General features: G+C 36.9%; 2 protein-coding genes across 2 annotated transcripts; both read left to right on the top strand.

Annotated features, from left to right (window-relative positions):
- The first annotated feature begins 16,658 nt into the window (after window positions 1-16,658).
- Window positions 16,659-17,598, top strand: LOC114088188 (glycine cleavage system H protein, mitochondrial-like). The gene has a single exon (XM_027929771.2). It carries the CDS (start codon window positions 16,659-16,661, stop codon window positions 17,178-17,180), a length of 522 nt encoding a protein of 173 aa, XP_027785572.2. The 3' UTR covers window positions 17,181-17,598.
- A 26,725-nt stretch (window positions 17,599-44,323) lies between these two features.
- On the top strand, window positions 44,324-65,691 carry Naa30 (N-alpha-acetyltransferase 30, NatC catalytic subunit). Its single transcript, XM_027929732.2, has 5 exons — window positions 44,324-44,472; window positions 44,737-45,496; window positions 50,244-50,367; window positions 52,972-53,027; window positions 62,245-65,691. The coding sequence occupies exons 2-5, from the start codon at window positions 44,738-44,740 to the stop codon at window positions 62,380-62,382; spliced, it is 1,077 nt and encodes a 358-aa protein (XP_027785533.1). The 5' UTR covers window positions 44,324-44,472; window position 44,737; the 3' UTR covers window positions 62,383-65,691.
- Window positions 65,692-72,089: the final 6,398 nt, after the last annotated feature.

Here is a 72,089-nt window from a genome sequence, read left to right as displayed (position 1 = left end):
TTTATTCCCATCTGGGTAGCATGTGTATTCACATACAACGGTAGAGTAACACAGTACTTTATGAAATAAAATCCAGAACTGGCTTTTAAAAATAATCATGAGCACAAGAATAAAGCAGGCGAATGAGTTTAAATGCCTGAATCTTGAGAACACTTTTCATTCATTCCTCACAGCATCCAAAACATATCAATGTCATAGATGCTTTTGTTGATGTTAATTTTTTTTCCTGTGTGGAAAACATACTCAAGAAGCAAAATTCAATTTAGAACTGGCTTCAGAGACAGCCATGGACGTGATCCGTCATGTTAAAACTCCAGCCAGCTTCCACCTGCACGTTGAGGCCATCCGAACAGTTGTCCTGGGGACAGTGTTTCCATGGCTATCATCTGCCACTTCTCTGTTCTTGCAGCATGTTAGACAAAAACCCTCTGCTGGTTCTGACTAATAGAGTGCTTACAGAGTCACACAATTATCTTTTGTAGCTCCGATTTCCAAGGATTTGACCACTAACTAAAACAGCCATGTACCTAACCATTTTCAGATTTTCCATTTTATCATTTTTAATGGCTTTTCATATTATTACATCTGCCACCTCTTCCTCCACGATGCCTATGCTATTCCCATTAGTGTTTATCTTAAGTCTGCCTTAAATCTCAGCTAACAAGATCTCCAATATATAACTAGCCATTCCTTTTCTTCAAATTTTCTTTAAAACAGATGAATCCCTGCGAAGACACACAGCTGGCTAAAGTACACCATCATGTGATCTTACCACAGGCAGCAATTGCTGAGAAATACCAGAGGTTAAAGGGAAATTCTGCTTTTCAGAACCAATAAGTAGGAAGTATATTAAAACAGCATAGAATTAGCAGATGGTAAGTTTGTGGGTTATGCTGGAGGATGGATTCCTAATCAGTGACCTGGTGAGCTCATTAAGTTGGCTAGTATATCTTGGTCTTTCCATTCTGACTGGTGCATCCCCAGGAAAAGGGATTCATTTAAGTTACAGTTTGAAACTAAAAGAAGTTTGTTTATTCACAACACTTTTCCTGTGTCTAAGACAAATTTCTTTTAGTTCTAAACATTTTTATTCTGAATGTTCAGCAAGGTTAAATATGTCTTTTTGAAAAATCAGGTCTTCTTTTTAAAAGGGCAATAAGAAAATTGTTAATTATCAGTGTCCTTTTAAAATTAAAATAGTTCTTCTTTTTCTGTATTGTAAGTATAAAAAAAACTAAAGATTTTTAACATGTGCCTTTAGCTCTTCCTGTTGCACTAATTTAAACTGCATTAGTAAGTCATTTATATTTTCCAGGTATTATAAACTGTCATGCCCCTAACAGGCTATTTTTATGTCACAGAAAATGAAATTTCCAATTTGCCGTAAGTAGCTTCTTTTCTCAAGCCCAGAGTCAAATCCTGCTTATAAAGATGTGTAAGCAGGACTTTTTCAGTCATGTTGGATTATACATTGATATAAATAACATTAGAGAGTGAGCAATAACATTTCCTGATTTATGTAATAGTCTCTTAATATTTATGGAGAGTAAAACTAGTTTTGTGAGGAGGAGGAGTGAGACACAATTTACCTGGAAGCAAGTAACTCAATTAATAATATACCATAATCCAGATATCTCAGGAGTGTCTGCTAAGTATTGTTACTCTTCCTTCTTTTAAATTTCCTAATGAGGAGGGAAAGAAAACTCAAGACTTTTTGATGTGCTTGAGGGACATCACTGGGTACTTTATGAAGGCTATCAGTACATATGTTTTGAGTGCCTACTACATACCAGGCATTGTGTTAAGCTCTAGGAATAGAGCGGTGAACTAAATATTCATTTAATTCTTATAACAATGCTATAATGTAGATATTATTAATTCACACATGACAAAGTGGTGCTATCCAAGTCTTTTAAAACTTGTATTAAAAACATTAAAAATTTAATGTTCTTACTGTATGTTTAGAAAACAGAAGTCTAGCAAGTATATCTTTTTTTTATGCTAGAAAAAATAAGATTTGGACTTTTTCCTTATTAAAAATCTGATAGTAATTATCTTTTATTTTTAAATATTGATAATCTATGGATCTGGATTTTGATAAACTTACACAAAGGAACCAATCAAAAGACAATACCATTAGTAAAAAATTGGCAAATAATTTGGATTGACATTTCTCCAAAGAGCATATGCAAATGACATGAAAAATCCTCAATATCACTCCCTAGTCATCAGGGAAATCCAAGTCAAAACCACAATGAGATATTTTTTTACATCCACCAGGATTTCTGTTATAAAAAAGGTAGATAATATTAAGTGTCTGTGAGGATGCAGAGAATGTGTAAACTTCATACACTGCTGGTGTGAATATAAGAGATGCAGCCCTTGTGGAAGGCAGTTTAGCAATTCCTCAAAAAGTTAAACATAGAATTGCCATATAATCCACCAATTTCACTTGTAGGTTTATACCCCACAGAACCGAAAACAGGTACTCAAATAAATACTTGCACAGGAATATTCATAGCAGTGCTTTCATAATAGTCAAGAGGTGAAAACATATCCATCAATGTATGAATGGATAAAAAAGATGTGATAGACCCATGCAATAAAGTATGATTTGGCTGTGGAAGAAAAAAAGTACTGATACCTGCCACAATATGGATAAGCCTTGAAAATATTTTTAGTAAAAGAAGCCAGTCATCAAAGGCCCATGTTGTATGATTCTACTTACATGAAATGTCCAGAACAGGCAATTCTATATATAGAGAGAGAAAGCAGATTGGTTGCTGCAAGGGGCAGGGGAGAGGGGGAAAGTGACTGCTAATGGATTTATCACCCATTTATTATTTGGGTGATAAAAATGTTTTAGAATTAGTGGTGATGGTAGCACAACACAATATTCTAAAATCCATTGAATTGTATACAGTAAAATCGTGAATCATGTGTGAATTACATGTCAATTTTTAAAGGAAAAAAATTCACGATTAGAATAGTTGTCTGAATAAAACCTTAAAGAGAGATAATATGGTTCCTGTTTCTCTTGATCCCAAACACACCATTGGCCTCAGAGGAATAAGGGAGGGTGACAGCCATGTGTAGTTTTGCAATGACTCAGCTTGTTTGAGAAACCATTTCAGGGTGAAGTTCTGAGTTTGGAATTTTGAACAAAGGCAGAGAAATGTAGGAATTGGATTGTGCAACCACCCTGTGGTTTGAACTTATGGATTCCTTGGAAACAACAGCTCGTATGACTTATGACAGTGATACTTTATATTTTGTATGCCAGTTCTTACAGCCACAAATTAAATTAGCTGTTTGAAAATGACTACCCTTTTGCAGATGAGTAAAAATATTGCTCAAGATAGTTTTACGCAAGTCAAATGAGAAATGTCTTGCAATTTCAGTTTTATTCAAAAACTGTGGATATGTGAGTGTACACACATGCATAATAGAGAGACTTAGAATTTCTTAAGGCTTCACTGGGCTTCCAGTGAATTTTAAGTAAAATTTTACGTGAATATCCCAAGCCAATCTCTAGTCTATTTGGCATTTTACAGAATCTAGTCCTGTGTGAAGTGAATTTCAAAGGGGATAATTTTTTTGACATTTCTTCATTAGAAGTTATCAAATAATCTTTGACTTATAAAAGGCTTGCAAGTCTCCAGGAGTAAAGAATTGGGTTAGGAATTAGTGTAGAGATCCAAGAGATGAACCAGTTCTTGAAACTTGCAGCACCTGTGTCATCCACGAACATCCCTGCTTCTGTGCCCTAGAATTCTTTATCATTCCCAGCTGTCTACTTATGTCTGACACCAATTCAAGTGAAAGTTCAGAAATCTTATGCGCAAGTCATGCCTTTTATTGATCCAGCTCAACTGAAAATAGTCCTTGGACTTGTATCCTATTAAGAAATTTGAAGCTGGAAGGGATGGCAGATGCCCATGTTTTCAGTTACTCAGGATGCTGAGGTGAGAGGATCACTTGAGCCCGGGAGTTCAAGACTAGCCTGGGTGGGCAACATAATGACATCCAGTCCCAAGAAAAATATACTAATACATAAAATGAAAAGAAAAATGAAGCCTAGTTCTCTCAGGAAATTCGTGTGGTTTGAAACAAACTGTTAAGATAATTCTTTGTAGTTCTGAACTCAAAGTGAGACGCTCCATCTGTCAGATCAGCCAAGCGAGGCTTTATTGAGATATCACTCCGGGGTGGAACTCCATCAGACCAACAGAGTGGATAGGAGAAGGGTCTGAGGAGAAACTGGGTGTAAGCTTGACGGGATTGGACTTTTATGGGGCTTACAGCAGGAAGGGAAGGACTTGGGACAGGAAAAGGTGTTTTTAGGGTCCCTTGTCCCGTTCGAGTTGGTCAGGGGAGTTGGCTGAACTCCAGGATTGGCCAGGGGGTCCTGCTGATTGACAGGCGTTCCCACCCCTCCCCCCACCCCTGCGCCTGATTCATGTTCCTTTCCCTCGCAGGCTGATTTGTCCTAAGTCGCCACCACCGACATAACACCATCCTTTCCTTCTCATATATTCAAAACAAAAAGAAAGGAAAGGAAGGCTTGAATTACTATTGAGTTCTACTCTCCTTTTTGTAAACCTGCTTCCTCTATGAAGCTCAATGGCTGTATACTAAGAGAAATCCTTAAGACAAGAAGAACTAAGTATGCATACAAGAAGAACCCAGACTCCTTGATCAGTGGTACAATCCCTGGTCCCTTCCTTCGCATCCTGTTCGAAGCCACTCAAAGACTAAACAGAATGGGGATGCAAATTGCTATTCCTAGAAGAGAGTGGCTTAGCATGTTGGGGTTTTGCTTTTTGTTTTGCCCAGTATCAAAAACTTCTTAAAGTTCTGAGACCTTCACTCAGGAGGAAAGCCAAGGAACTATTGGTACTTCTGGGATGTCAGTCATCATGATACTCATGGCCTAACTGATACTAACACTGTGTCCCAGATTTGTCTTCAGAATCCTTTCATCATAATATTTGGGCAGCCACTCATTTTCAGCTGGATTTGCCCCAAGAGACAAAGTCCATTGAATATGGTCTGTTCAAGGGAGAGAAAAGTGGGGGAGTAGGATAGAATGACTCTTTAAGAAGAGGGCTAAGGCTGAGGCAGGAGGAGTCCTACAGTGACAAAGGATGCTAAATATAAGAAGAACAAAGAGTTTATCAAATCCAGTGGCCTCCCTCCTTTCATAGATACACACCCAACACCATATATGGCTTGCTCAAGAATGCAAGTGTGGAGTTTGAGAGTGTAGCTCAGTTGTAGAGCCCAGTGGTAAGAGTGGGGGCTGGAAGGGCACAAGGCTCTGGGCTCAATCCCCAGCACGTGCGCGTGCACACACACACACACACACACACAAATGAATGTAAGTATTATTATGATTTAAAAATACAGTAAATACAGTAGAGTTTAACTCAGGAAACTGGATGCTATTTCTTCTTTACCTCAATCAACCACCTTTGGCACTTTGTTTTGCGTTTTCAAACATGTATTCATTATATATTTTAAAATATATGTCTGTGTACATGTTTATGTTTCTGACAAAAAAAGCAATTTGTTCTTATTTTGAAAGTCCTCCTATTAGTAAAATACACAATAGAGATAATAACTAATTACCTCCTATCATACCTCTGCTAGAGAAATGACTACTCAGTGGTCTGTGTCTCTTCCTTCATGTTTTTTTCATGCATACTTAGTTTAGTCTTTTAAACAATTGTATAATATTCTTTTAGCCAAATGCATCACATTTTATTTAATTTAACCAGTCTCTTACTGATGGAATTTTAAGTTGGGGACAGTACTATTCCATTATAAGCAGTGATGCAGTAACATCCTAACATATAGGTTTGTGACATCCTAAGAAGTGAAATGTTAAAATTAGAGGCATGCACATTTAAAATATTAATAAAAATTGAGGGCTGGAGGTGTAGCTTAGTGGTAGAGCACTTGCCTTGCATATGCAAGGCCTTTCCTGAACTTGATCCCCAGCTCTACAAAATAAAAAAAAAAATGTTTTAATAAAAATAAAATTGGCCTCCAAATATATCATCAATTTTTACTCTTGCCATTAATATATTAGACTTCATATTCCTGGTTTGTTTTTTTAAAGGAACACAAAACAATAAGAAATGTTTGAAGATTATGCTTATATAGTCTTAGACCCCAGTATATAATAGGCAGGAAAAAAATTATGTATCCAAGGGGAGTAAAATTACAGCTGCTGGTTGTTAGGACATCACAACTAGCAACAAATATCACATACATATCCTCTTGTATGTTTTATTTATTTCTAATATTCCTCAGTATTATTAGAATAGAAAACTAGAATACTCTATGGCTTCACATTAGAGGAGCCATAAAAGGACAGAGTTAAAATGTATTGTTAATCCTGTAATTATAACTTGCTTCATCTTCAGTTCCAACATTTTCCTCTCAAGATCAGGACAGCAAGAATAATGTAATATAGAAAATGATATTTTTACAAGTGACAGTCTATTTTTTCCATCAAATATTAGTGTCTGGGAAAACTGATTCAGTAACAAATTTGAATGGAAACTCATGTGCCTTTTAAAAGTACTCCTGGGTTGGGAACATAGGTCAGTCCTAAAGGACTTTCCTGGCATGTGTGAGGTCCTGGATTTAGTCCCTAACACTACAAAAAACAAAAAATAAAAATAACTTTAAAAAATAAAAATTGCTTCTTGTTTAAACACAACACAGTCTAGCTTTATGTAATTTTTGTACCAAACAGTTAGCCAGTGCATCTTAGTGGATAAGAGACGAATTAATAACTAGTACTAATAACTACTATCATTTGTAAATACTACACAGGCACTATTTTACATGCTTTATAAGCATTATCTCATGTGATCTTCATTATTTCTTGTGAGATCAGTACTATTATTATCTTCATTTCATCCAACATAGAGTTTTTTCCCCTGGTGAAACACTTTAGTTACCAATATAGATGCTTCAGACAAGTGATTGACGATGCTGAAAAGTGCCTTCAAGCTCATCTTCCTCTGACTCATTTCTCCCTGGGAAGGGGATATTGATTGATTATACCTTTACCCTTCCTGCCTTGGGTATTGTGAGGATTAAACATTCGCACACAAATAACGTGATCTATTATGAATTTACTTGAGAATAAAAAGGAGAATTCTAAACTTGGTGGTGGATCCATTCAGCTGGGTTGAGCAGGACTCTGACCCAACCTCAGAAGCTGGAATCCCACCCATAGCGTGGCCTTGCTTCACCTCCTAGCTAATACCTAGGTGGGCAGAATATGCTCTGCTCTTCAAAAGTTTTTTCAACACAGGAGAGGGTCTCATGCCAGCCCTAAATAAACAGTAGGAATAGCTCCTTGGTGCTCAAGGATAAACCATCACGAGGGCAATTTACCTTGCTGATGAACTACTGTTGAACGATTGATAAGTTGCATTGTAATGTGAGAGTGAGGGAGAAGAAAGCCCCAATGTACAGTAAAATCAAAATTACTTTTGGCAGGGAAGGGATCTATGTAGAAAAGGAAGCCTGCAAATCTTAGTAGGTACGTGCTGGGCACAGCATGGGCGATAACTTTTGAGGTTTGTAGAAGAAAAAATGGCATCACTGAGACAAAGGAAGAAAAGAGAGAAATTGATGTGAATGCACAAAGGGGGATTAGCTTCGTTCCACTTCAATACAAAAGTATATTGTGTTTGTATTGAAATATCAATTCCAAACAATACTTTCTCTGCATCCCTGTCTATTTGTAATAAAGATGTCCTCCTTGAAGCATATTTAAGAAATCTCAGAAAGTTAGCAATTAGAGGGAAGATGAGAATGAATCAGTCTTGATAAAACTTGATCAAAAGTAAGGAAACAGGGTTGTTCTTTGTGCATGAAAGCCTTCAGGACAGAGTAACAGTTATTACTGGTACCTTTGGTATTTAATGAATTCACAAATTATAATCCCATCTATGTCTGCCATTCTTCATCCACTTGAATATTTTTAGTTTATTAAAATCCATTCCTGAAAAAAAAATTTAAAGAGTGCTCAGTCATGCTTTATTCTGAGAAAAGATTCCCTGAGAAAGAAATACTTTGGAAATGAATCTCTGAGCTTTAAGTTTCAAACTATCATCCCTTTCAAGGCCGTTAATTGCTTTCTGTCAAACTGGGAAGTTAATCTGGAACATTTTCAGGATGCTCAAGTTCTTGCAAGCTTTATACCTAAAGCAGATTCACAGCTGTGCAGAGAACAACCTTTGAAGTTACCATGCTTTGCTAGTCTCTCAAATGTTTTGCTTTGATCTGCAGGTACCATTTTTTTTCTAGGAAATTTTCTTGTGCTTGTTGTATTTCCTGTCACTGACCATTTTTATTCTATAATGCCCACATTTCTTATGAACCAAGGTTGACGTATAAGGGCAAATACTTTGCCAGTTGTGTTGGCTTCGATGAAACAGAGGTAATAGAAACAATATCATGATTTCTTTTACATTCACATTATGATTTATTTTGATTAAGTAGTAACTTTATATTTTTCCTTTAATGTTAGCATGATGGTATTTGTCAAAAAAGGATGAAATCATTTGTCTGCAAAGTGAGAAAGAGACAGAAAAAAGAAAATTAATTCCTTGATGAGTTTTAATTTTTTAATTGTTACAGACAGGGGTTTTAAGAAGTTTTATATAAAATATCTAATAACAATATTAAATATATTTAACATATATATTTAATACTTAATGAAATATTTATGAATCATGTTGCATTTGAGGTTATAATTATAAAATATGATGGGAAGAGAGAAAAGAGATGAGGGGGAAAAGAAAAGAAGGAAGAAAAGGAAAAAAATTAACAGAAAATGGAAGCAAAAGGAAAATCAACTAGAATTTAAAATAGAACAGGAAAGGAAGTAGATCAAAGAAAAAAAGGGAGGCAAAAAGGAAAAAAAGAGGTCAAACATGAAGTGATTATTTTCTACAAATCCTACTACAGTTGTTGATCTCTATATATCTCCACTTCTTTAAATAAATGCCTTTATTCCCTGCGTACACATAATACAAAGAAAAGGTAGTCTCAAATGCCTTTCTTTCCTGTTACTCTATTTTAAGGAAAAGAGGCTTTTAAAAGTGATCTTCACTTCTCAATGTTCTTGTGTGCAAGAATAATACAGCATGGTTATTATTTATGGTTAGAAAAAGCATTACTTGTGTAGCTTTTCCACCCTGATGTTTGCTGCTACAGTGTTCATATGTTCATTTATTCCAAAAGATAATTCAATGCCTATGGGATACTTTAGCTTCTGCCAATGAAAGGTGCCGACAATGTGGAATAAATGAATTAACTGTAGAGTCATGTCTATAGCAACCATTTCGATCTTGGAGTCAAATCATTCTCTGAAAACTCTCTTCCAGAGAGTAAATGCTAGAATGTATAACATCACATTAAGAAAATGTAAGATCATTTGGAGTCTTTATCGTGATTTAAAACATTTTTAGTTTAGTTTTTACCTTTTGAACTCAATTATGCTTCCAGGACCACCTGGTAACTCTCAATGCTCTTTTATCAGTTAGCGCTCAGCCTGCTGCTTTCCCTTCAGCTCTTTGTGGTCTGCTGTATACCTTGAGCACAAACTTCTGCTATAATGTGTAACAAGTACCGTATTTGACACAGTACATGCAGTATTTTCAAAGCAACTATTAGCACTGGGATTTGGATTTGAACATTAGTTGCCTTCTCAAGGTTTTTTCTTTATAGGAAGGTGGTGTTTTGAGTATCAGCTAGCTACCTGCATAACTAGACATTCAAGCTAACCCACCCATTTACAATGCTTTGCTTCTTGTTTCCCATCAGTATCTTGGTACATTGTGTTATGTGCATGCAGCAGAAGTAGCTGGCTACACAGAATTGAAAGTCAAATGCAGTTTTAGTCAGCTTTTCTGTGAACAAAAGACCCAACAAGAACAACTTAAAGATGATTCCCGTGTACCCATGTTTATTTATCACAGCACAATTTGCAATAGCCAAACTATGAAACTAGCCTAGGTGTCCATCAATGAATGAATTGATAAAGAAATATATACACAATGGAGATTTATTCAGCCATAAAAATGAAATTATGTCATTGCAGGAAAATGGATGGAACTAGAGACCACTATGTTAAGTGAAATAAACCAAACTCATTGGGTCAAGGGTCTTATGTTTTCTCTCATATGTGGAAGCTAGAGAAGAAAAAGGAAAATAAAGTTGTATGTGGGTCAGGATCTCATGAAAATCAAAGGGAGATTAGTAGAGGAAAGACACCAGGGAATGGCAAGAGGAGGGATACTTTAGCTCCTGCCAATGAAAGGTGCAGACAACGTGGAATAAAGAGGGAAAGAGGGAAGTGCTAGAGAGTGATATTGGCCAAATTATATTGTTCTATTGTATGAATGTATGAATATGTAATAACAAATCCTGCCCTTATGTACAGCTGTAATGCACCAATAAAAAATGAAAACAGAAAAACTTAAAGGTGGAAAAGTTAATTTGGGGCTCAGTTTCAGAGGTTCAGTCTATGCTTGGCCAACTGCATAGCCTGGGCCCAAGATGATGCAGAACATTATGGCGGAAGAGTACACAGAGGAAAGTAGCTCAGGACATGTTAATCAGGAAGCAGACACTCTCCTCTCCAGAGACAAAATATATACTCCAAAGGTACACCCCCAGTGACTTACCTACTCCAGCCCACCCTACCTGCTTACAGTTCCCACCCTGTTAATCTCTATCAGTGGATTAATCCGATGATTAGGTTAAGGCTGTCATAATCTCATAATTTGACCTCTGAATATTCTTGCATTTTCTCATACATGAGCTTTTAGGAGACACCTTATATCCAAACCACAAATATTGCTGAGAAAGATGAAGCCAACTAGTTTTCTCTGTAAAGAAGAGCCAAGGAGATTCTGAGTTTATTCCAGGATCTCAAGAGAAATAATCCCAGAGAGGAACACTGCTCAGTCTTAAGAATATGGCTGATACAGAACATGTACCTAGCTCCTCTTCTCTACAGAGCAGAAATCAGGACATTTTGAAATGTGCACCACCCCTGATCCTAAATACAATGGTACCTTTCATCTATTTCTGGTGACTTTTATTTTCTTTTGTTGCTGGATCTCCTACATAATTGTAAGCACATCGCAGGCAAGCACAATGGTAAACTGCAGGTGGACGCTTCCTCCGCAGATGCAGACAATATCTGCCTGGCTGGCACTGCTTAATTCAGCCATTAACCCACTTTTATACGCTCTTTTAAGCAAAAGGTGCAGAAAAGCTCTTAAGAACTTAAAGGAGAAGATGTTTTTCAAATTTAATTTTCTAGTTCAAGATGTTTTGGCGAGTCAGTCTGAAAATACTAAGGAAAAAAAGCAGAAAGACTTTCCCAAGAGTGATAAACAACTCCCACGTCTTCTTTAGAGTGAGCAACACACATAACCTTTGGCAATATGCAACACTGAGACTCATAAAGCAACCCAATCAGATGGAGAAATATAAGGGTCTATTTCAAGCAATTTCTCTGATGGGGAGGAAAGATCCATCTGGAATGTGGAAATTTGGAAATCATAAGCAAGCAGCCTTTTCCTACACAGGTCGTAGGTGCCGCAGTCTGGCTGGGCACAAAATCACGAGCCACTCACAGCCTTGTAGATTCAAACAGCAGTTCTTTATTCCTGAACTCACACCAGCACTCTACACACGTTCTGGGGAAATCCACATTCTGGGCCAAATCCACGTTCTGGATCCCAAATACTCTCTGAATCCCGTGAGAACTCAACGGGAACTCAAGGAGCGGGCGAGCCTGAGGCAGCAGGATACACCCTATTCCCAGCAGGGTACACCTTAAACCTGGAACCGCCCTAAACCCAAGGAGAGCCCTAAACCCTGATCCGCCCTGGTCCTTGAGCAAGGTCACCTTACATGCAATGTCACTGCAAATGACCTGAGTCAATATGGAGAGTCCTTCCTCTAAGCAACATTGGGTAGGCTGACAAAGAAATTGCCATGTGTCATTCCTACTTGGCAATGGTTCTCAGCAGTAGAGGGTCTGAGGATGAATGCAGATGCCCTTAATCCATGGTATCTAGAAGTTCAAGGTTTGCTGCCTGACCTCTTTAGAACAGTTACAATAGTTCTCTCTGGTCTTTCTGCCTCCACTGGTTTCCCTATCTAGTCCATCCTCCAAATGGCTGCAGAGTAGTCTCCTTAAGACATCAATGATAGTACTGAGTCCTCTTTGACTGAATACTTCAGTGGCTGCTTATTCCTTGGAGAGCAGCACAACACTCCCATCACTTCTCATTTGCAACACACTCTTGCAGAATTGGACAAAGCGCTCGATGCTTTCTCAATATGCCATGTACATTCTACTGACAAGTCTTTTACTGTCTTCTTCTCTTTTATGATGCCTACTGATTCTCTTCTGAAATAATCTGCACCATTGTTATGGGTTGAATTGTATCCCTTCAAAAGATAATGTTCAAGTCTTAACCCACAACATGTATTTATTTGAAAATAGGGTCTTTGCAGATGATCAAGTTACGATAAGGTCATTAGAGTTGGTTCAAATCTAATATGACTGTATCCTTATACAAAGGGAGTCATTAGACACAGGCACTCTTATGGTTTGGGTGTTATTTGTATCTCCCAATGGTTCATGTGTTAGAGGTTTGTTCCTCAGAGTAGTGGTAGAAGGTGGTCAAACTTTAAGAGGTACAGCCTAGTGGGAGATATTTAGATAATTGGGGAAGTGTCCTGGGAAGGGACTATACAACCCCAGTCATTCTTGCTTGGAACCCTGTGACCTCTCCCTCCCACACACACACCTGCTGTTGTGACACAATTGCCCAGGAGGTTCTCACCAGAGCAGAGCCAGTACAAGCATCTTGCCCATGAATCCTCAAAACTAAGCTGTCCTAATGAACCTCTTACCCTTACAAATTAGCCTACCTCAAGTACATCATCATGTAACAAAACATGGATTTCACCTCTTCTAGGGTGAAGAATGTATAGCATAATTTACATTATACACATGCGTATATATCATATAATTGTTTGTAATTATATGTGAAAACCAATAATTGCATTTAACTTTTAGAGGAAGACTGACAATCTTAGATTAGAGAAAGATAACTTTTAATTATTTAATAATTTATGCTTTTGGAAGTTTTACCAGATATACATGCATAAATATTTTTTATTTTAAAATTTAATAAAATTTTTGGAAAAGAAGGTAATAAAATATTATTTGTGATATTAATTAGATTCATTCTGCTAATGACATTAAATGATCCATCTAACATGACTTAATTAACTTGAAGTTAATTTTTACAGTAGTCCCCCCTTATCTGCAGAGGGATACTGATTTTTCTAAGTATATATACCTAAGATAAAGTTTAATTTATAAATTAGCACAGTAAGAGATTAAGAGATTAATGACTCATTTTAAAATAGACCAATTGGAACACATTTCTGTTCATCTTCCCCCCAACAAATTTAATACTTTTTCCATCTTAACTAGATACTTATAACATACTGTGGCCATTTCTTTTGCAGTTTGAGGTATAACATGAAACTAGCATGAATTTCTTCTGTTTCTTTACAATTTCATGGATAGACAGTTCATTCTTGCAGCAGATTTTAGCAATCTCATCATACCTTTTTTTTTTTCCCTCATTAAGTCAAGAACTTTCACCTTTAACTTAAAGAAAGTATTTGTGTTTTCTCTTTGGCATATTGCTAGAATTATTGCTCTAGTGCTTCGGAGCTACTATTAAGTAAAATTAGGGTTATTTGAACACAAGCACTGTGATACAAGGACAGTCGTTCTGGTAACTGAGATGGCTACTAAATGATTAAGGAACAAGAAGCATATATAGTGTGGATACACTGGACACAGGAATGATCCAAGTCCTAGACCAGACAGAGAGGGAGTATGAGAGATTTTATCATGCTATTCAGCATGGTGAGTAGTTTAAAATTTGTAAGTTATTTCTGGGATTTTCTATTTAATATTTTCAGACTGTGCATTGACTTGGTAACTGAAACAGTGGAAAGAAAACTACAGATTAGAAGGGAACAATTCAAACCTGTTGAATTTTGTAATATGCAAGTGCATTTAAATACCTGTTTTAGGATTAGACATTCAAAAGAACTTTCACAATTTTATCACAAAAGCAATACATCACCACTGAAGAAAAATTAGAAAACAAAGACAAAAATAACAAGTTACCACTTTTCAACTACTAAATAAAAATCCAAGTTTGATCATATGTCACAAATTATCATGTAAAAATTCAATGAACATCTTTCTAAGACCTTTTCTATGTTAAAATATCTAAGTACTAAAACTTACATATAATTATAATTTTTAATTAATAATATATCACTGGGAGGGAAAGAGAGAGAGAAGGGAAATTGCATGGTAAAGGAAGGAGACCCTCGTTGTTATACAAAATCACATATAAGAGGAAGTGAGGGGAAAGGGGGAAAAAATGAGAGAAATGAATTACAGTAGATGGGGTAGAGAAAGAAGATGGGAGGAGAGGGGAGGGGAGGGGAGGGGGGATAGTAGAGGATAGGAAGGGCAGCAGAATACAACAGACACTAGCATGGCAGTATGTAAAAAAGTGGATGTGGAACCAATGTGAATCTGCAATATGTATACAGGGTAAAAATGGGAGTTCATAATCTGCTTGAATCAAATGTATGAAATATGATATGTCAAGAGCTTTGTAATGTTTTGAATAACTAATAATAAAAAAAGAATCAAAAAATAATAATAATATATCACTAACATATTGTTATGTTTATGTACAGAATTAGATTTTTAGAGCTAGAAGAAACTATAAAAATGCTTTAGGACAGGATAACCAAAATATGGCGCCCCTTCCTATACATGTCCTTGACAGATAGGGCTAAGCGACCTATTTATAGAGCTCACATGGAGCCTTGCAATTCTCCTCAACACAGAACTACACAACCCTTCAACCAAAAGAATAATGTCACGGAAGTTGGAACTGATTATTTTTGACTAATAGTGACCAATAATGTGGAGTCAAATATTTCTAGACTAAAATCACACAATTAGCAATGGAACCGAGGTAGAAACTTTCAGTCCACAATGTCCATCAGATGTCTTGGGAATTATCTCTGAACTCTGGAGTCAGGATGGCCAGTTAGGCAAATGGTGAATTTTAAGAGCCTCTTCCATATTAAGGACAATAAATATCATCTTGTAGGTATGACTTGAAATAGCTTTCTTTAAATTTTTTTTTATTCATTTTAGTTATATGTGACTGTAGACCGTATTTTGACATATCATACATGGGGTATAGCTTCCCTTTTTTGTGGTGGTACATGATGTGGAGTTACACTGGTCATGTATTCATATATGAACATAGGAATCTTATGTCTGATAATTCTACTGTCTTTCTCATTCTGATACCCACTCTTTTGCCTCCACTCCCCCCTGTTTAATCTGGTGAACTTCCATTGCTTCTTTCCCAGTGCTTATTGAGAGTCAGCATATACATATGAGAGAGAACATTCAGCCTTTGATTTTTTTGAGATTGGCTTATTTCATTTAGCATGATAGTCTCCAGTTCCATCCATTTACTAATAAATGCCATAATTTCATTCTTCTTTATGGGTGAATACTATTCCATTGTGTATATGTACCACAGTTTCTTTATTCATTCATCTGCTGAAGGGCACCTAGACTGGTTCCATAGCTTAGCTATTATATTAAATTCAGCTGCTATAAACATTGATGTGGCTGTATCACTGTAGAATAAAGATTTTAAGTCATTTGGGTATATACCAAAGTGTGGGATCAATGGATTAAATGGTGGTTCTATTTCAAGTTTTCTGAGGAATCTCTATACTGCTTTCCAGAGTGGCTACACCAATTTGCAGTCCCACCAGCAATGTATGAATGTGCCTGTTCCCTGCACATATTGTTATTTGTATTCTTGCCATTCTGACTGGATTGAGATAAAAATCTCAGTATAGTTTTAATTTGCATTTCTCTTAATTGCTAGTGATGTTGAACATTTTTTTCATGTTTGTTGATTGATTATATTTCTTCTTCTGTGAAGTGTCTGTTCAGTTCCATTGCCCATTTATTGATTCAGTTATTTGTAGGGTTTTGTTTTTGTTTGTTTGTTTTTGGTGTTAAGTACTTTTAGTTCTTTATATATCCTGGAGATTAATGCTGTACCTGAAGTGCAGGTGGCAAAGATTTTCTCCCATTCTGTAGGATCTTTCTTCACATTCTTGATTGTTTCCTTTGCTATGAAGAAGCTTTTTAGTTTGATACTATCCCATTTATTGATTCTTGATTTTGTTTCTTATGCTTTAGTACCTCATGTAAGTAAAATCATATGTTTGCCTTTTTGTCTCTGGCTTATTTTCACTTAACCTTTATCTTCAAGGTTCATTCATGTTGTAGCTTGTATCAGAACTTGAATAATATTCCATTGCATGTACATATCACATTTTGTTTATCCATTTATCTGTTTGTGGATATTTGGGGTGTTTCTACTTCTTGGCTATTATGAATAATGAATAATAATAAACTTGGAGAGGCGCCGCAGGCGACCCTCTGTACCCTTGCGAATATGGCTCTGCGAGCAGTCCGGAGCGCACTAGCTGCGGCCCGCAGCCTGCGAGCCGCCCCTGTGCCCGTTGTGCTCTGCCCACAGGGGCCCTGGCGGGTGAGGGCAGGCGCTGTTCGGGCGCTGCGCACCGGACCAACTCTGCTCTCCGTGTGTAAATTCACAGAGAAACATGAATGGATAACTACAGAAAATGGTATTGGAACAGTGGGAATCAGCAATTTTGCACAGGAAGCTCTGGGAGATGTTGTTTATTGTAATCTGCCTGAAGTTGGAACAAAATTGAAAAAACAAGATGAGTTTGGTGCTTTGGAAAGTGTGAAAGCTGCCAATGAACTCTATTCTCCTCTATCAGGAGAAGTAACTGAAATTAATGAGGCACTTGCAGAAAACCCAGGGCTTGTGAACAAATCTTGTTGCGAAGATGGTTGGCTGATAAAGATGACACTGAGTGACCCTTCAGAACTAGATGACCTAATGAGCGAAGAAGCATATGAGAAATATGTAAAATCTATTGAGGAGTGAAAATGGCACCCTAAATAATCTAGTGTGCAATAACTGCAAGCAGTTGTCTTATAGAAGACTTAAAAACTACTCTTAACAATGCTACTGGAAGAAGATACCCCTTAACTTCCCAATGACTGCCGATAAACACAATATGCATCTTTTTTACAATTCCTTATGATTTTTAGAGTAGGCACTAGGTTGATATCAGAATTCATGAAATTATCTGTGGTAAAAATACTTATAAAAAAGTATGTAATTCAAGGATAATCTTGTTATAAGCCTAATATAATACTGTAACGTGCTTACATCCATCCCTGGATCTGGGTCAATATACTTAATGATCTTCCATTTGAAAAAAACTGGACATAGAGGAAAGTGTGTGTTGTACAGTGTCAGAAGAACAATACTGTCTTAATTTTATAATGTACTGCATTCATTGGTGTTATTTTTATACACTGAAACAGCAGCTTGCAACAAAATAAGAAATAAAATATTCAACTTCATTAAAATAATAATAATAATAATAATAATAATAATAAACTTGTATACCACTGATGGGGAGCTATTTATTCTAAAGGCACAGACCTTTGAAGAGAGCATACATTAACTTCCTAATGGTCTATTTTGTTTTTGACATGAGTTTGTAGAGGGTACTAGGAACCCACAAATTCAAAAATGCTGCAGTCTGGCTGAGCACAAAATAACTGAGCCGCCATACAGACTTGTAAGTTCAAAACAGGAAGTCTTTTATTCTCCGCACTCTCATGAACGCCAGGTATGTGGCGTTCTCCTGGGACACACCACACACCAACTGGAAATACCTCCTCCGGAAATCCCTCCTCTGGCACTTCCCCAACCAATGGGAACTCTCTGGGAATCCCCGCTAGAACTCCAAAGTAGTGGGCACCCAAGGCAGCAAGAGCCGCACCATTGCCCTACAGTAAAGGTCAAATATACAATACAATCAATCCAGCATCACAGCAATTATATACAGCTTAACTCAAATCATCATCTCAATGGTTCGCTGGCATCACCTTTCAAACATTCCCTTTGGCAAATGCCAGGCGTCATTCTGACCAGCCGTGGCTCTCAACATAAAAACCTTGACTATGGGTATTAACACATAGTGAAAAGACAGAACTATTCTAGGCTGAAAGAGCTCCTTATATATACTGCGATATGTAGATTAGTTTATTTAAAAAAATATGTCAACAATTGGAAGTAGCTTGTATAAGTGTAGAAAAAAGTGAAAGTTAAAGATATAATTTGAAGTTAGAGAACCTGATAAGTAGATTATACCCAATGACTAAAAACCTGATAAGTGAATTATAAAAGATTATAGAATGTACAAATCCATTATAGAGATAGAAACAGAATTATTACAGTATGAAAACACATGTTTAACTAAACAAAAGGCCAAATTATAAACTTTTAAAAAATTATTTTTCATAATCTACAAATGGTCATGCCCAATCACTTGCTCTATACCTCCCAGAACTCTTTTTTTACTTGAGTTAGTAATAGTAGCACAAGTAATTGCTTCTATCCCTCAAGCTCAGTGAGAATAGGGATTGTTTGTCTTTTGAAGAGATCATGAGATAGATAGATAGATAGACAGACAGATATGAGTCTTTTGTAAATTTGGTTAGTGTGATCCACTTAGATCAGACCTGGAAATTAAATGCCAAAATGAGGAAAGCTGAAACTGTAGATTTTAGGTAATTCACCAAGTGTTATGGTTTAAACTTTTCTCCCAAAAGCTCATGTGTGAGACAATGCAAGAATATTCAGAAGTAAAATGATTAGATTATGAGAGCCCTAACAGTGAATTGATCCACTCAGGGGAATTAACTGAGTGGCAACTGAAGGCAAATGGGGTGTGGATGGAGGAGGTGGGCACTGGGGATATGCATTTGGGTACATATTTTGTGTCTGGTGAGTGAAGTCCTCTCTGCTTCCTGATGCGATGTCTTGAGCTGCTTTCCTCTACCACACTCTTCTTCCCTGATATTCAGCCTCGCCTCAGGCCCCAAGGAATGGAGTCCCGCCATCTATGGACTGAGACCTCTGAAACTGTGAGCCCCCAAATAAACTTTTCCTCCCCTGAAATTGTTCTTGTCAAGTCTTTTAATCACAGCAGTAAAACAACTGACACAAATATAAAATTACATTATAATAAAGTCAACCAGACAGACTGCCCTAGCAACAGTCTTCCAATACCTTGGGCTGTTCTCAGGCCCCCAACAGAACTTAGGATTGTTCAAGTGCCACAACAATAAGACATTTTTATTGATATTCTAAAATGATCTCAGTAGAAATGTTCACAAGCGCTTAACTTGCTATTATCATTTCTAAGTGGAAACTACAATATTCATGGACTAATGCAAGGAAAATGTACAATATAGTTAATAGTTTTTACCTTTCTATTCTTTTTTTCCAGTGCTGGAGATTAAACCTGGAACCTTGTACATACTCAGCAAGTATTCTACTACCAAGCTATACCCCCAGCCCACAATGTAGTTAATAGTTTCTTAATAACTCATTCATGTTTTCTCTCAGATTTTTTTAAGCAACTTAGAATCCATGATAATGGGAATGAGAAACTCATCCAAAGAACAAACAGAATGATGGAGAACAGAATAGACAGTGGTAGGAATAAAGCTTGTGTGTCCTGGGTTTCCAATATCAGGGATTTTCTTTCCCAAAAAGAGACTATTTTGTGACTATGAATGTGACATGAATGAACTATCCTCCCCTGCAAGTCATATTGCATATGTCAGATAAGTCTTGTTAAAGAAACTTCCTCTATCACTTGCCCTTTTGGAAAAGTCATATTCTAACTCCACTGTTCAAATAATACCCGCCAGTTTGCATCCTGTCAGTAATAGTACTGAACTTTGAGGACTCTTTTTCTTTTTTTTTTTTTCAGAGTAGAAATTAGAAGTTTATTAAAGGAGAGCAGAAAAGACTTCTCCCGAGGAAGAAGGGGACCCAAGAGGTGGAATCCGTGGAAGTGCGGTTGTTTCCCCTTTTTATAGTTTTGGTGATGGAATGTAGGTTGGAAGGCCCGAGGGGTGGGACACAGGTGGGCCAAAGACATAATCTGGTCAGGAAGGACTTCTGAGTCAGCACCTTTTTGCTGGGGGCTGTTCATTAACATTTCTTTGAGGTGGACTTTGGCCTAGGGCCTTTTCGGGACTTCATTAACATTCCATGAGTTGTCCTGTGTTTTCCCTGAGTCATTCTCCTCATGGTCTCCATTTTAGATTTCACTCGATATTAGACCCGATTTATCTAACTACACTGACTACCTAACTTTAAATCTGGCTTCATTCCCCCCTCTAAGTTGGGAACTCCTTACTGCTGTAAGGAAGGGGGGCGAAGAAGATCTTTCTGGCTTCTTCAGGCTGAAAAGGGACGATGTGGGGCAAGCAGTTTGGAGTCCCCCTTTAAAAATAGGGTCTATCGAGTGGTCCATGATAGAAGTCTGATTGAGAAGTAATAGGCTGGAGGGCCATTTGAGTGATGGATGGTCTATAAGAGAAACAAGAATTCATTAGTACTGGAACCATATTGATGCAGCAATAAATGCCATAGCACAGGAATATGCCAATGAGTATGATGGCAAAGACAAAGACTAACAATGTTTTCCACCAGGAAGTACCAAAAACCAGGACCTAAGATATTGTTTCCATGACAAAGTTGCTGAGGACATGGCTTCTATCTGAGCATGTAAATCTTTAAGGACATTTGTTGAGGACTCTTTAATAAAGAGTTTTTAGAGGATTAAACAAAAGTTCTTTGGAATTGAAAGGATAAAAGAAACTGAAGTTAAAGACCAGGCATTGTAAAGCTTCTAAGCTGCAAAGCCTGAGTTAAAATGTAAAAGACCAGGTATTGTTAAGTTCCTATGCTACACTCAAAACCTGAAATTCCTGTAGCTGTTAGGACAATTCACGGGACTGCCCAGTAGATATTCCCCCCGACATTTAGTTGTTAAATAACCTAGGACCCTGTGCAGCTTGGCACGTAGGCATCTCAGGGCCCAAGCCAATCAGTTTGAATGTACCCCCCCTTCTAGGACTAACCTATCACCCCCGCCCAACCTGTTCCCGCCAATGAATGTACTAATCATGTTTAAGAATTGTTGTTTGAGAGCTGCCAACCACACCGGCAAGGTAGGCGGGCCTGCGACCCACCAGCAGAACAGGTGCAGTGGCCTGCTGAGAGGCAGAGCCGCCCCCTCCCCCCGCGCTGGCAAGGTAGATGGAACTGTGACCACCCACAGAACAGGCCCAGCAGCCTACTGAGGAGCAGAGCCGCCCCCCACCCCCCGTGCCTGCCAGGTAGGCAGAACTGTGACCACCGACAGAAAAGGCCCAGTGGCCCGCGGAGGGGCAGAGCTGCCAACCACTCCTGCAAGGTAGGTGGGCCTGCGACCCACCAGCAGAACAGGAGCAGCGGCCTGCTGAGAGGCAGAGCCGCCCCCTCCCCCCGCGCCGGCAAGGTAGATGGAACTGTGACCACCCACAGAACAGGCCCAGCGGCCTGTTGAGGAGCAGAGCCACCCCCTACCCCACCCCACCCCCGCGCCTGCCAGGTAGGCAGAACTGTGACCACTGACAGAAAAGGCCCAGTGGCCCGCGGAGGGGCAGAGCTGCCAACCACTCCTGCAAGGTAGGCGGGCCTGCGACCCACCAGCAGAACAGGAGCAGCGGCCTGCTGAGAGGCAGAGCCCCCCCCCCCCGCGCCTGCAAGGTAGGCGGAACTGTGACCACCAACAGAACAGGCCAGACCTGCAACCGACAAACAGAACAGGCCCAGTGGCCTGCGGAAGGGTAGAGCCGCCCCCCCCCCGCGCCTGCAAGGTAGGCGGACCTGCGACCCACTGGCAGAAGAGCCACAGAGGCCTGCAGAGGGGCAGTGCCGCTGCCTGCGCCTGCAAAGTAGGCAGAACTGCGACCACCAACAAAACAAGCCTAGCGGCCCGCAGAGGGACAGAGCCGCCGCCCGCGCCTGCAAGGTAGGCGGACCTGCTACCGACCGGCAAAACAGGCCCAGCGGCCTGCCGGCATGGTAGGCACATTGCCCCAATTGGAGGAGGGGCAGAGCCGCCGCCCGCGCCTGCGAGGGAGACTTTGCAATTATACAAGACCAATATAAATATATAGGGGGAAAATTCAATAGCACAAAGTTTCACCAAGCAGAAAGAAACGCGAACAGTATGAAGAGACAAGGAAAGAAAGGACCACAAGCAATGCAGGTCAACTCAACGTTAGAAGAGGTAATAGCTACAGCAGATGGAATGTCAGATAAAGAATTCAGGATATACATGCTTCAGATGATCTGGAGTCTCAAGGAAGACATCAGACAGGAAAATCAGACAATGAAAGATCACTTCAACAATGAATTAAATAAACAAATTCAAGAAGCAAAAGATCAACTATACAGGGAGATAGAGGTTATAAAAAGCAAACAAACAGAAATCCTAGAAATGCAGGAAGCAATAAACCAACTTAAAAACTCAATGGAGAATACTACCAGCAGAGTAGAACACTTAGAAGATAGAACATCAGACAATGAAGACAAAGTATTTCAACTGGAAAAGAACATAGACAGCTCAGCAAGACTGTTAAGAAACCATGAGCAGAACATCCAAGAAATATGGGATAACATTAAGAGACCAAACTTAAGAGTCATTGGGATACAGGAAGGTACAGAGCTCCCAACCAAAGGAATGAGCAGTCTATTCAATGAAATAATACGAGAAAACTTCCCAGACTTGAAGAATGAGACAGAATCCCAAATCCTAGAAGCCTACAGGATGCCGAATGTGCAAAATAATAAGAGATCCACACCTAGACACATTATAATGAAGATGCCCAACATACAGAATAAGGAGAGAATTTTAAAAGCTACAAGAGAAAGGAAGCAGATTACATTTAGGGGTAAGCCAATCAGGATAACAGCTGATCTTTCAACACAGACTCTGAAAGCTAGAAGATCCTGGAATAACATATTTCAAACACTGAAAGAAAATGGGTTCCAACCAAGAATTGTGTATCCAGCGAAATTAAGGTTCAGGATGGAAGATGAAATTAAAACCTTCCACGATAAACAAAAGTTAAAAGAATTTGCAGCTAGAAAACGATCTCTTCAAAACATCTTCGGCAAAACATTACAGGAGGAGGAAATGGAAAATAACAATGAAAACCAACAGTGGGAGGTAGGACAGTAAAGGGGGGAAAATAATCAAAGAGGAAAACAAACCATGTTTAGTAACAGAAATAAACAAATATGGCTGGAAGAACAACCCATATCTCAATAATAACCCTAAATGTTAATGGCTTAAACTCACCAATTAAGAGACACAGGCTAGTAGAATGGATCACAAAACAAGACCCAACAATATGCTGCCTACAGGAGACGCATTTGATAGGAAAAGACATACATAGGCTGAAGGTGAAAGGTTGGGAAAAATCATATCACTCATATGGACTTCGGAAACAAGCAGGTGTGTCCATACTCATATCAAATAAAATAGATTTCAAGCCAAAGTTAATCAAAAGGGATAAAGAGGGACACTACATACTGCTCAAGGGAACCATACACCAACAAGACATAACAATCATAAATATATATGCCCCTAACAATGGTGCAGCTATGTTCATCAAACAAACTCTTCTCAAGTTCAAGAGTCTAATAGACCACCATACAATAATCATGGGAGACTTCAACACACCTCTCTCACCAAAGGACAGATCTTCCAAACAAAAGTTGAATAAGGAAACTATAGAACTCAATAACACAATTAATAACCTAGACTTAATTGACATATATAGAATATACTACCCAACATCAAGCAGTTACACTTTTTTTCTCAGCAGCACATGGATCCTTCTCAAAAATAGATCACATATTATGTCACAGGGCAACTCTTAGACAATATAAAGGAGTAGAGATAATACCATGCATCTTATCTGATCATAATGGAATGAAACTGAAAATCAATGATAAAAGAAGGAAGGAAAAAGCATACATCACTTGGAGAATGAACAATAGGTTACTGAATGATCAATGGGTTATAGAAGACATCAAGGAGGAAATTAAAAAATTCTTAGAGATAAATGAAAACACAGACACAACATATTGGAATCTATGGGACACATTGAAAGCAGTTCTAAGAGGAAAATTCATTGCTTGGAGTTCATTCCTTAAAAAAAGAAAAAACCAACAAATAAATGATCTCATACTTCATCTCAAAATCCTTGAAAAAGAAGAGCAAAACAACAGCAAAAGAAGTAGAAGGCAAGAAATAATGAAAATCAGAGCTGAAATTAATGAAATCGAAACAAAAGAAACAATTGAAAAAATTGACAAAACTAAAAGTTGGTTCTTTGAAAAAATAAACAAAATCGACAGACCTTTAGCCATGCTAGCAAAGAGAAGAAGAGAGAGAACTCAAATTACTAGCATACAGGATGAAAAAGGCAATATCACAACAGACACTTCAGAAATACAGAAGATAATCAAAAATTATTTTGAATCCTTATACTCCAATAAATTAGAAGATAGTGAAGGCATAGATAAATTTCTTAAGTCATATGATCTGCCCAGATTGAGTCAGGAAGATATAGACAACCTAAACAGACCAATATCAATTAAGGAAATAGAAGAAACCATCAAAAGACTACCAACTAAGAAAAGCCCAGGACCAGATGGGTATACAGCAGAGTTTTACAAAACCTTTAAAGAGGAACTAATACCAATACTTTTCAAGCTACTTCAGGAAATAGAAAAAGAGGGAGAACTCCCAAATTCATTCTACGAGGCCAACATCACCCTGATACCTAAACCAGACAACGACACTTCAAAGAAAGAAAACTACAGACCAATATCTCTAATGTACCTAGATGCAAAAATCCTCAATAAAATTCTGGCAAATCGGATACAAAAACATATCAAAAAAATTGTGCACCATGATCAAGTAGGATTCATCCCTGGGATGCAAGGCTGGTTCAATATACGGAAATCAATAAATGTTATTCACCACATCAATAGACTTAAAAATAAGAACCATATGATCATCTCAATAGATGCGGAAAAAGCATTCGACAAAGTACAGCATCCCTTTATGTTCAAAACTCTAGAAAAACTAGGGATAACAGGAACATACCTCAATATTGTAAAAGCAATCTATGCTAAGCCTCAGGCTAGCATCATTCTGAATGGAGAAAAATTGAAGGCATTCCCTCTAAAATCTGGAACAAGACAGGGATGCCCTCTCTCACCACTTCTGTTCAACATAGTTCTCGAAACACTGGCCAGAGCAATTAGACAGACAAAAGAAATTAAAGGCATAAAAATAGGAAAAGAAGAACTTAAATTATCACTATTTGCTGATGACATGATTCTATACCTAGCAGACCCAAAAGGGTCTACAAAGAAACTATTAGAGCTAATAAATGAATTCAGCAAAGTGGCAGGATATAAAATCAACACGCATAAATCAAAGGCATTCCTGTATATCAGCGACAAATCCTCTGAAATGGAAATGAGGACAACCACACCATTCACAATATCTTCAAAAAAAATACTTGGGAATCAACCTAACAAAAGAGGTGAAAGACTTATACAATGAAAACTACAGAACCCTAAAGAGAGAAATAGAAGAAGATCTTAGAAGATGGAAAAATATACCCTGTTCATGGATAGGCAGAACTAACATCATCAAAATGGCGATATTACCAAAAGTTCTCTATAGGTTTAATGCAATGCCAATTAAAATCCCAACGGCATTTCTTGTAGAAATAGAGAAAGCAATCATGAAATTCATATGGAAAAATAAAAGACCCAGAATAGCAAAAACAATGCTAAGCAGGAAGTGTGAATCAGGCGGTATAGCGATACCAGACTTCACACTATACTACAGAGCAATAGTAACAAAAACAGCATGGTACTGGTACCAAAACAGGCGGGTGGACCAATGGTACAGAATAGAGGACACAGAAACCAATCCACAAAACTACAACTATCTTATATTTGATAAAGGGGCTAAAAGCATGCAATGGAGGAAGGATAGCATCTTCAACAAATGGTGCTGGGAAAACTGGAAATCCATATGCAACAAAATGAAACTGAATCCCTTTCTCTCACCATGCACAAAAGTTAATTCAAAATGGATCAAGGAGCTTGATATCAAATCAGAGACACGCCGTCTGATAGAAGAAAAAGTTGGCTACGATCTACATACTGTGGGGTCGGGCTCCAAATTCATCAATAGGACGCCCATAGCACAAAAGTTAATAACTAGAATCAACAAATGGGACTTACTCAAACTAAAAAGTTTTTTCTCAGCAAAAGAAACAATAAGAGAGGTAAATAGGGAGCCTACATCCTGGGAACAAATCTTTACTCCTCACACTTCAGATAGAGCCCTAATATCCAGAGTATACAAAGAACTCAAAAAATTAGACAATAAAATAACAAACAACCCAATCAACAAATGGGCCAAGGACCTGAACAGACACTTCTCAGAGGAGGACATACAATCAATCAACAAGTACATGAAAAAATGCTCACCATCTCTAGCAGTCAGAGAAATGCAAATCAAAACCACCCTAAGATACCATCTCACTCCAGTAAGATTGGCAGCCATTATGAAGTCAAACAACAACAAGTGCTGGCGAGGATGTGGGGAAAAGGGTACACTTGTACATTGCTGGTGGGACTGCAAATTGGTGCAGCCAATTTGGAAAGCAGTATGGAGATTTCTTGGAAAGCTGGGAATGGAGCCACCATTTGACCCAGCTATTCCCCTTCTCGGTCTATTCCCTAAAGACCTAAAAAGAGCATGCTACAGGGACACTGCTACATCGATGTTCATAGCAGCACAATTCACAATAGCAAGACTGTGGAACCAACCTAGATGCCCTTCAATAGACGAATGGATAAAAAAAATGTGGCATTTATACACAATGGAGTATTACTCTGCATTAAAAAATGACAAAATCATAGAATTTGCAGGGAAATGGATGGCATTAGAGCAGATTATGCTAAGTGAAGCTAGCCAATCCCTAAAAAACAAATGCCAAATGTCTTCTTTGATATAAGGAGAGTAACTAAGAACAGAGTAGGGTCGAAGAGCATGAGAAGAAGATTAACATTAAACAGGGATGAGAGGTGGGAGGGAAAGGGAGAGAGAAGGGAAATTGCATGGAAATGGAAGGAGACCCTCAGGGTTATACAAAAGTACATACAAGAGGAAGTGAGGGGAAAGGGAAAAATAATACAAGGAGGAGAAATGAATGACAGTAGAGGGGGCAGAGAGAGAAGAGGGGAGGGGAGGGGAGGGGAGGGGGGATAGTAGAGGATAGGAAAGGCAGCAGAACACAGCAGACACTAGTATGGCTATATGTAAATCAATGGATGTGTAACTGATGTGATTCTGCAATCTGTATATGGGGTAAAAATGGGACCTCATAACCCACTTGAATCAAAGGGTGAAATATGATATATCAAGAACTATGTAATGTTTTGAATAACCAACAATAAAAAATTAAAAAAAATAAAGTCAATTTGAAGATAGTTATCCAATAAAAGGGGATCTACCTGATAAAAATATCTTGAATCAGGACTGATCTTTGAACAATGCACCAAAGGTACATTTTTTACATTCTGTTTATTATTTTTTCCCTTAACATCATGATACTTCAATGGTGACTTAAAAATCAGTGCTCCATTTATAGCAGCACAACTCACAATAGCTAAACTGTGGAACCAACCTAGATAAATGGATAAAGAAAATGTGGTATATATACACAATGGAATATTACTCAGCATTAAAAGATAATAAAATCATGGCATTTGCAGATAAATGGATGGAGTTGGAGAATATAATGTTAAGTGAAGTTAGCCAATCCCAAAAAGTCAAATATCGAATGTGTTCTCTGATTTAAGGATGCTAATTCATAATGGGGTTAAGGGGGGCATGGGAGGATTAGATGAACTCTAGATTCAGCAAAGGGGAGGGAGGGGAAGGGAAAAAAGGGAAGGGAGGGGGAGTGGGGGCAGGAAAGACAGTGGAATGAGATGGACATCATTACCTAAGTACATGTACGAAGACACAAATGATGTGACTGTACTTTATGTACAACCAGAGATATGAAACATTGTGCTCTATATGTGTAGTATGAATTGTAATGCATTCTGCTGTCATATACAACAAATTAAAATTTAAAAATAAATTTTAAAAAATCAGCACTCCAGGGGCCAGGGCTGTGGCTCAGTGGTAGAGCACTTGCCTCGCATGTGTGAGGCACTGGGTTCGATCCTTGGCACCACATACAAAAAATAAATAAATAAAATTTAAAAAAAAAAAAAAAAGAATTGTTGTTCGATTTTCCCGTGCCTCATGATGATTTGCTCTGATGTATGCAAAGCCCCCGCCCTCCCCAAAAAGTGTACTTAAGCACTGCTCAACCCCTGCTTGGGGCTCTGGGCCACTCTCCCTTGTTGAGTGAGCACGGAGCCCCAGCGCGCTGGATTCTTCAATAAACCCCTTTTGCGGTTGCATGAGTCAGTCTCTTGGTGGTCTCTTCCTCCGTCGTTCGCCGGACCCTTACATTTGGTGCATTGGCCGGGAATGGCGCAGCGCCGGACAAGGAGACCCCAACGGACTCCTCTAGGGGTAAGTAAGGTGCCTTTTTCCTTTTTCTTGCGATCGCTCAGGTCAGGTTCGGTTTAAGGGTTGGCAGAGTGGCTCCCGGCGGAGAGCGTGAGCTCCCCCCGGCGGTGGTGGACAGACGTGACCTGAAGCCACAGGCCACGTCCCCAAAGGACGCCTTGGAGGACTCAGGAAACGGAGGGACGGAGGTGCCCTCATCAGGTGTTCAGGTGTGATTCAGTGACTCTGCTGCCAACCCATCAGGTTAAACGTTTACTGTTTGTCCTTGTCTGTGTTGTGTTTGTATTGTCCCTGTCTCTGAGTAACTCCCATTATGGGACAAAGCCATTCCACGCCTCTGTCCCTGAAGCCTTTCCTGGTCCCTGCCCCCACTCCGACCCCTTCCCCCATGATCCTATCACTCAAACCTTCTGCTCCTCCCCCTCTTCCCTCCATTCTCCCTGAGTCAACTTTAGCTAATAAAACCGCCAGCTTTTCTGTTCTCACCTTTTACACGCCTTTTAGCTGTGTTTTAAAGAACTTTAAAGAAAGAGTTAAAAAGGGCGTGAAACCATGAAGAGGTAAATGGGTGGGGTCCGCGCAGTCTGCCCGGAGGATTCAACCCGGCGGTGTGGTCCCGCCGAGCCAGCGGTCCAGCGGATATTTCCCGCCCCCTCCACCCGTCCGTCCTCTCCGCCCTGTCGCCCTCTCCCCTCTCCGGAGGGGGGGGCACTCCGGCGGGCACGGGGGTGGGCGGGCGGGGTCGGAAGTGGGGTCGGCAGGGGACTGCCCCCCTCCCGCCAGCAACCGGCCGCCACCGGGCGCATTTCCACCACGGCTCCAAGAAGGCTGGGAAGGCCTGGCGGGGAAGGTGGCTTGGGGGCGCCCAGCCCTCTCCCTCCCTCCCGGGGGGTGGAGGGAAACCGGGTCCCAAACCCCCCCGAGTGTTACAGCCCTCCAGCCGCAGCAATCGCCAAATCCTGGGGCCAAGGGAGCGAGCGGGTCTTCCCGGAGCCGGATTGCTTGGGAATGCAGCCCAAAGCGGGTGGTAAACTCCATCTAAGGCAAAATACTGGCACGAGACAGATAGTCAACAAGTACCGTAAGGGAAGTTAAAAAGAACTTTGACAAACTTTACTGCCCCTTGTTAAGCGAGATCAGGGAAGCAGTGTTTCCTTTTCTTCCCGTAGTTGGCTTGAGTGCACCCACTGCAGAGGGAGATGTGTGCTGGGGATCTAAGAACTTTGATATCTCGATTTAACTTTTCTCAAAACCCTGTCCTCATTATTAAATTGGCATTAATTGGCTTTGGGGATGGGAACCAAACTTTCAGTCATAAATTTTGGCACCCCAGAGGGGACTTTAGAGGAGTCCCCACTCTGCCTTCTTGGGGAAGCCTAGCACTCAAAACAACTGCAAGCAGAGGATGAACTTTTGGGGAGCTGACTACTGAAAAGTTAGGAGATGTGGAAAATGCCTGGTGCCTGGGGTCAAACCAAACCAGAGGAACTAATCCTGTAAGTAAAAGGTGGGGCTAAGGGACTCCCAGCAGCTGCCAAAGCGATTTTGCTTTGGGGAACTCCCTCTTCCTTACCTGCACTTTAAGGATTAGTCCACCTCTGTCTACTTAAAAAAAGGGGACAATAAATGTAGGAATGTGTTGATATTATGGATTGTTTCTTGGGGATGACCTTGGTTAAATGTGTATCTAAAAGATGATTTTTTATTGTAACAATCTGGTATCTAAATGGGTTTCTAAAACATTGCACAATCTTGCAGTTAAGAGTTGGGTTTAAGTAATTGTTTAGTTTGAGATTTCAGATAGTTCATGCTAGAAAACTTAAATACTTAGGATAGAAAATTAAAGAACTCTACTTCCAAGTTGGCAAGTAACTCCCAATCATTTAGTTTTATTTTTTCATCAATTTTGAACTGGGTAGCCTGAAAAGATTTCACTAGGTGTACCAGTGCATTAATTTGGACAAGGATAGTAAATTATGATTTGGTATCTGTTCCTCTCAGTGTGTAAGATTTAAAAAAATAAAAGTGTCTTTTTACCTGAACTCAAATTAGACCAAACCAAAAAATAAATTGTATGGTATTTACTAATTACTGGCCAGTCATCTTTTTTAGGACTCTTGTTTTTTCTTAGATTCTGTATTTTTTTGAGCTCATGATTTTGATCCTGCAGACGGGTTGGTGTTTTCTGATCAGTTCTATTTTTGATCAACTGTGGAGTTTTTAAACACTGCAATGGAGATTTCATCTAAAAAACAGCTACAAGGCCTTGTGTATGTGTGCACACTTGTGTTATGTGTTGTGTGTCTGTATGTCTGTATGTGTATGTCCATATATCATGCAGTGATATGACAATTGACAGATGAAGAGCGCTCATGAAAAATTTAAAAAAATGGACCCAAATATCTTTGATTCACGTGATTCAAATGGCTCAATTTAAATTTGGTAAATAGACAAAAGTAAAGATGACTTTAAAATTAACCTTACAGGTATTGTTTCAAAAGGTGAACAGAAGGAGGTTAACAGATGGAAAAGAGAAACTAGAAGGTTCTAGGTATGGATTTAATAGAGGGAAAATATGTTTCTGGATAAGAGAGTCTATGTGATTAAGTAATTAGGAGGGTTTAAGTAAGTGATAAAGAAGGTCTGTGTAAGTTGGTTATAAGTGTAAGTTTTTGAGGAAGTAATCTTAAAGAAATTAAACAGCTGGTTAAACAAATGCTGTTGTTTTAGAGAATTGTGCTATGTTATTTCTTTAAAAGCTAAACTTGGTTAATATAAAAACATCAATGTAATTATGGTGCTATTAATGTGTTCATATCTTCCAGGTATACAAGTCTGTAAGGTAGAAGCTTCAAAAGAGCATTATATCAAGCTGGTGTTCTAAAGTTGTATGGTAATTTTAGGCTTAAAAGAAAAACATGTTGGAGATTTATTTATCATTTGTGTTCTATAACTGGACTTGTTATCAATAAGATATGTAAAGTTCCATGTTACTTTTTATACTGAGATACAATTTAAATGTATTTTTAAGTTAATGAGAGCCTAACCTGTGTGAAGGTTTTATTGTAAAACACAAAAATACTTTGCTACTTTTCTACAAAAGGTTAAAAGCTTTCAGCCTTTCTTTAATTCATGTTTTAGATGTGATATTATGTTGTGTTAGCTAATGTTCATGTGAACTTGAACAATAATTTATGTAGGCTTTGTAAAATGATGTCTAAAAAGCAAAGATCAGCTTCAGAACTATAGTATTTAAGATTTATGAAGAGCCCCGCCTTACTAGAGATAAGGCTCTAGGTCATTCTCACTACATGTGAGAATGACTATGGAAGAAGTAGGCCAGATTTCAGTACATTTAAAGTTGTGTCCAAAAGTTGGTTTTTGTCACGATTGCCAGGATCTCAAACAGGGGATATACTCTGCCAAAATTCAAGGTAGCTATTACATAAACCAAATATGTTTTTACCCTAGTTAATTTTATTTTGTAGTTTTCTTATAAATGATTTAAGATTGCCAGTTAATGTTTTGCAGAGGTACTACTTTAAGAACTCACAACCTGGGTTAATTTAAGATAATGAGTTATCACCTACAGGATAGAGAGATAGACATTAGAGCCCAGTGCTCTTAATATAAGGCTGTTAACTTATTTGCTGGATGTTTAAGATTAAGTGTTAAAATTAAAGTTAAATTAAAAGGGCCAAGAAAACCAATATTTGGCTCTTGCCCTCTGAGTCAGTCTGAATCAGGGAATAGGGGACTTCTCCAAAGAGCTTTGCAACTCTAGGCCATATAACCTCCCGATCAGGGAGATTATTGAGACCAGTGGAGGACAGAAAGCCAATCAGTGCATTTGCTGTGAAGGAAGCTTCCGAGGGAAGCCACATGGTCAAGCAAGGCCTGGACCCATCCTAGCGCAAATGGCACTAGCAGAACTGAGAAGCTGCTGTAAGTTCCCCGAGGACTCCCAGGGAAACTCAGCTGACTATTAACAATAGATAGAAACAAAAGTCTGACTTGCTTCATCTTAAACACTTAGCAAAGACAGTCAAAGCCAAAGCACAGCTATTCCTGGGCATTTTAAATAATAATAACAGTTAAATGTAACTTCCAAAAGTAAGTAAACTGGAGGCTACAAAAGAGATTCTCAGACAGGAATGCCTGATAACTATCAAAAGGAACTGCCAGAGTCGGTCTCTTGGTGGTCTCTTCCTCCGTTGTTCGCCGGACCCTTACAGAATAACTGAAGATTCCTCATAAAAGGAGAAACAGGTATGATTTTCTACACAGTGAACATGAGCAAAACTCTGTTAAAATTTATTAAGTTGCTGTTGCTAATTTCCCATTTTTTCTCCCTAGGAACTTGGGGAAACCATTAGTTGAGTGTATTGCTTGAAAAATAGTTATAATCTGAATCTATATTCTTTTAGAACCTTCTATTTAGCCTTTTCTGCATGTCCAAAAGGATATTTGTCTATATTTGGTATTATAATATATGCATTCTATTTCCTTTAGTGATTTTCTTAGGTTCCCTTGCATAAGAGCAAATACCTGTAATGCTTATTTTGTACCAGACACTGTCCTAAGCCCTTATATATTTATTGAAGTCTCATGACAATCTTTATGAGATGGATTCCATTATTACTGCATTACACACATCAGGAAAATAAGGCACAGAGAAACTTGCCAAAAGTCCCACAGTTAGTTAGTATATGGTAGAGACTGAGAATTTTCAAATTCCAAACAACTAACTACTATGCTATATTGCTTTTTCTTAGTATCAGGTACTTCATCACAGAACTCTTAGGGCTTCTTTCCATTCATTAGTGTGCTAAGAAAAACACCTACTCTACTTCATTTTTTTTTTCCCTTCTATGCAGTTTGGCACAGAAATAATTTGAGTTGGGGGGAGGACAGCGTTGATGTGATTGTATGAAAACTAGCTCTGCATTTGTTTTATGGATGAAATCAAGGTCTGGGAGAATTTGTATATACAAAGTGTGTGCAATTGTCTTAAACCTCCTTTTTCTTTATACCATTGATTTTCTAGTGAACTAACTACAATTACAGTTCTATATGTTGGGAAAACATAACGGTGACAGCACCCCAGAAAAAAACCCCAACATGGCGTCTAACAACCCTCTTTCCCCTCTTTGTTTCTTTCACTGGCGCGAAATGTTCCCGCCGGCGCCAATGTTCAAACCCTGCTGGTGGAAGCCTTAGCCCCAATTAGAATTAACTTCTTGGGCTCCGGAACTGACATATGGAAGAGCTTGCCAATAAACGGGCGAGCTGTTATCTACCTCAGCCCCTGCTACCTCTCTTAGACCTATATAAACACACAGCCTTTTGTAATAAAGCGGAAACCTCTTTGGTAATCTGTGTCGTGTGGTGCGGCGTTTTCCAGTCTTACACTATATAAGTATAAGGAAATAAAATATCATTTGTCTATCATGATCTAATCAGTAGACAGTGCTCTTCCTTTAGCAATTCATTAATTTTTAAAAAAAAAATAGTCTCTTTAACTGAGGTTTATGGGATCATATGTTCTTAATTAGAAAAAGAATTAAGCTGTTTTTATTTTGAATAATATAGTAAATCTACTAGGAAAAAAATATTTTTAGGTGTATCATATATCAGATCTTATATTTCCTTGCTTTTCTACAAATTGAAACCAGGAAGTATATATAGTAGCTAATGAAAAATATTTACTTCTTTAAAAAAAAAAAAGTACAACTCAAATGTGTGCAAAATTTGTTGTATGGATGTCAACTCTAAATTTCCTTGCAAAAATTACTTTATAAAATTAACTTTTATAAAACAGTTAATAAAAAGACAATATATACCAACAAGACCTTAAAGGTCTTCTATAGAAAAAAAATCATAGTTGACTAAAAATGTGGACTTATTTCTTATCCTATGCAAAGATATTTTATTGCTGTGCAAGATTGCCCTCTTGTGTTTTCTCTAGTTAAGTCATTATAATTTTTATTGATTTAATATTCAGCCTTTAACTTTTCCCATCTAAAATTAATTTGCTACAAAATGAACTTCAAAGGCATATACCCAAATTACACAGATCATAAACTAATGTTAATACTGCTATGGTTTGTAATATACTGTATCCTTTCAAATTTCTAACCTCATTTATGAAATACTGTGGCCTAAAGTTAAGAAGAAGCAGTCAAGCAGAAATAGATACACAAAGACAATTTTCAAATAATTTAAAGGAATTGTAAAACCCTTATACTAACTTCCTACATTACCAAGTTATAGAAGATGCAGTCAATTAGTCTATGAGTGTAGGTCTGCCTTGATGTCCCTATAGTTAGTTTCTCCTTTTTTCTTACTTAGTTACTATGGGCATATAAAAACAACATTGTCGTTCTTTAATATTTAATTTTTTCCCTTGAGTATCAAATTAACTGAGTTTTTAATGTTGCCTAATTAAAACACGTACTCTTATATTGCTAGTGAAAACATAAACTGGGCACATCACTTTTTGTAAATCAAATCGAGCAATATGTATTAAGAGCCTTAAAAAAGAATCATTAGGTTTGCTTCTAAGAATTACTCTAAGGGCACAATCCTAAGCACCCCCAAAATTTTATGCTCAAACTGCTTATCACAGCATTGTTTATAGTGCAAACATTGGTGCCACCATAAGCATTGTCCTGTATTGCATTAGATTGAAATCTGTTGCATTGCTTAACATTTTTATTGTAATATTTAAAAGAGCATGCACTTTTTCTATGATGAATTTATGATGTTGAGTTTAGAAAAATCAAGTATATAAATTTATATTTGTGTGTGTGGGAAGGTGTATATCACAGGAACCTGAGAGCAATCCTCCTGGAACTATACACAGACTAAAATAGAGGACTGGGGTTGCAGGTCAGTGATAGAGTGCTTTCCTAGCATGTGTGAAGCCCTGGGTTGATACCCAACACTTCAATGTAAAAAGAAAGGTTAAAATGGAATGCTTCAAAATATTAACAGTTATTTATTGATGGCTCTACAGTAGTTTTTTTCATTTGTCTGTATTTCCATGTTTTTAGGTCCAAGATGTATTAGTGTTTTAATGGGGGAGACCCCCATGTTCCTTATATTGCTAGAATTGAGATACTTCCCCTTTTTATACACATCAGGAATTTTGTGGGCTGTGCAAGCTTAGAAAGCTTTTCTAAAGAAAACTAAGATTTTGGCAACTAGCTCAGTATTCAGCATCTCATTGAATGAATTTAGGAAAGCTGGGGACCTCTGTACCATTAAAAAAGAGTGAGGAAGATTCTTAGGATGGATACTTTTCCTGCTCATACTTTATTCTTTGGAGAAACAGGAAAATAGTGTCAGATGATGGATTCCTTCTCCAGACATAGAAAAGAGCAAACAAAGCAAAACCCATTTATTAATGTTCTTTTTTTTAAAATTAAAATTTAAAAATTTTTAAATATTTTTTATTTTTAGTTATCGGCGGACACAACATCTTTGTTTGTATGTGGTGCTGAGGATCGAACCCGGGCCGCACGCATACCATGCGAGCGTGCTACCACTTGAGCCACATCCCCAGCCCCTATTAATGTTCTTAATACATGCTAGGTTGGTTGAATAGGACCAGAAGCTAAATGTAATAAATGACTGACTGGAATGAAGAATGGTTACAGAATTCACCTCCGGCATCTCCTGTAGGATTTCCTCAGCAAGACTGCAGCTGAAGAGCTGGTTTTACTGCTTAAAGTTTTGCAATAACCTCTGTCTCTCTTATCTCCCCCCACCACACACACACTGTCAATCCCAATCTGTTTTCCAGAGTGCAGTATGAATGAGATTTTTCAAAGAGAAATCTTCAACAGATTCCCAGTGCACCTCATACTAAATCCTAAAACCTTCTGGTAGCTGAGAAGGCCAGTGGTGATTGGTTTCCGCTTCTCTACTTCTCTAGGTTTCTCTACGGTTGCCTCACTTGCCTACTAGGCATTCTGCTTTTTACCAGGCTTTACCTCAGGTGTTCTCTTGTTAAAACAGACCCACCCATTCTCTTTTGTCTAACAAATTCCTGCATTACCTTCCAAATCTCTGACTAAATGTTGCTAAGTTGGCAAACCTTAGGTGCCCTTGCTGTGTGCACTCCTACTAGTCACCACTTTCCCTACTGTAGTCTTTTTCTGGATGTTATAGAAATTGCTGGCTTAATTACTCTTCTCCCTGTCTACATTGTAGGCTCTATGACAACAAGGGTGAAGTGGTCCTATTTGCCTTGGTTCTTATAATGCCTAGCAGGGAGTAACAGATGCTCATGGAATGAACAAATAAGTGGATGAATAATTGAGATAACTTGATAATGTCTGACCTCCCTAAAACTCTAAAGAGGTATCCCCATTGATGTTAGTGAATACTAAAATAAAGATGATAAACATGTAGCTATGGTGGTGGTCCTGGGGATACTGTGAGCATTAACCTAGCATGAAGTCCTAAACTAAATCCTTTCCTTTGTGTGTGTGTGTGTGTGTGTGTGTGTGTATTTTAAGAGGTTTTCAAATTAATTTTTCAAGCCCTCTGTGGGGGAAAAACCCCATTCTAAGACCCTGGCTGTTTCTAAAAAATAAAATATTTCTATCCAACCATAGGGAAGTAAATAAATGATTCATAAAATGTTTATAAATAATCTTTAAAGACATGAGAAAAATATTCACATGACATTGTTCTTGAAGTATACAAATTGCAAATGTAAAATAAGCTGGTCTCTCTCAGATGCTTACATAATACAAAGATTGAAAGGAAATGTATCCAACTGTATACTGTGATTATCTCTGAGGATCATCATCATATATAAAAAAAACTTTTCTTCCTTACAGTTTTCAGTATTTATCTGAATAAGCACGTATTATTTTCATTAAAATACCCCCCAAATTTTTAAAGATCTTTATAAGATGAATTTCTTTATATGTAAGCAATTGTTTCAAAGAATGTTTTAAAACTGAAGGACAGACCAGCAGCAATTAGCCAATGGGAAAGCTACTGGAAGTGGATTAGGCAAGATGCAAAGGGGCTGCACCATCTAATTACTTCTGGAAAGTGGCAGTTCAGTCCCAGAAAAGCCCCCTGCACTACCTATCTCAATAAAGCTAGGAAGTTGCTTTTTCTTTTGCTTAACAATAGGTCTCACTGATAAGCAAGATTACCCTCCTTCAAAACTCCCTGAAGTGCAAAAAAGACTGAGAAGATCAAAGGAGCCCTCAGCCACTCCCTAAACTTCAAAGGTTGCTCCTATGGGAATTCTGAGAAGCAGCTGCATGTTTATACATTACTTAGAGATCTCCATTACTGTGTATAAATATAACTTTACAAATATCTTGGTTATCATATCCCTCTGTTTCCTCACTATGGTTGCATTTTAGATTTGACAGTTTCTTATATGTATCAAAATGAGTAACAAATCAAAATATTTTAGGAATCCAGTCCTCCCCACCCCCAATGAGCACACTGTACTATTATTAGCCTTAGGCTTTTTGTCCTTTCTAAACCTAGCTTTAATGTCTTGTTTCTATATTTTCTCATGCAGAAAAAAAAAAGTGATGAACGAAGTATTTTATTTCAAATAATTTTTTGTTTTAACACAACATTTGAACAGTTGACAGAATCACTTATCTTTTCTGGATTGACTTCACAGACTCAAGTCCCCACTATGATAAAAAAAATACCTTCACTGAAACATTTCATGCATGTTAGGGTAACCTAAAGCCAAAATAATTCAGTCAACATATAAACATAAACTGTTGTGCTGTCATTAAGCATTTTGCTCCCAAGCATTCATTTTAATAATAAAAATGCATCTATAAGTGATTATGTTAAGCAACATTATCTTATGCCCCAAGTATGCCATAAGAGAAGTGATAAGAGGAGTCCTATATGATTAAACCTGGTTAAAGGTATTTACACTAAGAGAGAGATTTATATTCTGAAAGGGTGTAGAGCCAGCTCAATCCTTTATTCATGCCATTATATTATGCATATAGCAGTAGAAAGAAGAATATTACATAATTCCTATCCTTAAGAATTCTGTTGTAGAAGCCACAGACAAGCAAAGAAATGCTGTGAATAAGTTCAGTCACAGAAGTCCAAAACACTCAGGGTGGAGAGATATTAATTTTTTGAATATAGACACAGAGGCTAGAAATCATTTTGGCTATATTTTGGGAACAGCAAGCAGTTCAGTTCCAAGTTTGTTCATTCATATATACAATAATCATTAACTGAAAGTTGTAAATAGCAGGAAATATAGAAAGCTGACTAACACACCAGGGGAAGAGTTTATAGATAGAAAGGCAAGAATAAATGCCACAGAGTAACAAAGTAACTAGAGAACTGAAGAGTCTAATGTCTACCCTTTGGGTCTTTTTTTTTTTTTTTTTTTTGAGAATTGTTTAATATTTATTTTTTAGTTTTCGGTGGACACAACATCTTTGTTTGTATGTGGTGCTGAGGATCGAACCAGGGCTGCACGCATGCCAGGCGAGCGCACTACTGCTTGAGCCACATCCCCAGCCCAACCCTTTGGGTCTTAACAGGTGACTCTTGACATAGTGGTATTAGAGGAAGGGTTAAGCAAGAAGCTAATCCACTGGATGAAGAATTAATCTGCACATGGTGGAGACAGTGGCTTGTTATCACAGACCAGCAATTCATGATAGAAAGGTGTAGGGACAGGATGGTAGTAGGAAAAGTCTCCAATGGGGAACATTTTTCAAACTCCAAGGCAGTAGCTAGCAAGAGTAACACGGGAAATTCAGGAGAAAGAAATGATGAGACAGATGATCCAAAATGCTGAAAGAGATGGCATCAAACTCACAGGTAGAGAGAGGCATTAGTTGGGATGAACTGGGTGGGCCATCTATCATCCTCTAAGACTAGGGGGAAGGAGGCAAGGATAAATTCAGATATGAATTAATTTATAGGCCTGGAGAGGAAAGTGGGGGTGTGCACTGATGGAACAGTTCTCTTCTCTCAGTGAAATGCCAGCAGAGTTAATGCTAAGGAAGTAAGAAGCAAGTTGTGGTAGAGGATAGGTGCTGTTTGATGAAGCTGGCCTAAGAGACAGGTAAAGCAATTCTAGAGTACTGATAGCTGAGGGCAAAGCTAAAGTGGAGACCAAGAATTCTCAATAGCTTTAATACTGAAGGATCAGATGATTCTCTACAACACTTCTCAGCAGCCCCCAAGTGTATGAGAACAACCTTTCCATGTCTTCAGGCAATTAGTATGAAAAGTTCGTATGAAAAGTTAGTACTTGGTTGAAAATAATGGAAATGGGAACCATTTAACCATAACCCTCTCTGGTTCTTCATTCTCCGGTAAGACCTCAGTTCTACAAACAAAATCTGTGCCTACAATTGGAACTGCCAACTACCGTTCTAGAAGGGAGACAGGATTAATAACAAACTGTCATCCTTCAAATCCTAAGGAAGAACCAAATTGTTAATTAAAATACCTAGGAATTGTAGAGTGTTTCAGGATTACAGGTAGTAAAACAATATACTAATACTCCTCCTTTGATTAAATTCTATAGCCCTCAAATTTGATGTATGCCTTTTATCTAAAATGAAACAAAGTTAAGGACACACACATTCAGGGATTTATGTATAATAGAATTAGTAGGATTAAGAACCAAATGACATGTAAAATAAAATGACAGAAATATTTATTCATAAATTATATGTAGTTTAAATGCCATTATATGACATTTTTGAACGTCATTTGATATCATCCTGCTGAGAATTAAAGTATCTTTTCATTATTAATGTCTTCTTTCCCAGTTACCTTATAGATACATATGTAGCTAGGTTTCCTCTCTAAATCTAGCCAATAAAAGAAAAATGTCTTTTTTTTTTTTTTTTTAACCAAGCATTGAGCCCAGGGGCACTTAACCACTGAGCCACATCCCCAGCCATTGCGCACCGCCCCCTCCCCCCTTTTTTTTAGAGACTTAGGGCCTTGTTAAATTGTGAGGCTGGCTTTGAACTCTGCATCCTCCTGTCTCAGCCTCCTGAGCTGCTGGGATTACAGGCATGTGCCACCACATCTGGCACAAATGTCTTTTTGTTAGAAAGAATTGGGAATTTTTCTATTTTCAAGTTAATTTCAGGAAGTTACTTTAGGACTTTGTTTTGAAACTGCTATGGGGCTTTAGTCATGAATTTCTTCTTTAAAAAATAAAGATGTATCCTTTTGTTGTTCAAAAGAGAACTAAAACAATAGTAAAAACAAGTGACCTTTGCATTATTATAAAGCATGAAAATTTCAATTACCCAGAGAGAAGAGGATCACTGGTTATACTTGCCCTGTTCTGAGAACATTTCTTTTCATATGATGTCACTGTTCATAGAGGTAGCTGACTTTTTAGTCTTTTTTTTTTGAATTTTTTTTAATATTTATTTTTTAGTTTTCGGCGGACATAACATATTTGTTTGTATGTGGTGCTGAGGATCGAACCCAGGCCGCACGCATGCCAGGCAAGCGCGCTACCACTTGAGCCACATCCCCAGCCCCAACTTTTTAGTCTTATACTAGGCAAATAAACTTCATGCATCAGAGTGAACTAATTCTGTTTCTATGACTAAACTAATTTTATCATCATATCAAGTAAACACGAGTAGGAAGAATTTCATAATATAAAGAGATTTCTTAGAGAGGTCATCTGATTAATAAGGCCATCATTAGGATTTTGATACCAGGATATAAAAAAAAGTGACTAGAACTTAAGATTCCAAAAAATTCACTAGCTTATTGATTATCAAGGGGACCAGAATTTATTTCATCAATCTAGGCATCCTGAATTACTAAATAAGAGTGCCAAAAGGCTTAAGAAAAGTCCCCCTTTATGTGTTTGTTATGGGAACACAAACTGAGTAACACTTAAGTCACTGACCTAAAAGAAATATTTACAATTCTCAGCCTTCTGAAATTAACTGAGACAATATCCAGTCAGTGGCCAAGTGGGCAAGCTCAGTGGCCAAGTTCCAATATGGAAAGGACACGAAGACTAGCTGCCACTCTTTCATTCCAGTGGAGTCACATGTATTTTAGGAGGGGTTTATAATCCAAAGTGAATAACTGAGAGACATTTTTCTAAGTAAATTACCCTTAAACATTTTTTCTTGAGAATCAGGCCATTGGGGCCAGTTTTTCAGCCATGATTTGAACAAATCATTGTTTGGCTGAACACCCAGGTAATACTTAAAATCTATGTATTTTTGAAAAATATATCTTTAAACAATGTATGCAGATTTGGGGATATAGTTTTCTATAAAACAAGAAACAAATGGAATCACACATATTTATTATACATCTTGTATATCCCCCCCCCCCCCCTTAAGTATTTAGGAGGTCTTTGAAATGTAAGTGCTTGTGGGAAGTTGTATTTTCCAAAAACAAAACAACAACAACAAAACCCACCCACCCAAACAAACAAATGACCACAGCAATGTTTCTGTTCCTACCTTGCCTTTGGGAAACTTGTCTCTCCCCATCAAGAGATAGGGTTTATTTCCCTTTCCCTTGAACTTGGATGCAACTTTGTTACTGCCTGTATAAATACAATGCAACAGAACTGACATTCCATGACTTCTAAGGGTAGGCAAGAAAAGGCGAAATGCTTCTGTCTGGTTTTCTTTCTTGGGATACTTGTCCCAGGAACACAATCAAGAGGCTTTAAAGAAGCCCAAACCAATTCATGCTAAAAGACCACATGGAGAGGACTACAAGGATAAAACTTGAGACCTTCAGCCTCAATCATCATCAGCTTTAGAGTGAAAATCACAGATGATTCTAGTTTCTCGACCTTTGACTCTTCCACTGAGGTCATGTCATAATGAAGCAGAGAAAAGCTATTTCCTGAGTCATAGAATATGTAAGCATAATAAGTAGTTATTTTAAACTGCTAAATTATGGCAGTAATTTACAAAGCAGTCATAGTAATGGAAAGAGTACCTACACATATTTCAATCTTTTAAAACAAGAGCATAACTAACAGTAATATCCTACAGTATTTATGCATTGTAAGTTCAGTCATTCTTGTGTATACAGACACTTTCTTGGTTTGGAATTATTTTTTTCCTTTAAAGATGAGGTTGAAATCAACAAACTTCTATAACACTATTTGTACACAATTGTCAATATTTCCTCAGGACACAAATCTGTTAAATGAGTTAATAAATATATACCAGACAGTACAGTGCCTGGCACATGGTAACAAATTTTACTATTATTATTGTACTTATACCTTGAATCTCTCAGTGAAAGGTGATATTTTTCTTTAACATCGTGACAAGAACTCTAATACTTGTATCTAACATACATGCTACAGTGTATCCTGCTTTTTACAGAGTTTAGATTATGGCAGAAAGTAAAAAATACGTTCAGTCATTGAATTATATGCCTGAAACGTCCACCTTGAGCACCCCTGACCAGTTCTACAAAACAGTTTTTTTAAAAAAATGTATCTGCACAGTGTGTAGGAGAGTTACACAGTGTGCTAGCCTCTCAGCTCAGACTTGCAGAAAACCATCAATTGTGGACAAGAACAGAAAGAGCCAATCCACACACTCAAGTGTGTGCTGCTGTTCTATGCCTTAGGCACCCCTTGGAAGGATCAAGACACCTCTCTACCGGTGCTTCTTAACCTATCAGAGTTCTTGTCAAAAACCAAGAACGTGCTTCTAGGCCGTTTTCACTCTCTTTCGCTCACTATCTGTCACTCCTTCCCCAGGCGTGTTTGCAATAGCCCAATACCAGTTAGTCCCCTTTACCTCCAGTTTTCTTCAAGGGAGGCGGGGGCGGGGCGGGGTGGGGGTGGGGAGAAGGGAGCAAAGGAAGTGGGAAAGGAAGAGGACTACCTGTTCTCTCGTGTCAAAGGGATAAAGAAGCTCATTCACATTGTAAATGCTCAGGTTTCTACAGCCATCCTCATATTTTCACAACTCAAAGCTTTAAATTTCCCCTCTTTTTCAAGTTGATTCCCTGATTCGCTCCATTTTTAACCACTTCTCACTTCCTCATGCCCCTGATCAGGGCAAAAGTTAAACGTTGTGCAGCTGCGAAAAGCACTTTTAGGTGACTTGGGAGGGGCCAGGTCCACAGGCCCCGAGCTGGCAGGATTCACAGTAGCTCGGTGGGTGCAACCGACTAGAGCGGGCAATGCCTGCCGGGCCCGCCCCTCCCCATTCCTGCTCCCCGCCCCGGAGCAGCAGCTCGCACCGCCGAGGAGTCCCAAAAACAGGAGAGGGGGTTGGGAGCCGGTGACTCCAAAGCCCTGGATAACTTCCCCGCCCACAGTCCCATCCATCAGCACTCGGCCTCCCGCAAACCCCGCGGGAGACACCTTCGGCCCCGCCCCTCCACAGGTCACCTCCCTCCACGCCCCTTTCCCTTGGCTCCGGCAGCCGGCAGGCAGGGAAGTGTCGTAAAGCCAGGCCCAGGAAACTTTACCCGGGGTAACAGCCGAGGCGCTTTACGGCGACGGCGGCTGGGTGAGATCCTTGGCGGCGGTGGAGGCGGCCGCGGCGGGGAAGGAGGCGGCGGCGGTGGCTGAGGAAGAGGAGTGGCGGCACCGGCGGCGGGGACCAGTGCCGGGTGAGCGGCAGGGAGAGGGCGGGGAGGTGCCGCGGGTGACAGGGCCGGCGGATGGGCCCGGGTGGACCGGGACGGTGGCCGGCTGAGCAGCTGGGCGGCGCTGACGAGCTGGGGGGGTCGGCACGGAATTGGGGGGCAGCTCCGTGAGGGACGATTTCTGCCTTTGTTCCCCCCTTGTCCGCCGCTCCCCGCCCGCTGCCCCCTCTGCTCGGCGCTCGTCGGTCGTGTCTCATGGCCTCCTCTCTCGGTCTCTGTCGCTCCTAGGATGGCGGAGGTACCGCCTGGGCCTAGCAGCCTCCTCCCACCACCAGCACCTCCGGCCCCGGCGGCGGCGGAGCCCCGTTGCCCCTTCCCGGCGGGGGCTGCCCTCGCCTGCTGCAGCGAGGACGAGGAGGACGACGAGGAGCATGAAGGCGTTGGCGGCAGGAGCCGGGCTGGCGGCGAGGCGACGGCGGCGGCCAAGAGGCATCCGTGCCTTCGCTGCCCGGAGCCGCCGCAGGAGCAGCAGCAGCTCAACGGATTGATCAGCCCCGAACTGCGACACCTCCGGGCGGCCGCTTCCCTCAAGAGCAAGGTCCTGAGTGCAACCGAGGCGGCCACGAGCACGGCCAACCCCGACGGGGGCCCCAAAGCGACTGCAACAAAGGGAGCCGGGGTACACTCGGGCGAGAGACCCCTTCACTCCCTCCCCAATAATGCAAGAACTGCGCTCCCCAGCCCGGCAGAAGCAGCGGCTGCGAGCGACCCCGCGGCGGCCCGCAATGGACTGGCCGAGGGCACGGAGGAGGAGGAAGACGAGCAGGTGCGGCTGCTGTCTTCGTCCCTGACCGCTGGTTGCAGTTTAAGAAGTCCCTCGGGCCGGGAGGTCGAGCCTGGGGAGGATCGGACGATACGATATGTCCGATATGAATCCGAGCTACAAATGCCCGATATCATGAGACTGATCACCAAAGATCTGTCTGAACCCTACTCCATTTATACGTATAGATATTTTATCCACAACTGGCCACAGCTGTGCTTCTTGGTAAGTGGTTGGAATGAAAAGAGGGTGAGCCCAACTGAGATCCAGGCCACGCAGGGCAGGGAGCTTGAGGGCCGAGAATGTGGCCGTGGATGTATCCTCGTGCTTTTCAGATGTATGTTACATGATGTAAAATGTGTGTACACATTCCTAATTATTTAATGAAACTGTTCTGAAGGTAAGACTCAATGATTTGGGTTAACTTGATACTGATGAAAGTGCAGCAAGCCTTATGATGCATGTTTCACTGGGGTGGGGGTGGGGGGGGTCTTGTGTCCTGTTTACATTAGCTTAGAGTCATGTTTAACCGTCTTTAATTACCTTCCCTCATCCTCAGAGCACTTTTCAGTCATTTAATTTGAACTTGGTTCTGTTCGGATACAGGCCTTATTAATCTCGATTACAGCATAATCAGGGAAGAGTGTATTCATAAACATGTTTTGGTGAACATGATTGTCAGTAAACTTTCTGTGGGTACATTGGAGAATTAAATCTTACAAGAATGTTCAGTAATTATGGAGATTGTTTCCTTTTACTCCAACAGGACAATTAAGAGTTGTAGCCAGTCTGCTTTTTCTAGAGGGTGCCACTAACACTTCTGGTGACTGAAAGACTCCTGAAACTTGAGCAAAATATTCTTTTGTGAAAACTTACCTGTGAATTTGTTACTAGTATTTTTTTTAAAAAAAGAAATTGGTCAGAGATATGTTTAAACACTGGTACTTGGCTTGTGTAGGGTGTAATTGACATAAGTTTTTTATTTACATGTAAGTCCAAAAAACTATTGAATAAGCTGAATAATTTTTTTCAACTTACATACTATTGGCAGTACCAGTAATTTCTTTATAGTAATATTGACCCAATTTCAGTCTGTGTGAAACTTTTAACACAAATGTTGACTGCAGATCAGGATGTTTTGTATCACTGTACATAACATATTGTTTCCATTGAATTATATGAATGGTGACACGCTTTTAAGGAACATTTTATTACATGTGAAGCTAAAAGCGACCATTACTATTTATTGTTCTAACATTTGCTTGGTTATACTTAATAGTTCATGCATTATGTTTTGACAATACTTTGAAAGTCTTTTTGATTCTATAGTTTGGTGGTAATCTGAAAATATAATCTGGGTATTGTAGATAATGGTTGTTTTGTTATTTTCTGCATTAATTTTGCTTAAACTTCAATTTAATACATTTGTTTAAGCTGTAGGTACTATTTTATAATGTAGAAAATTTCTCTTTTAGGTTTGTTAGCATTGTATCAAAGGTCTAAGACATGTCTGTGTTGGTGAACATGGGAAGATGACTTACAGCACTATTACAAATGTCATATCAGGTGCTATTATATTTGCTAAATATTTAAATTGATTTAATTGTAAGTTAACCCACAGTAGTATATATTTGAGTCACATATTAAATTGAAATAGATGTTTTTCTGTCAGTTCCAGAAACTGGTTGTGCATATAAGATATTTAGTCAACTTTGAGTCCTGATAGTATGTAGGCCTCCCAACTTGGCTGCCATTTTAGACTCTGGTAAATGTGATATTAGTAAACTTTAGTCTTGATTTTATATAGACCCCTCTTAATTCACCAGCTAATTTGTACTTTAGCCTTTAATAGCCAAAATTTATATTAAATTCTGAATACCTGGAAATTGAGATGCACAAGTGGTTGTCCTATAAGATTCACTAGTGCAAGCACGAATCTGGATGTATTGAATAATAAAACAGTAGTTAAACAACAGAGGCCCACTTAGAACTGGAATTTATGTTGGCATGTTTTTAAATTTGAGTTTCCCATAAGAACTGTTTATTTTAAGTCATTTCTGTAAGGATCCTAGAGAGAGAATTATGGCCCAACTTTTAATTTTTTCCACTTTTCATGAAAAAATAAAGATCTGAGTGACTTAAAATGTTTAATTATCCAGATATTTAGTATCAGAAAGGTAAAGGTAGAACCTAGGTGTCTGGCCTCTCATTATGGTAATAAGAACCTGGAAAAATGGCATACCCTTGACTCATTTTGTACAATTCATTATGTCACAAAGTTGTCTTCATTAAGGGATAGTTGCCTTAAAAATATTGTTCTCAAAAGCTTAGAAACCTCCAAATGTTCATGATTTCCATGGGTAACCTGTAAATGGGTCAAATGGAATATATGGGGTTGAACCATACAGAATTGCTAGTACTTGATTGGCTAACAAGAATGACAAGTTTCTTATAATTTTTTTCAAATAACGTAACAGATGTAAAAATACAAGAGTACAAATGTGAGGCACTGTCAGTTACTCTGTATTTTACCTGTTAGTGTTCATGGTATTTTGGTTGTTGATACCTTTTAGAAGTTCTTAAATTTACTACTAACAGTGTAATATAGTACTTCCGTTTATTTGTTCTAAATTTAACTTTCTGGCTTCCTTCAGTTTTCTATTTGTAGTGTTCTGGAATTTTGTAATCTCTGTTTCACACAATTTATGTTTTTCATAATTTTATCGACCGACAAACCTTTGTCCTTATAGAGTTAAATCTTAATCTTGCCAGTGATTTTTGAATTCCAGTACTTGAAAAAACACATTTTAATAGCATGAGTCTTAAAAGTATGTGCAGAAGCTTTTTATTTGAAAATATCATAAAGCAATTTAGTGATTGTTGTAAATGTATATTTATCAACAATTTATCATGAAAGAATGTAGTATCTATCTTTACTAGCAACTTTTTTATTAATAGTGTATCCTGCATTGGGCTTTTATTTTTAGATGAAATGTACAACTTGGTTTTTGCTTCTCTAGATTCTTAATTAGGAAAATATTCAATCTTGTCTAAGAATGAAATAATATAGTATTTTGTTTGCTTTTTACTTTCTTGAGCAAAGAACAAAGATATGCTCGAAATTCCTGTTTAATTTGAAAGTATTGTTTAGTTGTAGTCAGTGATTTTAATTTTTTCTTGATTGAATGGCTTTAACATCTGTAAGGTGTAGCTGTCCTTTATTTTTATGTCAGAGGTTAATATAGACTTTCTTTCATATCAGGTGAGCTTAGTTTATGAGGTCAGGTCACAATTTTTTTCTAGCCCTTTTAAAGTACCATTTGATCTGATGAGTTTACATGTGAATATTTGTGTTTGAAGTGAGTTATTCAGAAAATGCTGTCATGAGGATTGTGGGGGTATAGCTCAGTGGTAGCATGCTGGGTTCAATCTCCAGCACCAAAAAGAAAAGGGGAAAAAAAAAATGCTGTCAGTGGCTGAGCATGTAGCTCAGTAGTAGATGGCATATAGGGGCCCTGAGTTCAATCCCTAGCACCAAAAAGAAAAAAAAGTCAGAGACTTGTTTGATCAAATAACTTTTGTGTGTATTTCAGGCCTTAATGCCAAAAGAACATTTAATTTTCAAAAGAATTAAAGCACATTGATTTATTGTAAATGAAAAAAAAGATGGAAATAATTTTAGAGGTTTATTGACCCAATATAATTTTGGAATGTGTGATAAAACAGAAATGAACTAGTGTGGGTTGTTGAATTTAATATCCCTTCAGAGGGATTTTTCTGACCTATTTTAGGTTTGTGTGAAATGGATTAGAATTATCTTGCCTAAAAAAGATTTCTCCACAGTTTATTAAAAAAAAAAAAAAAAAGTGAGCCTTTAATCAATTTATAGAATAAATTATTAAATTTATAGAATGACAGGCTAAAAAAATGTTACTACAAATAAAGTTAAAATATGTCTTAGGTATAAATTGAGCTTTGTTATTAACTTTTAACCCAACCTATTTTTGTTGTTGAAATTATTTCTTCTGCCAAGGTAATTTACCGAAAAGAAGTACTGCTTGCTGACACATTATTAAACAGTTAGAGATATTACCCTGTTTTATATTCATCAGAATATAATATTAGAACTTTTTTTTAAATCAGTTTTGGGATTTTTAAAATATGTTTGCAGTGATGACACTGGAAATGTTAGTGAAAATGGGGGATTATTAGCATTTATTTAACATGTAGCCTCTAACACTTTGGGAAGCTGACAAAATAGAAACTGACAAAATAATTAATCATATTCATTAATGTAAATCTCTGATTTTGAGCTATAGAGAGCTTTATGACAATGACCCGTAATCAGGAGTATTCTAAAATTAAGACCATCATTTACTTAGTCTTTGGAATACTTCAATAACAAAATCTCGAATCTAAGCAATATTTTACAAATAATATTCCTTTTCCTGAAAATTTATAAACTTTTTTCTTGATCAAAATCTTATCATTCAGGTATAAATGTTATGTAATATTGTTCATTAAAACTTTATTATAAAAACTTATAATATTCTGCTGATGGGAAAATTGTATGTTTCATCTTATGCTTATGAATACATTTTTTCTTTAAAAAACTTTGCTCACCTGTTCCCCCTTCCCAAAACTTAAGTAGGTCTTTATTGCATGTAATTGTAATTTTAAGTTCCTCACGTATAATCTTATAAAGTACTTGATTGTTTACTTTGTGAAAAATCTTTTTCCTCCAGGCTTTGATAAGCATGAGAAATTCATGTTCTAAAAATATTGAGAGACTTTTAAAAACTGGAACATTTGAAGGAGTTTTGGGATTCAGATTTCTGAAACTTTTGTGGTTGCTGTCATTATCTCTTCCTCTTTCAAAAATGCTGACCAATGGTTGGTTGCTGTTTTCCCTGGGTAATTGTGCAGTACCTTTTAGCAATGTATTCTTCATAACTGTTTGTTTATTTTTAAGGCCATGGTAGGGGAGGAGTGTGTAGGTGCCATCGTTTGCAAGTTGGATATGCACAAAAAGATGTTCCGCAGAGGTTATATAGCCATGTTAGCTGTGGATTCCAAATACAGGAGAAATGGCATTGGTAAGATAAATATTATTTCAATAAAAGGGTGACTTAAGTTATTTTCATTTTTTTGTGTTTTAAAACAAAAGATTTAAATGTAAATATATAGAAATGAAGGTAAAGGAAGAAAATTAAAAGTTGTTTTTATTTTAAAGTAATATATCCAGAAAGGCCTTAAAATGAATTTCTTTTCTTGTTAATGATTTTAGAGATTTCTTTTGGGGGTAGTAATGGGGATTGAACCCAGTGGTGCTCTAACTGTATCTCCAGCCCCTTTTATTTATTTATTTTTATTTTGAGACAGGTTCTTACTAAGTTGCTCAGGCCAACCTTGAACTTGCAATCAATCTTCCTGCCTCAGGAATCCCAAATAGCTGGGATTAAAGATGTGCACCACTCTGCCCTGCTAGAGAATTATTATTATTTTTGGGGTACTGGGGATTGAACTAAGGAGCACTCAACCAATGAGCTACATCCCCAGCTCTATTTTGTTTTTTATTTAGAGACAGGGTCTCACTGAGTTGCTTATGCCTCACTTTTTCCGAGGTGGGCTTTGAACTCACCATCCTCCTATCTCAGCCTCCCAAGCCTCTGGGATTACAGGTGTGCACAATTAAACCTGGCTAGAGATTTTTTTTTTTTTTTTAACAAGTAGAAGGTGATCAGTTCACATCTTCAAACCTTTTTTTTTCTGATCACATTCAAAATGCTCTGCATTATATTAAGTACAAGAGATGCTGCAGTTTTTAATAGCATTATGAGGGCACTTGATCCTATTCCTGAAGCAACTGTTCATCCTTGGGTTACGTGGATCTGAATCAAGCCCAAAGTATGAAATAATTGTTATTGTTACTTTGTGCTAGTTGTCAAACATATTTCAACTTAAGGGAGGCTCAGGAAAGGAGAATTGATTATTTCTTACTAGTTCCAAATTCACCTCTTTGGGGGTCTACCTTTCCCAGCATGTTTAATTAGTCTTATGCTCATGGTTTATAATGGTGGTTAAAACCACCTGGGTGATTTAAAAGCAAGTGTTTTGGCCTTTTTCCTTGGAATCATGTTTATCCTGTCAGGTAGGAGTAAAACTTCCCCCAGTGACTGAAGTAAGCCTACTTAAGAACCATGCTGGGCTAGTGGCTCACTCCTATAATCTCCATGTCTCTAGAGGCTGAGGCAGTTTCAAGGCCAGCCTCAGAAACTTAGAACCTGTCTCAAAAATAAATAAATAAGTCTGGAAGTATAGCACATTGGGTCCCTGGGTTCATTCTACAGTACAAAAGAGAGGAAAAAAAAAAAAAAAACACTGTTCTAGTTCTAGTGTCTACTGGCTTTTTTTTTTCCCCCATGATGGAAGATTGGAGGCTTAGGTAAGCAAACATTTGTCTAAAGCATGCCAAATTGTGGGATGTACTTAAGCAAGTATTCATGAAATAATACTTGATATCTGTACCAATATTTAATTATTAGCAATTTTGTTACTTGCAGCTTTTGGAAACAGTAAATGAACATTATTGTCTTAACATAAGACTATTTCATATAGTATTTGATGTCATGAGAAATTATCATAAATAGGTTTACTTAATGTTAAGGTGTTTTTGTTTGTTTGCTCTTTTTTTGAGACAGAGTCTCACTGTGTTGCCTAGGCTGGCCTTGAATTCCTGGGCTCAAAAGATCCTGCTTCAGCTTCCCAAGTAGCCGTGACTATAGGCATGTGCCACTGTGCCTGCCAATATATTAGGTTTAACTGAATTTTTTTTTTAATAGTATTGTAATTTCCATTAAAAATTTTTTTAATTAATTAGACTTGTTTTGTAGACCAAGTTTAATTTTCAGTGGATTGAAAAGAGCTGATAGGACTTGTGAAAAATGATAGGGAGTTGTTTGGCTAGTTCATAGGGCAGAAACCAGTTGCTTTAGGGTTACATTCTGCCCTTCAGATACAATTTGTGTGGCCCATGAAATGAATACATACTAGTATGCATGATTTGAAAACTAAGAGGTTTTTAAACTGAAATTTGTTTTTTTGTCTTAAAATCATTTGGAAGTTTTTTCTTTCAGTGTGTCAGGTATTTCTGATCCAAAGTAGGATACATTTGCTAGACATTTACAGATAACACCACTGACATCATTAAGAATGCCAAATTTAGTTGCACCTAGGGTCACTATAAGATTTGTAGGAACTGAGTGTCTTGGCCTGGTGTGGGCACAGCAGTTCCTGTGAAGCTGTCTTGTGCCTTGCTCAGATCGTGCAGTTCTGGCTAGCACATGGTAGTCATGGGTTGCTCTGGCCATATCACATCATGGTTGCTCTGGCCATCTCTTTTTCCTTTCTTCCTACCTTCAAACAATAAAACAAACTCCTGCTTGGGGCAAATAATTACATCTTAGAAAAAAGAATGTATCAGGAGATAATTCTTTCAAGAGGAACCTTAAATTGTTTGTGTCTAAATTCCCTTTGGTTCCTCTCAGCTTATATCTAAATTATTTTTTCGCACTTAATTTGAGGTGATCAGCATATCCGCATTCATGATAGAGCCTAACATTTTACATATTTGTGCTTATTATGAATATGAGTAAACTAATAATATTTTTCCTTCATTAATGCTCAGATCTATATTCTAGGTACTAACTTGGTTAAGAAAGCTATATATGCCATGGTTGAAGGAGACTGTGATGAGGTAAGTTTTTCTTAATGCTTAATGCCTTTATCCTAGGCAATATTATACTGAGTATTTTATAAATATTCTATAATAATAGTAACATTTCACTTGGAAACTTATTACACAAATGCATCGAGAATTACATTCTATTTAAAAACATAAATTGTGACATAGAATAAATTTTAAGATAATGGAGCTAAAAAATCTTCAAAATGTAAAGGTGAAATCTTAGACATTTTTGGTAAATAACTGGTTTTTATAACTTTTTTATCAGTTAAGTCATTTAAGGTAGGTCTTACTACAAACCCAATTTTAATTTGTTTAAGAATTCACCTTAGTCTTAGTGTCTAATATCTTTTTCTTTTTAAACTATGGGAAAAGTATCAGTCCGTGTTAAGGATATTTCACACTTGAAAAAAATCTCTAAGCATTAAGCATAAATGATAAGGATGTCAGGGAATGACTTTTTAAGAGTAAAACCTTCTGTATATTAATTTAAGGGAATCTTCTCTTTTCAACTTATTTTTAAGGCCTAATGGCAGATATAATTTGTTAATATCTTACAACATTGTGCTTTACGTGTGTACTCAGTAAACATCAGTGATGATTGGGATGTTAACATTTACTGTTGTACAGTGTGGAAGGGAACAAACTCAAACTAGAGAAGCACAGATGTCTTTACTATGACAGTGGTAACCAAGGAGGAGAAAAGTTGTATTGTACTTCTCAAGACAGTTGTCTTGCGGTGGTGGGTGGGGGGGGTGGCAAATGTGCCTTAGGAAGTTCTCAAAGTACATGAAATTAGATAATTTTTTCAACAGATTATAAAAAATTCGTTTTCGTGACTTTTTTTTTTTAAAAGCAGGGTTTTTTTTTTAAGTCCAAAATTTATATAGATATTAATTATGTATTTTGTTTACAAAATCACCATCCACCATCTTCACACTTTTTTTTTTTTTTTTTTTTGGGTACCAAGGATTGAACCCAGGGGTGTTTAACTACTGAGTCAGCCTTTTCTTTTTATTTTGAGACTGGGCCTGCTAGGTTACTTAGAGCCTTGAGAGGTTGCTGATGCTGGTTTTGAGCCTGTCATACTCCTGTCTCAGCCTCCCAATCACTGGGATTACAGACATCCGCTACCATGCCTAGCAACACTCTTTAATTCTTTTTTTTTTTTTTAGTTTTTTTTATTTGTAGAAATACCTTTAGTTGATTTATTTACTTTTTATGTGGTGCTGAGGATTGAACCCAGTGCCTCACATGTGTGAAGCAAGCGTTCTACCACTGAACCGGAATCCCAGCCCCTCTTTAATTCTTTATCCTTCTTTCCACCTATAATAATAAGCATCCTTCCATTTTCTAAGTATACATTTATGTAAGTGTGTAACTTTTTGGTACAAATGAAATCATTCTTGTGCAGTAATAATTGTTTTTATTTAACACCATCTCAATGTGTTTTCATGTTAAAACAGAGATTTACTGCAGAGTATTTTCAAGCTCCTGGTTCACCTTAGTCTACACTTTTAATCACACTAAATAATGGTTATATGATATATGGCCTATAGACATTGGGTAGCACAGTGAAGTCATTTTAGGATTTAAAGATATTTCATTTTACTCTTAATGGATAGCTCTTGGTTGGTGAAGGAACTCACATCATTTATGATAACTTTCAGTATCCAAAAGTAAAATATCAGAAATCCAAGCCATTTACATGGCTGGTAACTAAATTTGCAGGAGGTAATTGAACTGGATGAGTTCATGAATGTAGGTCTCTATGTTTGGACCACTGCCATGCTAGCTTAGCTCATCAAGAAGAAAAGTCAGGCTTTATAAAAAGTTACTTAGCAGTTTGGAGAATTCTTTGGGTTTGATAGACTGTTTTGATCTTCTGTTGAATAGAGTCATTTCTGGTGGGAAGGTTAGAGGCAGGGCGTATTCTGTTTCTATGGTTAAGCCTTTTATGAATTACCCTGAGGCTGTGTACTTTACCTTAATTGATCACATTTATATTAATATAGTATTGGCTTTTCTTTGAAAGTTCTAAGGTATGATACAGAGAATTTGATGCTAATGTTTAGTCTCAAGGTTAAATCCTAAATTAGTGATATACTTTAGGATAGAACAGTCTTTTCATTGTGGGTCTGAAAATCTAATGCTGGTTCATTTTTCTTCCTTTTAAAGCAATGAATATTGCTTAATGTTAGGTTTAATGTTAATGGCGATGGTTTCTCCATGAACTTTTTCATCTTATATGATTTATTCTTGCAATTGAGTATCTTTGCTTCAGGATTAGAGAACTTTTCCTTGATTTTTTTTTTAATTGCTTATCTATGTCCCACATTGCTCAGATAATTTATTGTATGAAGGGACAGAGCTCTTGTTTGTGCTTTCACTCCCCTTTCCTTTAGTTTTAAACCAGAACAGCAACAGTTTTTCACTTTTAATTTTTGATAGTATAATGTATGTGTTGCTTTTGTTTCCTTATCATTTTATCCATTTGGTTTGGTTTCTGCCCTTCCACTATTGTAAAACTGCCTTTTCATTGATGTATCTGCTAGATCCAGTAGCTTCTTGGTTTTTTCCTGCTTATTAAAATACTTCTGTCTTTTAAGACCCAATTTAATACCAACAGTAGTACCTACTTTTTCTTAATTTTTCTGAACAGATCAGTTGCACCTTCTGCGTTTTTCTTGACTTTTTTTTTTTTTTTTTTAATACTTTCTGCACTTACATTCACTTTCAGTGTCTGTGCCTTAACCACTGAGGGACAGAGTACTTAGGTTGCATTTGTGATAGAGTAAACGGTTCATAAATATTTGTTGAGTCATTAGTTCTGTGTTGCTAGCATAGTGTTTATACCTCTATTTTAAGGAGCACATTTGAATTTTGGCTTATATGAGTTGTTAACTTGTCTTTTTTTTTTTTTTTAACTTTATGGAAGCTTTCTAAGAACAGCAATTGCCTTATTTTTTTTTTTTTGTATACAGTGCCTAACATTTAAAAAGCAAAAGGCTTCTGCAGAATTAGCCAAGTTGTTAAAATATGTTTTGGTTAAAAAATAAATAAATAAAATGTGCTAGGTGCAGTGGCTCATGCCTTTAATCAGAGTGACTCAGGAGGCTGAGGTAAGGAGGATTGCAAGTTTGAGGCCAGCCTTAGCAACTTAGACCCTCAGCAATTTAGTGAGACCCTTGTCTCAGAATAAAAAATAAAAGGGGCTGGGAATGTGACTTAGTGGTAAAATGTTCCTGGGTTCAATCCCTAGTGCCAAAAAAAAAAAAAGAAAGAAAAGAAATTGCTCTTTATTAATAGTTTTGAGGAAAAATTTGAAATTTTAATTCTCTAAGAATATAGTGACCAGTTATCAAACATTAAACATGTGATTTTACTTTCATTAAATTAGGCCAAGCTTCCTTTCTTTTAAAGGGTCAAGAAATAATAGCTTATCTGAAAACCTATCTTTGTTTGTTTTTGTTATTATGATGCCTGGGATTCAACCTAGAGCCTTGAGTATGCAAAGCAGGCTCTCCACTATTGAATTACACTTCCAGCCCTAAGAATTTTAAATTACTTCCTTTTCTCTCCTTTCCCTCTTTCCTTTTTTTCTTTCTCCCCCCCCCCCCCCTTTCTCCCCACCCCCTTCTCTTTCTCTCTTTCTTAAACCCAGGGCTGCATGCATGTAGTTCTACCACTGAGCTGCATCCCTAGCCCTTAAATTACATTTTCTGTTACTTAGATTGTGCTGCTGTTTCTAATATTCTTACAAAGATATTTTTAACTCTGTGGACCTATTAACAGATAAATGCACATCCTATCAGTTTATATTTTCTCTTTACTGAATATGTGACTTTAATGTTTATATTGTTCTTTATTCTACTAGCCATTTTAATTTCAGAATTTAAAAAGCAAAAGTTAGTAAATAGAGTTGAAATATAGATCATGTGGTTGCCCAAATAATAATTCTACTTTTTTCTGGCTCAGTAGATATATTCACTTTGCCTTACTGTGATTTTGCCAACATTTTATATCAAAATTAAACATGTTAAAACAGCATAGCTATTTTTCACTTCTTTACATTTGGCATACCAACCAAAAAAATTATAGCATCATAAAAAAAAAATAAATAGAGCTGGGGTTGTGGCTCAGTGGCAGAGCACTTTCCTTGCAGATGTGAGGCACTGGGTTTGATCCTCAGTGCCCCATAAAAATAAATAAACAAAATAAAAATATTGTGTCTATCTATAACTAAAAAAAAAATTTAAAAAAGTGGATTTGTTGTTTCATGACTAAAAAGTGCAGTATCCATATGCTGATCTCCTTTAGCTTGAATTTGGTTACACCCCCATGCTCTGGCTGCCATATGTATAGAAGCTAAGACAAGTATCAGGTTTGTGTTTCACATTAAAGGGTAAGATAAATACAGATTACTTGAGTGAGTTCCTAAAATATGATTTTATAAGTAAAATCTGTAAACCTAATTATAGTATATCTGCATGGTAACTATTTTTTGTACTTTTTTCTGAAATAAATTAGTATATGTACATGTAATTGATCAGTCTAGTTAACAGGACTTTTACTGTTTTAAACTATAGCTATCCTTGGAAAAAAAATTTTTTTTAAGATTCAAGATATGATTATTATATTAATATCCAGAATGAAATATGATCATAATACAATAGAATCAGAATTTCTTTTTTAAAAAATTTTTAACAGTTGTTGATGGACCTTTATTTATTTATATGTGGTGCTGAGAATTGAACCCAGTGCGTCACAAATGCTAGGCAAGTGCTCTACCTCTGAGCCGCAACTCCAGCCCCTAGAATTTCTTAATGGAACTTAAATATGTAGTATATAACCTTAAAATGTTTTTAGTTGAAAATCATGTCCTTTCCCTGCCCTGTACTTAGGATTGAACCTGAGGCCTTGTGCATTTCTCCCTTTTCTATAATGTTTAGTACAGAAAACTTGGAAAATATAAAAAATCTACTGCCTACCTTTCTAGCATATAAATTTTGGTACTGCCATTTCTTAAAATGCATATGTTTAGTTTTAATAGGTAGTTTCTCTCTTGTGTAAATAATATCTCTAACTTATTGTATATTGTTTACAATTTGCTTTTAAATCCAAGACTTCCCTTACAGCTTAATTTGCTTTTTTCCTAATGCTTATTTCTAGCAATATACAAGTAATACACATGACATTTTGGTAAATTCTAGATGTGTAATGGTCTACTGTGTTTTATACTATTAAAAGAATAAAATATATTAGCAATAATGACTAAACTAGATTAAGTTATTTTTTGGTTAGAATAAATACATGTAAGGGTAGGAAGATCCAATCATTCATTTTTTTTTCACCCTGATATTGTAACTGATGACTTCTTAGCACTTTAATTATATATTTATCATTACATTTTTTAATGTGTTTAATAATTATATGTTTAACATTTTTATTTCACTAGAAATGTATTTTTGGCTTGGTTATATAGTCTGCTGGGTAAATAATAGAATAAAAAGGAGTTATTAAAATGTAAGGATTTGGCCGGGCACAGTGGCACACACCTGTAATCCCAGCTGCTTGGAAGGCAGGAGGATTGCAAGTTCAAAGCAAGGCGCTAAGCAACTCAGTGAGACCCTGTCTCTAAATAAAATACAAAATAGATCTGGGGATATGGCTCAGTGGCTGAGTGCCCCTGAGTTCAATCTCTGCTACCCCCCCCCCCCCCCCACACACACACACACATACACAAAAAGGATTTGGCATAAATAGTTTGGCCTAATTAAAGAACTGGCCACTTAGCATCTGTGTGATTATAAGAAAATCATTTAACTTTTTCTACCATCACTTTGTGCAATATGATGGTAATTCTGATCATAGTAGGATGTTGTTAAGAGCAATAATTAGTTGTTCAACAAATACCAGTGGAAGGTCTGCTAGTTGACATACAGTATGCCAGTGGACATGCCTGCTCTCTAGAATCTTCCAGCTTAGAATATTGAAAAATACTGATCTAAATCATAGAGATTTGGCTTGCCCTGATAATGGTTGTTGCTGAGAGAATCAGTGGAATATCACAGTAACTCCTTTTCTCTGTTAAATAGGATTCAACTTTGTCATGTTTCTTTATGATCAAAAAAATCCTCAATTATCCTTTGGTTTCTTATGTAATACTTCCATGTTGAAGAATAAGAGAAGCTTTAAGTAAATTTCCAGTGTAAACCCAAATTTTCTTTCTTTCTTTTTTTTTTTTTTTTAAGAGAGAGAGAGAGAGAGAACTTTAATATTTATTTTTTAGTTTTCGGCAGACACGACATCTTTGTTTGTATGTGGTGCTAAGGATCGAACCCGGGCCACACGCATGCCTTGTGAGCGTGCGCTACCGCTTGAGCCACATCCCCAGCCCCAAAATTTTCTTTTAACATAAAAATTTAAGTGGTTAAGTATTTAAAAGTAGTTATCTTTTCCTAGCATTTTCAGTTGTGTCAAATAATATATGGTATCTTTATTTAGAAAATGTGAGTGTGCTAAGGGAATCTTTACATTTTAATTAGAGTAGCCTTTTATGTAATTTTTTTCTGTGTAATTGGGCTTTATTTTATTAATTGTCAAGATGATGACAAACCAGAATTAAATTCCTAACCACACCTCAATTGTGTTTGTGTAGCTATAGTGAGCCTTAGATGTGTTCTGAATATTTTTAGATGGCTGAATATTAACGAAGGTGGACTTAGATCCCCTTTATCCTGTCCAATGTAGGTTTGATCTCCTTTTTGCTGCTTTATTTTATTCTGGGAAACAATTGGGGAAAGTACAGAAGATTGGTTACTACTAAGCTCTGGTTCATATTTGGACTCTGGTTTGTCCTTACTCTACTGGTTGTCTTAAGTTTCATTCATCTGTAAAATAGAGGTAGCCATATGTTCTTCATAGGTTTCCTAACGTAAAAATAAAATGACATAATTCTTTTTATTTTTATGAAGTCAATTACAAATTTTACATTGTTACAGCTTTAGTGGTTCTCATATACATGGCCTTGATTTAACATTTTAGCTGTAATTAGGTGCTGACCTAATAACAGAATTCCAGGAATTACCCAACAAAATTGTTCAAAACTGAAAACTTGCATCAATCAGACAGGAATGTTTCAAATTGTAGCATGACATACATTACTAGACTAGAAATTGAATTGTGTGTGTGTTGTGTGTGTGTTTAAGAGCAGAGAGAAATTGAATTTTAATTCTTATCTTTAATTTATTTGCTGTATAAAAGTCTTCCTAAGAATATTTTCACTTGATCTTGTACTGTCAGTTACTTGCTTTTTAAAAATCTTTCAAAGGTTTGGATTTAGCATGCTATTTGCTTTTATGGGTTAATTGCATTGGTAATTGCTTTCAGAAGATGCTTTTGCTTTATATTCTCTGATCATTTAAAAGCATGGCAATACCTTTTTTGTAATATTCATGTAATGTATATCATACAATGAAAGATGCTAAGGACATATTTTATTAACAAATATTTAAGAGATTTCAGTGTGGTAGACAGTATGGTGCAGAGGAAACAGGTGTGAAGGTGGTTTGCATTGTCCCTGCCCATTAGGCTCACCAGCTAGGAAAGGTGACACATGCATTGAATGTTTCATTGGAGCAGTCCAGTGGTTGTAGAATTAGTATAAAAGGAAATGAGTATTCCATCTAATCTGAAAGGGAAGGCCAAGGCCCAAAACAATGGGGATAGAAGGAATAGTCTTTCATGGTAGGTTCCAGAGACTGAAAATTTAGTGTTGAACATAAAAACAGTAGGAGAGAAACTTAAAGCAAAGTTGGAAACATTGAGACCATATTTTAATGTACATTTTAGGATTCTAGATTATTTTTAGATTGTGGACTTCATCTTGAGGATAAAAGAGTCAGTAAATTATTATAAGTAGGGTGTTAAGAACATCACTACTTGTAGATGGTGGGAGACCTCTTGAGTTAGGGAACTCTTAAAATTACAATAAGATTTGATGGGAGTTTGGACTAGAGTGGTATGAGTGGGAATGGAAAGAGAATCAATTTGAGACAATAGTTTTTGAGGGAATTGACAGTATTCACTGGATGTTTGTAGGTGGGTGGAGAGTAAAGTTTCAAAGATGATCCTGAGTTTCAGATATGAAGCTTTGGTGTGGTGTTATGGAAATCCTATTTACAGAGAGATAGAATTATAGAGAAAGATCAGGCCATGAATTTAATTTTGGATAAGATAAGTCAAAGGGTACTACTTTTTCTCTATTTACATCTGTTATTTTAATTCTTGCCTTGATAGTTTGAGATAGCACAGGAATAGCTTCATATGCTTTACTTGGACCTTTGTTTTATTGTACTTTGCCATTTTTTCTTTCCACTCTATAAATACCTAAGTGTTATGACACCATAATAGTAACTATAGCTCACTGTATTGATAATTCTTCAGTGAGGTAGGTGAGAATCAATAGAAAAGGCAAATAGAATTATATGTTTATTTATATAATGTTATCTATTTTAACCTACCCTAAAGTTTGAGTATCACTGATCTGAATTATCAGACTTTCTCTGCAAAAGGCCAGGTACTAAATATTTATAGGCTTTATGGACCATAGCGTTGTGTGGCAACTGCTCAGCTCTGCCAAGAAAGCAGCCATAGGCATGTAAACAACTGGGTATGGCTATATTCCAGTAAAACTTTATTTACAGAACCCAGCAGCAAGCACATTTGGCTCAAAGTCTGTAGTTTGCAGACTCTGGTCTAGACTCTAGATAAATGTGGTAGTTGTTACCAGGATGAATGATGACATATAATGAAAATAGAGGAACAAGAGGTCAAGCTGAATAGTTTTAAGTACTGGTTTACTTTTTAAACCTTTGATGATTTTTCTTTCTTTTCCCCTTCATCTTTTGTCACCTTAATTTTTCTCTATAGGGAAATAGTTCATCTTTGTTTTAGTTTAAGAGATGTATTCTCATTTTAAAAGATTTCAAATGTCACAAAAATCAATGGAACAGAAAATAAGCCCCAGGGATCCATCCCCTCCTTGACTCAAAGATAATTACTGTTAACATTTTGATGATTTTTTTCTGTGTATCATTAATATTATTTTCACCATTGGTTTTTAAATCAGTTTAAAAGTATATATTTTTTAAATATTTAATCTGATTATATCTTTTAAGTTTTCCAAATTATGAGATTTTAACTTAATTCTCTCATTTCTTTAAAGGTTGTTTTGGAAACAGAAATAACAAATAAGTCTGCTTTGAAACTTTATGAAAATCTTGGTTTTGTTCGAGATAAGAGGCTGTTCAGATACTATTTAAATGGAGTTGATGCACTGCGACTTAAACTGTGGCTGCGTTGAGAAATTGACATCGAGGAACAACTTCCAACAACAGAATCGACATTTGCATGCAATGCAATTTGTACAGAATTGCTTTGCAGGTGGATTTAGCAATTTCCATGCAGCTCTTACCTGTCAGTGTCTCATTGAGTGTCGCACAATATTTGTTGCACTTTGGCATGGCGCATTTGTTCTGAATTAAAAGAGATTGTTTTAAACTTCAAGAGTTCTTTTGGTACCAACAAGATGTGCCAGTTGATAGCCAAGATTTGTTCATTTTCAGAGTCTGCTGACAATGTTATTTGCATAGTGATCATTTTATCACAGAACCAGTAAATGGAACATGATTTTTGTTCCTTTAAAAAGCCAAGGTAGATTGTAAAAGTCTCTAAGTATACTAACATTTCACACAAAACCTGCCATAGTTTTCTGAAAGGGGTGAGGGAAAAGCTTCAATTTTAGGTTTTATTTTTTCAATATTAAATTTTCCATTCTTGAATATTGGTACCTCAGTGATTAGTGAATGAAAAAAAAATGTAGGATGGGGTATTGTTTTACAATAAGTAAAGATAACAATTAAATTGCGTCTGCCAGTGCCTGTGTAGATAAGTATATTTGTCTTCATCTCTAGGTTTTTAATGCATGCTGTCTTTTCCTTTTCTTTAAGGCTTTTACAAGAAAACTTTGTTTTTATTTAAATTCTAAATTTGATAATAAATTATTTCAGATTTTTATAATTTGGATACTTTTTCCAGGTGAGTGACAGAGTGGTTTGCTTTAGAAGTCCCTTCTTTCTTTACAGTAAGAAGTTGAAATCTTTTTGGAAAACCTTAGAGGAATGGCTCAAAAGGGATGAGAAAAGTTGAGAGAGCAGGGAATTGCTGGGTTTTGGATGCACTTTTTTGTTTTGTTTTGCTTTATTTTTTTGGAGAGGGAATTTTTGGAAAAGAACAGAAAATTAATGTAAATTGGTGTGATTTTATTTAATCAAAATTATTGCTAAGCTGTGAAGAACAGCTTTTATATAGTAGCTGGAATTTTTTTCCCACTTGGATTCACGTTGCTTTTGTTTCTTAAAATGCTTCACTTTTGATTCTTCATCTTGGAAATAAATTTCAAGGTGCATTGTATCCATTTTAAGCTGCTTTTATTTTCTTTTCACTTGTCTGAGCAGATTGTCGGGGGAGCTTTGCTTTGTTCCTCCAGAAACACAAAAGGGAGAAATGAAAATCTTTTTTTAATGAGTTCTTTGGGTTTTCTGAACAGCTACCATGTTTATTAATTACATTGTGTTTTGGTTAATCAGTGCAATGTAACGAATTTTCAAGTTAATTGCTTTCAGTTGAGTCGGTAAATCTGTGATGGATAATTTATTTAACTGGAAAACCTAGGTACCCATAAGAAAAAAAAAGATTCATTCTCTGTGAAAACTCTTTTGTAGGAATCTATGTTGTCATTTTCATTTGGATATACTTTTGCTCTAGGATTTGGGTTGAATATTTTATGAGTATAATTACTGTATTTTTAAAACCCTACCTCCATTAACAGTTGGTAAAGGCCCCTTTTCAGGAAAGTTTGTTGCTTTTTTTTTTTTTTTTTTTAAGGAAAGCTGCTCTTTGCTCAGTATAGTGTTTTCAAAGTGAACATGATTACAACGACTTTTAAAATAAAGATAAACAATTTATATTTGATGAAAACTAAAGTTCCTCCTGGTGGGATCATTTATAATTCCTTATTTTAAAGAAAACATTTCCATTTTACATTTTATTTAAAAGCTTAATGTTAATGGGCAGAATATTGGTTCTATCAACATTTCACGACCATAGTATTCAGCTTTTCAGCTGACCATTTTGAGTCTGTTTGTGATCAAACTTCATTTGGGTTCTAGCATTTAGAAGAATGCCAGTCATATCGATGCTTCTGTTATTATTTTTTAATAAGAAGGAAACTAGCTGAAACAGTGTTACATGTGTCATCAAGTTATATTTCATAGCCTTATATTTGGTTCTTAGGTAATGATTGTTGTTGAACATACATTTGATTGACTCAAATAATGGGGACAGTTGTAAAGTAGATACATGCTAATTATCAGTTCAACCATTTTTTTAATGTTTTTGCCAGAATGTTAAGGAAACCCTAACTACTGACCTTTAACCCCAGAATTGCTGAATTAATAACTAAATTGATTGCTTGGGCATTTGTAAACATGACCTTAACTATGTGACTAAAAAGTGAAATGGATGCCATATTGTTCAGCTGGTGTATGTTTAATATCAGTGTACCTTATGTCTTTAATTAGGTGTGTAAAAATTGTTCACCTAAAATTTTAATCTCTAGCATGATAATCCAGCACCAAAATTAAAAGACTCTCTTCCAGTTGAAATAGCATCAAACATTCACTTACTTTGATAACACACTTACATTTTTCTCATATCAGCTTGAAACAGTTCCATTTATAATTGATAGAGTGGGTTCACTTGGCTAAAAACTGAGCAAAATTGGTGCAACTTTCTTTTAATGGGGTGCTGCCTCTTTAAGACTGACTGTACTTTATCCACTGACACTGGTTTAGCAGTTGGTACTGCTGAACATTTTTATACATGCTACCATGAAGCTATATATGTTAGTGTTAAAGAAGCTAACGGGTATACTATCATTTTTGGTATGTGGGCTATTATTTCCCTTACCTTGGGATGAAGCTACTTACTCTAGAGAAGTCCACAGATCAGAAACCAGACAGTAGTTTTTGAAGTTGAAGCCAGCAAAATAAGAAAAAAGTACTATTAAAAAATTGGTTTTGATATTTTCTGCCTCTCTCTTCTCCAAATTACCCTCCCCCCTTGCTCGACAAATCTGTGTAAAGGAGTTTGTTTGTCACGTTTCAACTTTACCTTGCCCTGTGTTATGATGTTGGCTGACATGTATAAGACTGGATGTGTATATTTATTATGGTGTCTAAAAAATCATGAAGTTCATCACTTTGGAGGAGCGTAGATAAAATCAAATTAGTAGCGCATCAGAGTTATTTTTCAGTGCACCATGACATCATTAAAATGAGTGCTATAATGTTACAGGGCTTTCAGGTTTGTAAAAACATAACCATAAATTATATTGACGTCAGATATGAGTTGAGTATCTATAAAATATCACGTGTATCTCAAAATATTGGACTGCTGTTTGATGACTGGATATTGCTGCATAATTTTCTCTTATTGTCCCATATTCTTTTGGAGAGAGAGATTTAATGGGATTTGAAATGTGCAAGCTGTCTAAATAAGATGCAGTCAAATAAAGTATGGTTAAGTTGTGTTTGCATTTTTCTTTAAGATACAGCTGTGTGCATTTGTGATTTTTTTTTTTTTTTTTTTTTTTGGTTTGTTTTTTGCTTTTACTCAGAGAAACAAGAAGCAATCTATAATGTTCCCACTTCCTGCCTCCCATCCAAGAGTTATTTGGAAGCAGTAATAAACAGTTGTGTTTGTTCTACTTTGTGTTCTGACAAAGTAAATTTGAAAGTAACATGAACTTGATTTTTATAAAAGTACTCAGTTCATATGTCAGATATCAGTACACATGAGAGTTTTTTGCGTGCATTAAACTGAAAATTATTATTCTGAGAATAAAGTTAGCAGTTTATTTCTGAGAATTTTTATTTTGGTTTACTATTTTTTGTATAGTGCCTCCTTGTGTTAGTAATATTTTTCCCTTTTGCTAAGACACAAAGGTAAAATAGAGCACTATTTTAATAGAGCACTGAGGTAGAAAAGGGCTTTTTGCCCTATTGTGGAAACTTTAAATTAGTAGTTTTGCATGCTTTCATAATTTCAAGATTTTTGGATATTAGTAGGATTAGATGATCTGTTTTCGTCATATGACTCCTACATTTTTATTGTGCATGACAAGTATTCATTTGTTCTTTATGGTAATGTGAAAATATCTAATTCATGATTTACTTGGGTCTTATGTGAACTCAAAATACTTTATAAATATTCACTCTTAAACACCAATTGATGCAGTTGGTTTATACCTTGACTCAGATTAGGTTTAACCTGTAGCCAGAGGTATAGTGATGAATAGGGGTTAAAAAAAAAATCTCATGAGCATATAGAGCAGCTGCACTTTTTTCAGATCAGTTCTCTGAAGATGGAAATGCTCCTTGCACTCTTCAGTATGGTAGCCACTAGTCACAAATAGCGACTGAGCCCTTAATTGTGACTACTGTGAATGAAGTACTGAATTTTTAATTTTATTAATTGAAATTAGTCACATGTGGTCAGTGGCAACTGTATTGGTCAGCACAGCTTTAGATAATATGTAAGTAATAACAGAAAAGCATATTTTACACTTTCTAATTTATTAAAATATGAAATAAAAAGATCACAAATTGCCTCTGGGCAAAAGAACACACTGCCCACGGATGATGTGGTTTTCTGAGAAATGCAGCTCTTTCGTTTTGTTCTTAGAACTTTAAGTTGCAGAGATGCACAGATTCAAGTGTCAAAAATTGGTTTCTGATGAGACTCTCCTATCCTTTTAGCCTTACAGCATGATTTGTAGTTAGGCCTAACAGTTTCTCATTTTAGATGAATTTAAAAATCATTTCATTTCTAAATGAAATTGATCTTTATATTTCACCAGTGGTCTACTTGGAACATGGAGGTTTGTAACATTTACACTTTTAAATTCTGAAAAATCACTTATGGTCATGAGGCCAAAGGCTGCATTTTTGTTTCTGAGCAAACCAGATTAAGCAAAGTATTACCCTAACCCTAGCTGGTCATCTGGTAATTTGTAATTAGTCAAAAGGCAGGAGGAGTGGGGGTGGTAAATACCTGGCCAAAGAGGGCCTGGCTTAGCACAGCTTGTTATGAGATCAAAACCCCTGTTGATAGCAACTCAGTGTTGTAATCTTCATGAGAGAAAGACTAGAAATAAAGACCATGGATGTGCCAAAACTTAATCTAATAATTTATACAATGCAGGGGTTATAATGAGGTTTCAGTCTAATTATAATTGAGGTTTTTATAAAACTGAAAAATAAGCTTTAGTTATTTTCATGAATACCTAATTGCTGTATGAATATTTATCAATTTTCTTAACACCTCAGTTTGCCGAGATTATGTACAATTTGGTAAATAACTTAACCATATGGATTCAGACCTGGCTTTTAAAGATTGTATAAAGACATTTGTTACTGGATTTGTTACATAGTGAATTGATTTGAAATTTCTTAGAAACATTTATAAACTTTTCTAGTTCCCTTGACATGTAGGGTTTTTTAGTAAACACTCTTATTTAGTGAGATTTGTATTTCAGAAAGTGTGTACCCTCATTTGTTCACTTACAACTGCAAAGTTTGTATGTCTCCTGTTTTCCTTTCATACCAAAGAAACCCTTTTTAAAAGCCAGCAGGTTTAATGAACTGAAAAACATGTTTTGCCCCTTAAATAGGCATTCTTAAGTTTTATTTTCTGGAGTTTAAATATTTTAAAGTTAAAGCCAGTAGTAATCACTTATAAGAATGCATGTATTTTTTAATTTTAGAAATCTAATTCCACTTTAAAAAAAGATTGATGTTTTTAAGGAACTGCTGCATTAAAATGCACAGATGTATGAAACTTCTTAAAAGTTATAAATATAATTGCTAAATTGGTTTATTTATATTTACTATTCAATTCCCTAATATATGTAGGGGATTGATCATTATCATCTGTAGGGCCAGATTTCCCATCATTACACATGACTATTTATCATTTTAAGGGGGCTGAACCCACTGCCTTAAAAACCTGCTGCCTTTAAACTGGATATCTGCCTTCCTCCAAATTGTGGCTGTAAATTGTGACTGCACAGTCAGCTAGTATTATACTTGATTTTATTGTGAGTGCAAATAAAATTTGTAAGTCCATCAAGTATTGACTTAACTAGGTAAATGTAAACCGATTTCAAATTTGTTTTTGGCCAAGTCTATTTAATAGCTTTAATTTGAAAATGAAGTACATCAATATGGATGTGAGCATTGTTTTGAATTTTTATGAGATATTTATTTTCTTCACATTAGGAACCAATAATCATTATTCAAAATGTTTATTTTCATCCTGATGATGCTGGGCAAGTTTCTTAACCTGAGTGTTTAGTGATTACTACCTGATATATTTGTGAAGAATAAACCAGATAATTTATGTAACTCACCTGAATAGTGCCTAGTAGCCAAGTATGAAGTAAATAATAAATTGTAGCTATTATTAATATATATATAATATAGTAACATAATTTTTAATTTTTTCGGGGTTCAGTATCAGGAATTGAACCTAGGGACACTCAGTCTCTAGCTCTTTTTAGTTTTTATTTTGAAACAGGGTCTTGTGGCCTTGATAAGTTGCTGAGGCTGGCTTTGAATTTGTAATCCTCCCACCTTAGTTTCCTGAGCCACTGGGATTACAGGGGTGCAACAACAAGCTCAACATAATTTTGAATTTTGGTATCAAATTTTGTTGCACCATTTATTTTTTTGTTATTACACCATTAAAATGGCAAAATTAAATGTTATATTAGATCTTATGAACATAACCCAGACTATAGCAAATGAAAAAAAAAAAAGCTTTTTGCATTTCTGTCATGGAGAATATTAAAATAAACAAGTATAATGAACTATCAATATACTTATCAACAAGGCCTAACACCTCGGTCAATCTGTCCCACCCTCATACTGTTTTAAAACAAAGATATGTAACAGAGATTATATCCACAAATATTTTGGTACTTACCTCAAATGGTAAAATTTCATTTTTAGAAGCAAATGTCTCTATCCCACACACTAATCCTTAATCATATAACCAAGTTTCTAGGAAATTATTTTTAATAGCAGCATGGGAATGCATAAGAAGTTGAGAGAAATATAATGTAGAGAAGGTTACTTTAAATGTCAAAAGATTTGTTTCAAGAATAGTAGATGTGTAGGTACATATGTTTAGAGGTACAAATATTAAATGATCAAGTGGAAAGGTAGAGGTCAGGTTTCATATCCCAAGTACCTAATGTTTTCCAGTGGACATTGGAAGATAAATGAATATATTTATTGAGAGAAAAATAGAGTTGATAAATATTGTGAAACTGCCAAGTGACTAATAAGTTTTAGCAGAAGGGGTTAAGTTTTAGAAATATGATCAGCTAAATATACTTAAAAAAGAAGAATAAAAAGAAAACCTGGCAAGCAGGAGAGAAAAACAGGTGGTAACATTTGCACCAGATTTTAATAGAGATGATTAAATAAGTGAAGACAGTTTAGCTGAAAACCTAAGGTGAAGTAAAAATAAGGACCATCCAATCAAAAACTCCAATATATCCAAAAGGGGATCAGTGGAGGATAATTTAGGATAAATTTATTACAGTCATTTAATCAGTTTAAAAAGAAACCCTGAACCACATGGCTGACTAGAGATGCTAGAAATGCATAAAATTAGAAGAGTTGTACTACAACTACACTACAGGTCAAGTATGAGCTGCAGAGCTGTGGCTCCCAAACCAATGTTTTGTTTATAAGAACACCCAACCGAAGGTGCAGAACATTTGGATACTTTGGCACAACCTAATACTGAGGAGATTACTGGTCTGGCCTGATGATGACATCCTTGGGAGTGTTGGGATGTGATCACCTCATTTTGTGGTGGAGAGATCTGGTTAATGTTCTTTCCATTGCTAGGAAAGCAGTTGAGTAATAAATGGTAACAAATATCATGTCAAGAAATTGCTGCTTTATCATTTTCAAAGCACTTTCCCCCTCCTTTGAGGGAGATCTTTTGAGATGGAAAGATTTTTCATTTTGCAAGTGAAACCAATGCTTAAATGACAACTTAAAGGTTATGCAACAGTCATGCACTGGAACCTGGGCCTCTTGAGTGTCTAGTTTTTTTCCACTATACATAGTGCTTTATGAAACCTAGAGGATAGAACTGAATGTACTTCACTTTGTTGGATAAATTAAGACTTTAGTGAACCCTACTAAATTATTTATACACAGTTGTTTTATTCAGCATAAAATTTAAATGCTCCCAAAATGTTTAATAGGTCTAATTTGTAAAATCCATGAAAGGATTTTGGATTAAGTGGGTTTTCTTAAGACCTAATTGGTTTCCAATATAAAACTATAATATCTTTCAAGGAAACTGGGATTTGTTTTCTATCTCAGAACAAACTTTCCTTATGTACTGTCCTATGAAAATTGATCATAAATGAATGAACTTACTAAAAAAATTCATTGTTTTTTTTAATATTTATTTTTTAGTTTTCGGTGGACACAACATCTTTATTTTTATGTGGTGCTGAGGGTCGAACCCAGCACCCCGCGCATGCCAGGCAAGCGCGTTACCGCTTGAGCCATATCCCCAGCCCCAAAATTCATTGGTATTTAAGTTTAAAATTTCTAAATATTGTGCATGAAATTCTTTTAACATAGTTCCAGTAAAATTTTACTTTGTTAAGTTTCAAGTTTTTCCCATCAATTTTTTTTTGGGGGGGGGGGTAGTGGTACTGAGGATGAAGTTAGCGCCTCTTGTATGCTAGAGAAGCAATGTATCACCGAGACAGCCTTTTTAAAAGACAGTCTCACAAAATTGCCCAAGCTGACCTTAAACTTGCAATCATTTTGCTTCAGTTTCCCAAGTCACTAAAATTACAGGTATGTAGCACCATCCCCAGCTGAAAACCTTTTAATAAGGGGGGGGAGGAATCCCTGGGGAAACAACTAGTATGAAATCTAATTAAAATATGTATCAATATTTTACTCTGTGAAGTCGGGTCATAATATTTTCTGTATAGTACTAGGCCCACAAAATTTTTAATGGACCCTTTTCCTTGTGGGAAAAAAACTTGCTTGAAGTATCAGCTTTTGGTTATATAATGCTGAATGATGGGGCTAATACACAAAGCTCGCTTCAGATACATTAAGGTGCTAACGTGCTAAGCCTGTGCCACTTAAGTACTGGTTAAACCAATCTCAAGGATACTATAAAAACAAAAAACCTTGTCATTTCCCTACTCATGAGAATGAGGATATTTATCTTTCAGGATAGTGTTGTGGACTCACTGGAGTATACCTCTATGATGGTAGGGAATTAATTCATAGCTGGATTTGTTTTCTATTCAGAACAGTGCCTAGAAAAACTAAATTGTGCCAGAGTCATAAACCCTTGATACAGAAATGAATTAATTGATACAGAATGCTTTGAAGGTACACAACAGAAATGAGTTCTCAGATTTGAAAGCCTCTGAGGTATCAGGGCAGACAATCCATTTATTTTTCTCTCCCCACGGCTGATCTTCTTCCTTAACATTCTACATGAGAGTATGCATCCTCTACTTAAAAGGTCATAAAAAATTATTTTTTGCTCTGACCCAGGAGCTTTGTTCCATCATTCAATGAGCAATGGTTAAAGACCTCTTCTGAATGAGGCATCTGTGCTAGACACGGAGAAAATAGAACCACCCGAATAGCTCTTGTGGGGTTCACATATCTACCTTGAAAGATAGGTAGCTTATTTGCTAAATTTAGTTTACCAAGGGGGAATATGGTTGTTATGTATTTGACTTTTAAATGTGAAGTATTGAACTCTTAGACAGTTATGTAACTTATGTGTAAGCCTTTTTTTTTTTTTTTTTTTTAATTACCTCAAGGGCTTAACCAAATTAACTACCAGCTATGTATTTCTATACCTGGGCAGAAGGGTGCCTGG

The sequence above is a fragment of the Marmota flaviventris genome, chromosome 2 (assembly GCF_047511675.1).
Source record: "Marmota flaviventris isolate mMarFla1 chromosome 2, mMarFla1.hap1, whole genome shotgun sequence".
In the NCBI taxonomy this organism is placed as follows: Eukaryota; Metazoa; Chordata; class Mammalia; order Rodentia; family Sciuridae; genus Marmota; species Marmota flaviventris.
This window is presented reverse-complemented; position numbering and strand designations above follow the sequence as displayed.

What these genes read in the sequence shown, in the direction of transcription:
- Naa30 (XM_027929732.2), top strand. Translation starts at nt 44,738, where the DNA reads ATGGCGGAGGTACCGCCTGGGCCTAGCAGCCTCCTCCCACCACCAGCA. An exon ending in GGCCACAGCTGTGCTTCTTG is followed by an intron (nt 45,497 to 50,243) that starts GTAAGTGGTTGG and finishes TTTATTTTTAAG; the next exon opens with GCCATGGTAGGGGAGGAGTG. An exon ending in ATACAGGAGAAATGGCATTG is followed by an intron (nt 50,368 to 52,971) that starts GTAAGATAAATA and finishes TCTATATTCTAG; the next exon opens with GTACTAACTTGGTTAAGAAA.
- LOC114088188 (XM_027929771.2), top strand. Translation starts at nt 16,659, where the DNA reads ATGGCTCTGCGAGCAGTCCGGAGCGCACTAGCTGCGGCCCGCAGCCTG.